The sequence below is a fragment of the Talpa occidentalis genome, unplaced genomic scaffold (genome assembly GCF_014898055.3).
Source record: "Talpa occidentalis isolate TD23 unplaced genomic scaffold, MPIMG_talOcc4v2.1 talOcc4.2, whole genome shotgun sequence".
Taxonomy (NCBI): domain Eukaryota; kingdom Metazoa; phylum Chordata; class Mammalia; order Eulipotyphla; family Talpidae; genus Talpa; species Talpa occidentalis.
In genome coordinates this window covers 20,870,691-20,942,779 of record NW_023602073.1, presented here as the reverse complement: position 1 = coordinate 20,942,779, position 72,089 = coordinate 20,870,691, and the positions used below count along the sequence as shown (strand labels likewise).

The window sequence follows — 72,089 nt, the reverse complement described above, 5'->3', positions numbered from 1 at the left end:
CCACTCAAATTCCTTCCATTTTGTTGTCAGTGGTAATATTTTGCCTTTCCATGAGCCTTCCCGTAGGTGGGTAGTGCACGTCTTCTTGACCCAGGCCTCTCGGTGGGCTCCCCTGGCCCTGGCAGACACACTCTACCTTCTGTTCTGAATTTGACTAGTCTGGATGCTCACTTATGTGGAATTTCTCTACATTTTTCCTTTTGTGTCCAGTTAATTTATTGCAATTTTTGTAATGATTCTATTTCCTGCAAGTTGTAGGAATTTCCTTTCTGGTGTAAGAGTGAATGTGACATTGTCCTGTTTTAGTTTACATTTGTTCATCCCATGGGCACTAGAGTTTTGTAGATGCTGATGGATGGAGAATGATGCTGCTGTGAACACAGGTGTGTAGATACCTGTTTGAGTCATTGCTTCCAGTGCTTTTGAGTGTGTTCCTGAAGTGGAATTGTTGTATCATGTGTTAGTTTTAATTTTATTTTTGAAGGGAAGTGCCATAGTGCTTTCCACAGCACCTGCGCCAATTTACTTTCTTCCTTAAATGGCAGAATGATATCAAAGTTTATGGATCTGTTATAGAGCAACCCTGATATTAAATGGGTTCCTGGCTGTGGGTCCTCACCCGCGCGCTTTAAAGGGACTTATGAATACTCTACTACAGACACACGCCAAAGGGTTAATAAAAGGTTTATTTACAAGAGAAAAGGAAATAAGGAAAATGTACAACTCAGGGAGAAAATAGGGAAATAAAGTCTTTAATGCGTCCTACCCGATCTGACGACCTGGAAACCCAAAGTCACTCTCAGAGCTGGCCGGTCGCTGAGAGCTGGCAGAGAGCCAAAAATGGGGGACCCCCCAAAGCCCACGTGTCTGCCTTTTATATCCACCTGGCTGCTTAACCCCACCCTCAGGTCCCAGCCACCTTCCCTTTGGTGGTGATGGGATTTGGAGTTCCCAGTGTCTTTGGCTTTGACCAGGGGTGGGGGTGGAGTCCACAAAGCCTATATGGAATTTGCTTTGGACATCCTTTCCCCCTAACAGATCCAGTACATTGTTTATCCAGTCACCCACTACTGGACATTTGCACTGTTTCTGCCTTTGGCTACTATGAACAGTGCTGCTATAAATATTAATATTAGTGTACAAAATATAGCCCGAACACCTGTTTTCAATTATTTGAGGTACATATCTAGGAGTAGAAATGTTGACGCTTTTGGTACTATTTGTAACATTTTTGGAAATGCCAAACTATTTTACACATAGACTGCCTCATTTTACATTTCTCTGAGCATACTTACAGTGTTTGCTATTTCAAGTATTATGTGAAGGGGATTATGATTATAGTTTTAGTTGGTATTTCCATAGTGACTAGTGATGCAGGAAGACATTTCAGGAGCTGCTGACTGTGTGTGTGCACTTGGGGAGGAGTCTATTCAAACCTTTGCCCATTTTCAAAATTGGTTTGTTCTTTTCTTTATTCATTGCTCACGTCCTTTGTGTATTCTGATCATCAGACTCTTAGCAGATCTATAATGTTGCCAGACCTGGATCCGAACCTAAAGGCACAGAAGCCAAAAACGAAGCCTCCAGCTGGTGAAGAAAGAATTAGTTTAATGCGAGGCCACCTGGCAGGACACTGGAGCCAGGCTCTGAGCTGTGTTTATGGGGTCGAAAAAGAATACTCAAAATGCAGATCGTCAGCATGCGAATGGCTGCTTTCTGCTGAATCCTGGTGTAACAAGAACCGCAGCTCCCTGAGCCCCTTGCTCCTGAGTGTTGTCCACTGAGTCGTGAGTCAGGACAAGGACAGTACCATCCTCTGACAATGCAACCTGCCAACTTTTGAGTGATGGGTTTTTTATTCTCTTTGTTATCTATTGTTGCAAGCCCATCCTGCTGTTCTTGAATGATAAACACAAGCAGGAAAAGACCATCATGACTCTTACCTGAATTTCAGGTTTTCAGGTCTAGTCTCCCAGCCAGGAACAGATCCCAGGCTGTGGTGTCACTGCCAAGTCCCAGCCACTGACTACCATGGGCTGGCGTCTCACGAAGCCACAGCAGGAACTTCGCTGATTCTCAGACAAGCAAGTGAAAGAGGCAATTTTGTTTAGAGAAATAGATATAAGGAAAAGTTTATTAAGGAGAAAAGGAACAGAAACAAAGTGGGATTCCCAGGCTGTGAACCAGGCCAGGGAGGGGAAAGAAGCCGCCTGGAGTTGTGCCTCAGGGAAGAGGCACCTTCTCTCCCTCATTATTCTAAGGCCCCATCAGCCAGTCTGTGATTGGTTAGTTCTAGGTGGTGTTGTTACAGGGCAGGGAGAGGGGCAGCCCAGACCCTGCAAACCTGCCTGCTCTAAATGGGTTCTGCCATCCGCTGCATCAACACAAACATATGAGACTTTAATGGGAAGGAACTTTAATACAACTAGGAAACAATACAGAAAAGGCAAAGAATCTAGTTTCTAAATCAAGCACCCAAGTTACCCGTCCCCTCGTAGGTAAAAGTCCACCCAAGCAGGATTGGCCCAGAACAAGACCCCAAAGCCTGTCACAAATCTAAAGCATCTTCCAGTGGGGACCCACAGAAAATGGACAGAAACAACCAGACAAGTCTGGAGGGAAAAGAGCAGCATCAAATCAAGACAAAAACTGCCATTGTCGCCTCCCCACAGGTCTTTCACCCATATCTGTGTCACCTAGTCCACGACCAAAAGGCAAGTGCAGTTTCCTCACGTGTCTCTCAGCTCCATGTGCCTCCTCCAGGTCTTCTTTTGGCTCCCCTTTTGGCTGCCTTCCTTCCTCAGTCTCCTCTGCAGCAGCTTCTCCTCCCTGCTCAGCTCTACCCTCCTTTTGGGTGGGGCAGGAAACCTGGAACCTCCCGCTTTCCTGGGGACCACCTTTTTTCAGTATCATTCACTACCTTAATGTCTTCTGCCCAGAATTACATCTCATACCCCAGCCCATACCTTGGAGTCCTTGTTCTTTATAGGCCTGTCTGGGGAAAGTCCATGTCCCCCTAGTTGGGGGATGTGGGAGGTTGGGTGGGGGTGTGTTTGGTTAATCCCCTTTGGAATTTGGTGCCCTTATTTCTGGGGCCTCCCTTACTGCTTCCAGGCTTTTCCCTGTGCTCTTCTGACTCTGGAAGTGCTCCTTGCCCTGTGGCTCATGACCATCCCATTTCCAGAGTGTGCAAATAATTTACTTGAACTCTGTGCTTCTGTCTTCTGACATGCCCTTCCCTGTTATATTAGTTCACCATCTGTGTTTTAAACAATATTAATCTGACAAGAGACCTCTGGGCTTTGTCTTCTTGGCTGAAACTATCTTTGGAGTGATCCCTCGTCAGACCACATGGATCTTATGAAGTATTTTACTGCTCTTGGTGGCAGCACTGGAGGAAACCCAGATGTTTCTACACATTAAGTTCTGCCTGGGTAGCAACCCAATTGTGTTAATAGCTGCCAGGTATATTTTATGCTAAAATAGGCACACATATTTCAAGTAAGAAAAATGTCATCTTTTTGAAAGCTTCAAAACTCTTTGCTAAGAAATGAGTACATCAAGAAAACTTATGAGTGCATGGCCTGATCAGCCACAAGGTTAGTAATTTTTTTTTTTATTATAGACACTATTGATGACAGATTTATTTTAATTGATTGTAATAAAATCATTGGCAATAAGAACCAGCTCCCATTCCATGAAAGATTTTCCAGATAATCATAAATCAAAATGAACTAAAATGAATGAACCAACAGTGAGTGGTCCCTCTCACGGGCAGAGCTGCCTCTTTGCGTGACTAAAGCGAAATGCTCTGAAGGTGTTAGTTATGGGGAGCTTCTCCCTGTCCCTTTTTGGGACTCCATCTTTAAAGTCCTTCTGCTTTACACTCCACTCCTGCTCACCTCTCCCTCCTCCCTGCTTTGTCTCTTTCCAGACTGTCTCCACCACCTCCTCACCCACCCTACAGGCCCTGCCCCTGGTTCTTTTATTTTCATGCCCCCATTGTCGTATATGGAAAGGGTGGCTGACTTATGGGCCTCACTACACAGTGGGGATCCTCATATCTTTGGAGTGTCAGCTGGTTGTTCCTTTCACCATAAAGTGTCGACAACTAGGAAACTTTGACTTGGAAGGTTTGGGGGCCTTGGTAGAGCAAGAGGGTGCTGTGCCGAGGATGCTGATACACAAATCTCATGTAATGGGAAACCTTGTCCTATGTCAAGGAAAGCTTTAAAAAATGCAGAAGGTTTTTATTTCCAAGGTTAACTTTCATGGTTTTCATTTGTAAATGTCATTTGCTCAAGAAGTGATCCCTGCACTGTCAAATCCATGGTAGTCTGCTGGCTTCAGTGAACAGGGCTGGTTTCTGGATTGAGGCCACAGTGTGTGTTCAGGCAAAGACCCAGGGGCACCCTGGGGCCTCCAAATTTGCGCTCTCTACAGGGGTCTGGCCATCTGTGTGCTCAGAGACAAAGCAGACTTGGTGTAAAAGCACTTTAGTTGGATAGTGTGTGTAGAGAGGGAAGAGGAGAAAGGACAGGAGTTTCCCAGTAAAACACCACAAGTGGGTAAATGTCCAGGTTAGACAGGGTTGCCCAAAGCAGGGTTGGCCCTTCTATGTGAGGTCTGGGTGGCTCTGAGTGACTGCGCAGCCTCAAGGCTCCACCTCACCAGGAGACTCAGCCTCCCTCACAGCACTTTCCCTGCCTCCTGCCAGGCAGTGGCAGCAAAGAGGGCATGAGGACATTCAGGGGTATCCCTACTGTATAAATACCTGATGCAAAGTAATAATTTTTCCATTTTTTTCATACACATAAGTGTTCAAGAGAGTACATTTCATTAATATTTTCCTTATGAGTGGAATGACATTATCTCTGGGATTTTATATTTTAAGCATTTAACATCAGAACATAAGTATTTTCCAGGTCATTAAAAACCTCAGAATTAATCGTGTTTAATTACTACATGTCATTCATGTCTATACTACAATCTATTTAACCATCCCCTGCGGTGTTCATTTAGATGGTTTCCAACCATTTCTTACTATAAAGAAAGGGCTGGTGAACATTTTTTAAAATATATATATATAATTCTTACATCATTTTTCATTTTTGCACAATGCATGCATTTTCATTTTGGTTATATTCCCCATACAATTGCACCCCCCTTATTTTGATCTAATCCTTCCTCTCCCCACCTCCCCCCACCCCCACTCCGGTACTGTGTCTCTGGTTTATAGTTGCTTGTTGATTTTGATTTTTTCTTTATTATAATTAGTCTTTTTCCTGGTCCCTTATTTAGGTGTTCTAAATTCCTGCTATGAGTGAGACCATCTGGTATTTTTCTTTTTCTTTCTGGCTTATTTTGCTGAGCATGATCCCTTCTAGCTCCATCCATGTTGCTGCCAATTGCATGAGTTTATCTTTTTTGATTGATGAGTAATATTCCATTGTGTATATGTACCACAACTTCTTGATCCAGTCATCTATTTTGGGGCATTTGGGTTGTTTCCATAACTTAACTATTGTAAATAATGCTGCTGTAAACATAGGGGTGCAGGTGCTCTTTGGAATTAATGTTTCTGTGTCCTTTGGGTAAATACCTAGGAGTGGAATTGCTGGATCATATGGAAGCTCTATCTTTAGTAGGTTGAGGAATCTCCACACAGCTTTCCATAGTGGTTGGACCAGTTTGCACTCCCACCAACAGTGCAGGAGAGTTCCTTTTTCACCACAACCTCACCAACATTTGTTGTTGCTAGTTTTTTTAATATGTGCCATTCTCACTGGTGTGAGATGGTATCTCATTGTAGCTTTGATTTGCATTTCCCTGATTGCAAGTGATGTTGAGCATTTTTTCATATGCCTGTTGGCCATTTGTATTTCCTCTTTGGAGAAGTTTCTTTTTAGCTCTTCTGCGCATTTTTTGACTGGATTATTTTCTTTGTTTTTGTTGAGTCTCATCAGCTCTTTGTAGATTTTTGTTATCAGTCCTTTATCATTAGTGTTGTGTGCAAAAATTTTCTTCCATTTGGTAGGGTTTCCTCTTTGTTTTGGTTATTGTCTCTTTTGCTGTGCAGAAGCTCTTTAATTTGATGTAGTCCCAGATGTTGATCTTTGCCTTCACTATCACTGCTGTGGGTGATATGTCTTTAAATATGTGTTTGAGGTGCATGTCCTGTAGTATTTCACCTATATTTTCTTCTATATATTTTATGGTTTCAGGTCTTATGTCCAGTTCTTTAATCCATTTTGAGTTGTTTTTTTGTGCATGGTGTGAGGTAGTGGTCAAGCTTCATTCTTTTGCATGTAGCAACCCAGTTTTCCCAGCACCATTTATTGAACAAACTTTCTTTGCTCCAATGCATAGTCTTTGCTCCTTTGTCAAAGATTAGTTGACCATAAATCTATGGGTTTATTTCTAGATTTTCTATTTGGTTCCATTGGTGTGTCTGTTCTTGTGCCAGTACCATGCAGTTTTGGTTATTACGGTTTTGTAGTATAGTTTGAAATCTGGTAGTGTGATGCCTCCATTCCCTTATTTTTTTTTTCAGGAGGGCTTTGGCTATTTGGGGTTTTTGGTGGCTCCATATGAATTTCATCAATATTTGTTCTATTTCTTTGAAGAATGTCATTAAAATTTTTATTGTAATAGCGTTGAATTTTTAAATTGCTTTTGGTAGGATGGCCATTTTGATAATGTTAATTCTTGCAATCCATGAACAGGGGATGTCTTTCCATTTCTTTGTGTCTTCTTCTATTTAACTGTGTTTTATAGTTTTCCTTGCATAGGTTCTTTACCTCTTGTTAGGTTTATTCCCAAGTATTTGATTTTTTTTTTTGTTTCCATAAAAAAAGGGATGGTTTTGGGCCTCCCCTGGTGGCGCAGCAGTTGAGTGCTGGGGCTGCCAGGCTGCCCGCAGCCTCTGCAGTGCTAGTTAGTTCCCTGGCCACCTGCAAGGGTCCCACAAAAAAAAAAAAAAGATGGTTTTCTTGATTTCTTCTTCAGATTTATTGTTTGTGTATAGGAAGGCTACTGATTTTTGTGTGTTGATTTTGTATCCTGCCACTTTACTAAACTGATTGATTAGTTAGTTTTTCTGTGGAGTTTTTGGGGTTCTCTGTATATATTATCATATCATCTGTGAATAGTGATAGTTTAGAGAGAGGGCGGAGCAACATGGCAGCGAGGAGACGCTGCGAGTAAGATCTCCCATTAAAACAAGTTAATAGGGAGGGAAAGTGGCAGGTCCCAGTGAGAACTGGTACACAAAAGATAAACGGACGACTCCAGCAAACTGCCCAAAGAAGAAAGTTGCCATAAAAGAGGACTAGAAAGGAGGAAAGCGCAGAACCCTGCTCCCCTCCCCCACCCACAGAGTCGGCACTCTCTGACCAACAGAGAGGAGTTAAAAAACAAACTAAAAGGACCAACAAGAACAAACTACGTATCAAGCGGGCCTGGGAGTGGAAAGGAACTATTTCAGCCACCACACCCCGTGAACTGGAGCTGTGGAGAACCCTGCAGGATTCGCCGCTGCAGTGAGCGAATGGCTCCAGGAGCCATTGGAGAACAGCAGAGAACCCGGGAGACGCGCACACAGCCCAGGGCCAGCCGGTAAGCTTGCGTGGAAAAGCAGTGCGCTTGAAAAACAAAGGCGGATTGGGATCGCGGCTGCCCAGGTCTGGGAGCCTGCGACCTAGGCTTGCGGGGAGACGCGCGGGGGCCCTCACTGAGGTGAAAGTCCCTCATTGAGTAATCAGAAACCAGGCGCCCGGACACGGGAGTGGGGTGCAAAAGGCGCCATTGCTGCAGCCACAGAACGGGCTACAGCTCGCGTCCTGGACCTGAGGGCTTTGGAACTGAGACCCGGGGCATGAAATTCGGAGCGTGGGTCCTCCATGTTGGTGGGGCACAAGGCAGACTCAGCACCCCAAAGCCGTTGAGGTTTTCCCTACCATTCCCGCTCTGTTCTGGAATATTTTGGTCAAATATACAATGGATAGTTTCATGTGAAGTCAAATATGTGGTAAAGTAATGATGTGAGGGGTCTGAATATAGAGATAACGTGTATTTGAACTGTCATTCAAGGTTTCTGAGCATCTGAAGTAAGAGAAAGTAAAATATTACTCAAATGCTTCTCCAGAAAAACAGAGAAGACATTGAAATTCTTTATGGAGCACAAACCCTGGCAATCCAATCCACCCAGTGTCATGGAGCTAAGTGTACACACAGGTGTCCCCACGTCACTAAGACACATGTGGGAAGATCCTATTAGCAGACAATGTCTTGGGTGTTGGAGATGACGCTGGGTGTGGTAGAAACAGGACTTTATAAATTCCAATTTTCTACATCACTCCAGCATAAAAAACAAACTGTTGGGAAAGATGAATTCTGTAAAGCTACAGAACACAAATCAATATAGAACACTCAGTTGTTCACCCTAATAATGACCCATCAGAAGAGTCAATAGGAAAATCCCATTTACAATCGCATCAAAAAGAATGAAATACTTGGGATAACATTTAATAAATGAAGGAGAAGAAAAACCTGTAAATGAAAAACTAAAAAAAAAGATGAAAGAAATTGAAAAATAAATAAATGAGAAGCTATTCTGTGCTCCTGATTGGAATAATTATTGAAAGGTACAGTTGTCCCTCTCTAGAGGCAGACTCAGCACCCCAAAGCCGTTGAGGTTTTCCCTACCATTCCCGCTCTGTTCTGGAATATTTTGGTCAAATATACAATGGATAGTTTCATGTGAAGTCAAATATGTGGTAAAGTAATGATGTGAGGGGTCTGAATAGAGCAAAGTACAGATCCAGTGCAGTCCTGATCAAAATTCTGATGGCAATTATCACAGAAAGAGAAGCACCCATCCTGAAATGTGTATTGTCTACTAATTGTATTAGTTACTTTCCATTAAGGTCTTATACGTTTTGTCTTGATGCGGCATATGGAAGAGCCTATTTCGAGTAGGCAGGTTTGGGGGTTCCGGGGTGCCCCTCTCCCTGTCCTGTAACAAAACGACTGCAGGAGGACAGAGGACCAGGAAGAGCCAACACACGCTGGAGAGTGAAGCTGGAGCCATCCTGTGCCCGGACTTCAAACTGTTTAACTAGAGTTAATTCCTCAGATAAAGTGAGGATTTGAACCCAAGAAGCAGCCAGATTCTAATCTGTGAGAACGACGCCAGACAACAAGTTTGAACTCAATTTCTTTGGCTAGAGTCATTGAGGGCCTCCCCTGGTGGCGCAGCAGTTGAGCGCTGGGCTGCGAGGCTGCCCGCAACTACTGCAGCTCCGGTTCCTTCCCCGGCCAGCGAGGGTCCCACCAAAAAAAAAAAAAAAAAAGAGTCATTGACATTAAGAATGTAATTTCCTGGGGGTTAGGGGCTTCCATTCCAAGGGGTCCCAACCTAAACATGCTGACTGATGCTGGAGGATTTAATCTCTCTCTGAAGGACGCCTGGAGAGATGCAAAGGCTGAGCGCCCCTTATCACATCCTCTCTACCTGCCTCCAGGGGCCACAGAGGGGTGAAAGGGGTGGTGGTGGTGGAGGAGAGCTGCTCAGACCCAGCATCTGGGGTGGCTTTGATTCCTGCCAGCTAGACCCGGGCGGGAGGGGGACGTCAGCCCCAGAAGAAGTTACCTGCTCCCCAAACTCCATGATAAACCCACTGTGATAAACACACCCAGGTCAGAGGAGCAGACAGAGCCCAGGAGCCCCCAGGTGCCATCAATGCAGCAGAGGCGCCAGGAGCCGGGGCGCAGGAAGCCGCTCTTCAGTCCTGGAGGCGGACACGGAGGGTCACGCTCAGGAATGAACCCGGACTCCTCTGTTCCTCCAGGCCCATAAGTGAGGCCAAAACCCCTTCGCCCCCACGCCGCTCTCCACATCCAGCCCCGCCCGCCCTGGGTCCTCCCATCGCCCCTCGCAGTCAGCTGCCCTCAGGGAGCTGTTCTCACTTCCCCTCGCCTTCTGCTCACCTCCTCCCCTGCCCACCCAAGGGGCCCCCAGATCAAAGCACAGATCAATGCCGCCTCACCAACAGTTAAGGGAGACACCAAGTCCTCTGGAATCCCGGGGCAGTCAAGGTGCAGAGGAGATGGAGGGGCAGTGCAGGTGCTCCAGGCAGGTAGGGGCGCGGGCTGGATACGACCCCAACGCGCTCTCTCGATTGGCAACACTGACCCCGCAGTCCCGCTGCTGCTGGGCTGTTTGGAAATTCAAACTCCAATGGGGGCAAATACCACTCTTGTCCAAAAATAGTTCAACGAAATTTCCAGGAAGCCATTAAAAGTGTTAAACGTATCTATTTGGATTTAAAAACTTGCTCAGGACCATTTAGCAGAGATCACAGGTGGCTCAGCAAACCCTCCCCTTGCCCAGGATAATGGGTGTAGGATTCGCTCCTTCTCTGCGCTTTGCCGGCTCCCAGGTCCTGACCCTCCACTGTCATCACTGTTCTCCGCGGTCCCGACATTACCCGTCCTCGCCACCAGGCGGCGCACTCTGTCGTTGTCTGGGCTTCCCGTCAGGGCGTTTCCACCGCCAGGGGACCCCAATCATGCCCCCGCCCTTCATTCAGGATGGGCTTCTAATCGCCACCTCTCATTTATGTGTACACTGTAATTCATTTACCATTCCCTGGGCTTTGTGTTTAGATTGTTTCCAATTATTTGTTATTATAAAGAAAATGTTGGTGAATATTTTTCCACATAAAGATTTTATCTATAGTTCAAAGTATTTCCTTAGATCATTTCCTGAAAGTAGAATTTATATCAAGTAGTATAAGTACTCTAAATTCCAGTGTCTGCAGGATGGTACAGTTATCTCATTTTCAGGAGTGAATGAGAATACATATTTCACTTCACCTTTGCCAACATGTCACTCTGTCAAGGTTTTGATGCAAACCTTGTACATAAAGGGTTTTACTATGTGTAAGAAATATTCAATTACTTTAAACCCTCAAAAATAAGGAGCTTTAGCTCAGTAGTACTACTCATTGTAAAAACTAAAATACCACTGAATTTTAGGAGTTAAAATAGAAAAGTAAAGGAATAAAACTGTAGCAGAATGATCAGATGCTCTCTGTACAGGTGTTCTCTTCAGATCTCAGATCTCACAATGAGGTCAGATTCACTGGTCTACGTCATAGTTGGGTGCATGGTGGGGTTCTAGACACCTGAATGTGGATGGAGAAGTCTGCCAATAAAACCTCTCCCGCCTCATCTTGTCTCCTCCTTCCCCATCCTTCAGATGCAAGCAGATGACTGCAGGGACAGAGGATGACAAAATCACCACATGAAGAGACTTACCTCCTAAATGCTCACATGGATGCCACCCAGCCAGAAAAGACAATGAAATAGACAGGAATGGATTTTACAGGATGAATTATCTGGAATTGCAGGTTTTATATGTTAAAGTAGGCAGGTTCATTCACTGTGACCATTAAGAATTCTTAAATGTTAATTATCCCTGACACCTTCTTAAATGTGGTATCTTTTCTTAGTTCATCTGTGCACCCATTCTGTGCCATTCTTACCAACACCATATTAAAGAAAGTTACATACCCAACGTGGAGGTTCTTCCTGAACTAAGATTACTACTCTCCATAGAGATCATTCTCAATAATAACTGTCTCTAAATTTCTTGACACTCTTATGATCTCTAAAACTCTACTTGGTTCTAAACAATAACTCCAATTTCACTATTACAATCATTTTTTTTTTTAACAGATTTATTTATTTATACAAGCTACTGGGTACAGTCAGAAGCGCGGGAGGGTGAGAGAATTCACCAGAGCCAGAGGGGAGAGCAGAGCAGGCAGACTGACGAATCACACTGCTGAGGGGAGCAGCGGGCGGCAGGAGAGGTCTGCGCGCCATGTGGCTCCCTCACCCGGTGGCTGGGGATCGCCGGGGATTGAACCAGCGCTGCAGAGGCCGCGGGCAACTTTGCAACCCAGTGCTCAACCGCTGCGCCACCGGGGAGTCCCTACAATCATTTTTCTTAAGCCCTGACCTATGACTTCTGCAGCTCTCTTCAGTTTCTGTGCCACACTGTGTTCTGCTTGTTGGGAAATGCATTCATTATATAAATGAGAAAGATAATTACATTTGAATAAAAGCACTTCAATCTATTCCTTTACAGCATCATCAGAGTCTCTCCTATTATGTCCTTTTCTGATATACAAATGGGTTTTTCCTTATATTGGAAATAATTGAATCCATTACAGAAAAATTACCAGTGCCAAATGCACAAGGACTGTTCTTGTAGAGAGGGATATAAATCTCAGAAATGTTCCTAGAGGAGCTATATTTTATTGGAGGAAGGATCTAAATCAGATGATAAAAAGCACAGGGTAATAAATTTCCACCTACTGCATGGTACAGGGAAGATAGACCATAGGAACAGATAAGAATGAGATGCACTTTTCCACTGGTGTGAAGAGGGAAGTGTTAATTCCAGGATTGCTTTAGCTGGGTCTTGGATATTGAATAGGTTTCCACAGGGGAACAGGTGAGCAGAAGGCATCCAGCCTGGCAGGGGTAAAGGAGGAAGCTGGGGCCGTGGCTGGAGTCCATTAGCAGAAATTTGCTGGAGAGGGAGCCTCTGTGGGGACAGGAGTGGAAGCCAGGGTGGAAAGACAGTTGGGGTCAAAGCTGGAACTTTCATCAACAGAACCAGGAATTCTGGCCTTCCAGTTGATCATGGAGAGGAACTGAAGGTTTCTGGGTAAGTGAATAACATGATGAGATGGGACCTGAAAAGTAAACTGTGAAGATGTTACCAGTAACTTCTACCCTGGTTTTCATGACTGCCCTTCCCCACACATGGGCCTTTCAGACAGCTTTTTCCCTAATCACTACCCCTCATTAAATTTTAATACCACAGTTATTTTGTTTATCTGTTTATGTAGTATATGTATATAAAGCTATGCTTTAACACAATAAGAATATATAATGAAATAGAAACAGTTCCTTTAGACAAATTCTGGATGCTTTGTTCTTATGGACTGCTTTTGCCTGGGTAAAACCACTGAGTCAGTGCTCCAAAGCTGGAGGGCAGAAATGACATTTTTTTTCTTTAGTAATGGTGCACCGGCCATGAGTGGAAGCCTTTGGTCTTCTTTGTTTGTGTCTTCTGGTATTGGACCTCTTCTTATGAGTGAGCTAAGACAAGAATAACCAGGAGTCAGTATAGAGTGGCCTGCCATGTCTGGGTAGAGTATACACTCTATGAATGGGGACCCAGTGGAGGAAACAACCTCCCACATCTCCAGGTTATATAGCCCCAACAACTCAGAGCTGGAAGTAATGTGATACAGTCAGCCTGCACTTTCCAGTGAATTTAATGGGGAAGAATACTTGCTTTCTTAGTTACATACCAAGAAAGCTTTCAACACACTTTGTTGGGCAGGAATAGAAAGGGTGATGTGACTAGATTGCCACAGACTCTTGCTCTTAATGAGATTTAGTACATTTTCTGAATAGATATTATTTCATTTGCTTATTTTCTCACTGGAAATTTTCAGTCTGAATTTAAAAATGTTCACCAGTTGTAGTTTTTTCACTGGGCAATGTTTCCACCATACCGGGAGGACCATTACAATATATAAATTTATTTTTCAAAGTCAAAATTGAAATGAAAATTCATGATAAGAGTATGAAGACATACAATTTGCAGTTGTTAAAACAAGATTTGAGAAAAACAATGTGTCATGAATTTCAATAGAATAATTGACCCTGAATACAAATGCATTAGCTAACAGGATCCAAATGAAACCATTAATAAACGTGGTAGAACAAAAGATCCTTTTCACTTTTTATTTTCTCAATATCAGGACTCCCTTTACAAAGAAAATGTGGTCAAATGTCATTAAGTCATTTTGAGGAAAATAAATATATAAGTGCATATGGAAATAATTATAAACCTATTCTAATGAGGAAATTGAAATAGAAAAATTGAGCATTTCCCCCTCCCAATTTGGCATATATTTAAGTGGTTATAAGCCAAGAATTTTGCATAAATGAGAAAGTGACGAATTTCATAATTTGTGTGGGGGGGTGTAAATTCCTTTTGGAAGATAGTTTGCCATATCTTTCACAATTAAATATATTGCAAAGATAACCTCTAATTTCACTTCTAGGAATTTATCTTACATGCATACTTTCCATGACTTCCCCAAAATATTTGTGCAGCCTTGTTTTCATATTAAAAGTTTGGAATGGCACAGGTGATCATCAGGAAAAATAAAACTAGTTAACTAAATGTTACATATATTTAACATAATTAAACATGGAAGTATGGAAGTATGGAAGTGCCCATATGGAAGTATGGAAGTATGGAAGTATGGAAGTGCCCATATGGAATCTTGACCAAGATGTTGTTAATTAAAACAATAGATTGTGTGACAGAGCACTGTATACATTGCATTTCATTTTTGTGCTATAAAAGCATATTTTGCAGACCCCGTGGAGACATTATTGGTTTCTTTTGGGAGACTGCCTTCCAGTTAGGCAAGTTACTTGTTGAATTTTCACCTTATACTTTTCACAGATTTAAAGCTAAATTCATATTCTGAGAATAAATCACAACAAATAGTTTAAACATGATTAATCTTAGTTCTTTTACTTAGGTTTGATCATGAAACAAATGATGTAATAAACAACATATCCTTTTTTATAATTGTCAAATCATTTATGAAGTAAATTGGAAGCATACTTTAGAAGGTATAGATTCTGCCTTTGACTGAGATTCTTTACATTTCACAAATTCAAAAATTTCCAGTTCCCCAGATTCCTGATCTCATATTACAATCACAGAACTGAAATTATGATGTTATTATTTTTTCACCATATCCCAAATAATTGAGTGAGATAAAATAGCCAGGTTTTAAAACAGATTAGATAATTAAAACTCTTGAAAATTACTCATTTCAGTTTTAATTATTTAATCTATTTTTAAAGCCTAGCTATTTTAGCTCACTCAATTATTTGGGATATGGTGAAGAAATAATAAGATGATAAAATTTTTGTACTAAATGCCAATAATTAGCTGACAATTTTGCATTATGTTCTTGAGGGAGATAGACCTGTAATTTCCACCTCTTGAACCGAGTTGGAGGACTTGGAACACTTGATTTCAAGATGTATTATAGAAATAGTGGTTAAAACAATGTCCATGGGTGCAAGAATTGACAAGGAGATAATGAAGTACAACAGAGAATCTAGAAATAGATCCACATGTTTCTCCCCTTTGGGGGAGCCAGAGCAAAGATTTCTTTTTCTGGCATTAGTGTTCTCATGCATAGCTTCTAGTAAAACCTTGTTTGGTTCAGCAGAAACTCTCTGGTGAATTCTTTCTCCTAGAGGGTCCCAGGACTCTCATATTTTTTTGGGGTCTGTAGCAGTGTTTTTTTTCTTATTATACCCAGCCAGAGTTATTGATCTCTATTATCATGATTATTTAGGATTAATCTCTGTTAAAAGCATTTATTTTTTACAAAACCACATTTTAAAATAATAATGTTGCCAGGATGTCTAATCAGCTTCTAGAATGAAGGAGAAATTATAATGATGCCTAAACGTCCCATGCCCTTGAGCATGAGGACATTGCAAATATTTCACATTTCTCTATATTGTGGGTCATTTATCAGCAACCTTCTTAAAGCCATTTAACCTCTTTGTTTCTCAAAGTCTAAGTCAAAGGATTAAGAGAGGGAGTCACCACAGTGTAGAAACAAGTTGAGGAATTTACTGTGATTCTGCATGTACTTGCTCTTGGGCTGGATGCAGACACAAATCATAGTCTGGAAGAAGAAAACCACAATTAGATGGGATTCACAGGCCCCAAATGCTTTCCTCCTGCCTTCCACAGATTTTATCCTCAGCACGCTCCTGACAATGCAGCCGTAGGAGAACAAAATAAGTCCCAGAGGTATAATCACATAGAGGACAATAGTGGTGGAGAGCTCATTTTCCAGGAAGGTTGTGTTCACGCAGGCGATTTTAATCAGGGCAGGCTCCTCACACATAAAGTCATCCACCCGGTGGTGGCTGCAGAGAGGCAACTGGAAAACAAAGATGGTCTGGACGGTGGACTCCATGAACCCACTGATCCAGGCCACTGCGGCAAGTTGCCGGAGAAGCTTAGGGTGCATGATGACACTGTTGTGGAGGGGGCGGAAGACAGCATTGAAGCGGTCATAGGCCATCACCGTCAGGAGGACACACTCCGTGGAGCCCACCCCAGAGCGACATAGAGCTGGACCACACAGCCTGTTTAGGAGATGGTCTTCTCCAGGCCCTTGAGATTCCAAAGCATCTGGGGAATGATGCTGGTGGTGAAACAGAGGTCCAGGAAGGAGAGATTAGACAGGAAGCAATACATGGGTGTGTGGAGTTTGGGGTTCAAGTATGAGACCAGTATGATAGCTGTGTTCCCCATCAGTGGCAGAATGTATATGGCAGAAATGACCACGAGGAGAACCATCTCCAGTTGGGGCTGGTCAGAAAAGCCCAGTAAGAAAAAATCATCCCAGTTACTTAAATTTGTCCCTTTCATTGCTTCTTAATTATGAGATTTTTCTCAGTCATCCCTACTTTATTTCTGTGGAAAGAAAATCAGACACCATAACCAATGGAAGCTTAGAAAACTGAGTAAATCTTGAGCATGAGGACAGTGCAATTATTTGTACATAGAAGCCACAAAGATGAAATAATGAAACTATTCAAAAGGTAATATGTGGACAAGTAGACTTGTTCTGTAGCAAGAGAGACAAATAGACAAGGTAATAAAAACATCAAATACCTTGAAGGGAAATAAACAAGGACTAGACATTGGAGTATATGCCAAAGCAGAATTGTGATACTTATCTGAAAATAAAATACACAGGTCATCAATGTGCATACAATGAGAAAACAAAGACATGGAAAATTAAATGATTGCTGCACACATAGGTATGTGATGGAGAAGAGATAAAATAGGCAAACTGAAAGAAATGAGGAATGAGCAGGAGTCTGAGTGACAAGGTATGTAGACCTAGAGATAAACAAAATAAAATTAGAATTTTCAAACAGAAGCACAGATTATCATTAATATTCATTGTTTTTATAAGAATCAAGTAATAACTAAAGCTAATAACTACTGGCCTGTTAATTGAGTTAAAGACTTCCATGATCTTCCTATTTCATTTATTGGTTTATTATCTTTACAAATATGGCTCTTTAGAAAAATGTAACCCAGTCTCCAGTAAGCAAGCTCTTTCCCCTGGTGGCATTAACTTCCATGTCCTTCTTAATACGTTATTTTACAAAAGTACAGAAATTCAGCCAACAAATACAATTTAGTGACCTTTCATAAAATAAGTTATATGAGATTAATCACTGTAGCTTAAGACATTAATTTGTAAAGCTTAAGGAATGTAGCACTTCTGTACAATCATTTTGTAGTCTCAAAATGATTGCAGTAGTTTGATTGCCTGTGGGATTAAAATCTAAATACCTTCCTGAAAAACAAACAAATAAATGAACAACTCCAATGAAAACATCTCATTTTCCCTTAAATACTCTGACTAGGAAACAAAAACTCATTTGGAAAAGACTTAGTCCATTAAGGCTGGTCTCACACAATTATTACATAGTCCAGTTTAAAGATCATAGATTACATTTTTCTTTTGGCACCCATGGTAATCATTTTCATTTTGAAATGTGTCAAGGTGTAACTGTTAGGTAGTTTGAGTAAAGGGTCATCTTTTCAGAATTATAAGAAGAGAGGGAAACTTACTTGTAGTCACAATATTTAACATAGTTTTCATGGCTAACTATTTTGGTGAAATGAAATATTGATGAACAATAAAAACTGAATGTAACAACATTGAATTGTTACCTCTACCAGAGGTGAGGTAGAGAAGGGAGAGCAAATTGGGGGGAGGCACAATGGACTGTGGTGGAGAAATTTCAGTGCCTTGGTGGCGGGTGTGGTGTGGTGACACACAACTGCAGGGTGTGATCCTACACCTCTAATCATATACAGTGTTGTAAACAATGTTGCCTCAAAAAAAATATGACAAAACCAACAAATTAAGGATGAAGGTTTATGTGCAAAGACAGGAAAATCAATAGACTATGAGTAATGAGTGAAACCTGCTTCTGTTCACCATTAAAGGGAACCAGCTCTGGATTTCCTCAACTTTTAAAATATATTTCCCTCTATTTCTTTTTCCATGACAGAAAGACCTACCTTCAAGGGAGAATGACAATCAGGTTGCAGAGGTGGTTGGTAGTTTTGATGAACTGTTCCATCACGATCACAGTTCCTGGACAGGCTGTGGAGGAGCCTGTGGGGGTAACTCCAGCACCCACTTCCACTGGTGCACCTACATCCTGTAATATTTTGGTTTATTTATTTATTTATTTATTATTTTATTATTTTATTTATTTATACAAGAGCCTGGAAAAGGCCAGATGTGTGGGAGAGTGACAGGATTCACCAGAGACAGAGCGGGGAACAGAACAGGCAGACTGATGAAATACACTGCTGAGGGGAACAGCATGTGAGGTAGGATAGGTCTGCTGCGCCATGTTATTTTGGTTTAAACTCTCTTCCGATGGCTTCTTTATATAGCTTGCTTATTCAACAGCACACCTTTCTGGAGCTCTCCTTCCCAGACAATCATCCTTCACTGTATTTAATAAATGGTGTTGGGAAAACTGGCTAGTCATGTGAAAAAGAATGAAACTAGACTGCTATCTCACATGATACACAAAAATTAACTCAAAATGGGTAAGCTTTGGATATAAAACCTGAAACCACAAAATACGCAGAAGAATACAGGCAAAACACTCCATGACATAGGTTTCAGGGATATCTTTGTGGATTTGACTCCACAGGAAGTATCTAAATATTTCTAAACCTTTCCAAAGATATTTTATGAGGCACAAATTATTCTGATGCCAAAACCACAGAAAAAAAGAAAACTATACCCAATATTTCTAATGAATATAGATGCAAAAATCCTCAACAAAATCTAAGCAAATTCATTTTAATAATAAGCTTTATGAGCTGAAAGCATTTCCATTAAGATCTGGAACAAGACAAGGATGTACAATCTCACCACTGCTTTTCAATATAATACTGGAAGTCCTAGCCAGAGCAATAAGACAAGAGAAAGACATCCAAGGAATCCAAATTGGAAAAGAAGAAGTCAAACTATCACTATTTGCAGATGATATGATAATATACATAGAGAACCCCAAAAACTCCACAGAAAAACTAATTCAACTCATCAATCAGTTCAGTAAAGTGGCAGGATACAAAATAAACACACAAAAGTCAGTATACACAAACAATAAATCTGAAGAAGAAGAAATTAAAAAAAAAACCCATCCCTTTTATTATCAAAACAAAAAAAATCAAATACTTGGGAATAAATCTAACAAAAGAGGTAAAGGACCTATACAAAGAAAACTATAAAACACTGTTAAAAGAAATAGAAGAAGACACAAAGAAATGGAAAGACATCCCCTGCTCATGGATTGGACAAATAAACATTATTAAAATGGCCATCCTACCAAAAGCAATATACAGATTCAATGCTATTCCAATCAAAATTTCAATGTCATTCTTCAAAGAAACAGAACAATTATTGATGAAATTCATATGGAATCACCAAAAACACTGCATAGCTAAAGCTCTCCTGAAAAAAAAAAGAAGGGAATGGAGACATCACACTCCCAGACTTCAAACTCTACTACAAAGCCATAATCATCAAAGCTGCATGGTATTGGAACAAGAACAGACATACAGACCAATGGAATCAAATAGAAAATCCAGAAATAAACCCATAGATTTATGGCCAACTAATCTTTGACAAAGGAGCAAAGACCATGCATTGGAGCAAAGAAAGTTTGTTCAATAAATGGTGCTGGGAAAACTGGGTCGCTACATGCAAAAGAATGAAGCTTGACCACTACCTCACACCATACACAAAAACCAACTCAAAATGGATTAACGAACTAGACATAAGACCTGAAACCATAAAATACATAGAAGGAAATATAGGCGAAACACTACGGGATTTGCACATCAAAGACATCTTTACAGACACATCACCCAAAGCAGTGATAGTGAAGGCAAAGATAAACAGCTGGGACTACATCAAATTAAAGAGCTTCTGCACAGCAAAAGAGACAATAACAAAAACAAAGAGAAACCCCACCAACTGGGAGAACATTTTTGCACCCAACACTAATGATAAAGGACTGATCACAAAAATCTGCAAAGAGCTGATGAGACTCAGCAACAACAAAGAAAATAATCCAGTCAAAAAATGGGCAAAAGAGCTAAAAAGAAACTTCTCTGAAGAGGAAATGCAAATGGCCAACAGACATATGAAAAAATGTTCAACATCACTTGTCATCAGGGAAATGCAAATCAAAACTACCATGAAATACCATCTCACACCAGTGAGAATGGCACATATTAAAAAAACTAGCAACAACAAATGTTGGCGAGGGTGTGGAGAAAAAGGAACTCTTCTGCACTGTTGGTGGGAGTGCAAACTGGTCCAACCACTATGGAGAGCTGTGTGGAGATTTCTGGACCTACTAAACATAGAGCTTCCATATGATCCAGCAATTCCACTCCTAGGTATTTACCCAAAGGACACAGAAACATCAATTCCAAAGAACACCTGCACCCCTATGTTTACAGCAGCACTGTTTACAATAGCTAAGCTTTGGAAACAACCCAAATGCCCAAAAATAGATGACTGGATCAAGAAGATGTGGTACATATATACCATGGAATATTACTCAGCATTCAAAAAAGATAAACACATGCAATTTGCAGCAACATGGATGGCGCTGGAAGGGATCATGCTCAGTGAAATAAGCCAAAAAGAAAAAGAAAAATACCGGATGGTCTCACTCATAGCAGGAATCTAGAAAACTTAAATAAGGGACCAGGAAAATGAATATAAGAAAGTGAAAATCAAAATCAACAAAAAACTATGAACCAGAGACACTTTTTGGGGGGTGGGGGGCGGGAAGGGAAGGATTGGGGTCAGAATGGGGCTTTTGCAATTGTATGGGGGAATATAAAAATAAAATTTATTATTTAAAAAAATACATAGAAGGAAATATAGGTGAAACACTACGTGATATGCACATCGAAGACATCTTTATAGACACATCACCCAAAGCAGTGATAGTGAAGGCAAAGATCAACAGCTGGGACTACATCAAATTAAAGAGCTTCTGCACAGCAAAAGAGACAATAACAAAAACAAAGAGAAAGCCCACTGAGTGGGAGAACATTTTTGCACACAACACTAATGATAAAGGACTGATCACAAAAATCTGCAAAGAGCTGATGAGACTCAACAACAACAAAGAAAATAATCCTGTCAAAAATGGGCAGAAGAGCTAAAAAGAAACTTCTCTGAAGAGGAAATGCTAATGTCCAACAGGCATATGAAAAAATGTTCAACTATATCACTTGTAATCAGGGAAATGCAAATCAAAACTACCATGAGATACCATCTTACACCAGTGAGAATCGCACATATTAAAAAAACTAGCAACAACAAATGTTGGCAAGGATGTGGAGAAAAAGGAACTCTCCTTCCCTGTTGGGTGGAGTGCAAACTGGTCCAACCACTATGGAGAGCTGTGTGGAGATTTTGGGACCTACTGAACATAGAGCTTCCATAGGATCCAGCAATTCCACTCCTAGGTATTTACCCAAAGGACACAGAAACATCAATTCCAAAGAGCACCTGCACCCCTATGTTTATAGCAGCACTGTTTACAATGGCTAAGCTTTGGAAACAACCCAAATGCCCAAAAATAGATGACTGGATCAAGAAGATGTGGTACATATACACCATGGAATATTACTCAGCATTCAAAAAAGATAAACACATGCAATTTGCAGCAACATGGATGGCGCTGGAAGGGATCATGCTCAGCAAAATAAGCCAGAAAGAAAAAGAAAAATACCGGATGGTCTCACTCATAGCAGGAATCTAGAAAACTTAAATAAGGGACCAGGAAAATGAATAACTATAAGAAAGTGAAAATCAAAATCAACAAAATACTGTGAACCAGAGACACTCTACGGGGGGTGGGGGGTGGGGAGGGGAGGGGTTGGGGTCAAAATAAGGGGGTTGCAATTGTATGGGGAATATAAAAATAAAATTTATTTAAAAAAATAATAAGCTTTATGAATCAGACATCATGACCAATGAGACTCTTCTTTCTTCAAGGTATTACTATGGTTTGTTTGTTTATCTTAGATTGAAGTCAAAGATTTTTTTTTTTACCTTTTTCTGTTGAGGTAGATTTGGTTTACAATACTATATATGATGCAAAGGTACAAAATCTCACCCCTCTTGTGTATGTTACCACACCATGCCCACCATGAAGGCATTCATAATTCCACACCAAAGGAAAATAAATCTCTTTTATTTTCCATGTAGACTCTATGGCATTAAACACAACTGGAATCATTAGGTACCACGTTGTTTTTTCTCCATGTATCTGTGGTTTCTCCCTCTTCCAGTTTACTGTTTGATTTTTAGTTTTATACCATTGTGATCTGAAGAAATGATTTCACTCTTCGGAAAGAGTGAATTTTATTTAAATTATCTACAGAAAAATAATTGGAAACATGGCTTAACAGAACCTGCGGGATGCAGCTAAAGTCATACTAAGAGAGAAGTTTACAGTAACATGCTTATGTCAAGAAAAAAGAAAAATCTTCAACAGCAATCAAATGTCACATGTAAAATAACTGAAAAAGAAGGAAAAATGAATTCAAGGGTCACTCTTCATGAGGAGATGATTTCACTCTTCATAAACTTAATTTACTTGTTTAGTGTCCCAAATTATGGAAGATCATTGAGAATATTCTATGAGCACTTGAAACAATGCTTATTTTGTTGTTTTTGAGTGGAAATTTCTGTAAATATGTATTAAGTTCATCTTATATAGTTGATCATTTCAGGCAATTCTTTCCTCATTGATCTTCTGTCTGGATGATCTGCTTATTGTTGCAAGTGGCTGTTAACTTCCCCTGCTATTGTATTGTCAGTATCTCCCTTTAGGTCTCTTAATATTAGGCTTACATATTTTGTTTTTCCTATGTTTCATGTATATATCTTGTTATTCACTATGTCTTCCTGGTGTAGTAATCCCTTTATGTAATATCCATCTTTTCTCTTGTTAACATTTTGTCTGAAAACTACTTTACCTGCCTTTTAAAATTTTCTTTTGGCTTAGAGTATCTTTTTTCATTCCTCCATTTAAGTCTTTGTCATTATTGCTACAGTGAGTCTCTTATTGTCAGCATTAAGTTGGATTTTGCTTTTTACTTCAGCCAGACAGTCTGTACCTTTTGATTCGTGAGCTCAGTCGATTTACATTTAAGGTTAGTGATATATGAAGGCTTACTTTTTTATTTTTTGCTATTTTATTTTTTGATTTCTGATTCCATTTATTTATTGGCTTGTGTGTGTTTTGTGAGTTCCATTGTGGGCTTCCCCTGGGCCAGGGGTACCGACCTCCTCACTACCTTTGCTCTCCCCTCCCCAAGGGTTTGATTGGACTGGGGGAGCCCTGCTGTGCCTGCCACCCCCAGACAGCCACCTCTTTGTGTCATTCCCCACCCACCTTGCAGCACACCACATGTGGATCTCCTTGGGGTCCCATCTTGGGCAGTTTAGGCTGATTCCCGAGGGGCTTCAGCCTCACCACTCTGCAGTGGCATTCTTTCTGGAGTGGCCCATTCCTGGATAATTGTTAGTTGTTCTCTCATGAATGAAGGAAGGAATGTCCTCTCTTGTCATCTGGGTGATTTCTATATTCCATAAAGATGTGTTTAAATCATGTGAAATTAAAATACTATAAATTAACAGTAGTAGAAATATATAAAATTTGCACATAGATTCAATCTCTGCATGTATGTTTAGGAATATCACCATAAGAGTAATAAATACAAATTTAAATTACAAATTTAAAATACAAATACAAGTATCTGAAATAGATCAATATGTCATAAAGCTGACATCTAAAAATGAATTTATTTTTCATTAATGAAGTGCCATTGTTTTACATCCTTATAAATATTTAGACAATATAGGATTTCTCCTCTCAAAGGTTGATATTTCAAATCTAAGGAATTAATACATTTTTTAATGGATCATACAATGGTCCACTAAAGTAATAATATTGGATCTCTATCTAACTCAACAATTTAATGAAAATATACATAAATGGACTAAATATGTAAAGATTTCACTGTAAAGTATAAATTGAACTTAGATAATGGGAGAAAAAATCAATTCTCACAAATACTTGTGATTTGTAAAGTTTTAATAAGAAAACTAAAAGCCATGGTGACATAATTTTTTTTTTACCTAGCAGATTATAAAACAAAAATAATCCTGAATTGGAATGGTTTTTGTCTTTGACATGAGAAATAAATGGATTTTCAACTTTTCAAAAAAAAAATATTTATATATATTTTACATCGTTGTTCATTGTAAAACAATCTTTTCTTTTCTTTTCTCTTTCTTTTTTCTTCCCTCAGGTATAGTCCTCAAAGAATTTCCTCCACCAATTATTTTAAATATAACACCTCTATCTCTGTGAATCGTAATATATAATCCCTAAGTATATAATAATGTGAGAACATATTTAAATTTAAAGCATTTAATTATGAAATATATTTATGCCTTTTATGCTGACTTTTATCTCTGTAAGCATACAGAAAAAAAGAAAGTTTACCTGACTTTAGCATATTAGAATTTCTCCCCTGAAGCATCTATCACTGCCCAATATCTAGCTTAAGTGAAAGTAAATATTTCTTGATCAATAATCCCAGGAGTATTATAGCTAATATTATATTATACTTTATTTTTGCTTATGACTTTGCTGGGAATACAGAGATCCATTAAAATATTGCTTCTCTACTTTACCATCAATTTTTACTTTTTTCTCCTTTTCTTTCAGAAGTATACAAGGTCACAAAACAAACTCAAGCTTTTGTGTTTTTAAAATTTCAAAATCTGTACCTCTTGATTGATAGTCATGCTATCCACCTCTTGGCCTCCGAGGCACTTATGATCTTAGTATCTATGACTGCATGTTTAAAATCTCCAAACTATTTTTTCCCAAACTCATTAGTATCTATGACTGCATGTTTTTTTTCCTATCTCATTTTTTCTCCATGTTAACTTTAATTATTCTACAAGAATTGTTTTTCCCAAAAAATGACTCTGCCATTCTAAGTAACTCTAAACGATTACGGAATAAAGTCTAAACAGAATTACAGTTAAAAGTCTAAACAGAATTATAGTAATTAAAATTACAGTTTCTCCACATCTTGATCTAATTTATATATTGTCTTCACATGCCCTCATTTATTCTATGTTCAACTAATAAGGACATATTCAATACTCTGAATAATTTTTTCTTTACTGACCTAATGCTGTTTACACTATACCTACTTCTCAAAGTCTATCTTAAATCTCATCTTGCACAAATGTTCCCTGAATTTTTTTTAAAGATTTTTTTTTTAAATTTATACAAGCACTGGGTACAGTCGGAAGCGCAGGAGGGTGAGAGAATTCACCAGAGGCAGAGCAGGGAACAGAACAGGCAGACTGACGAAATACACTGCTGAGGAGAGCAGCCGGCACGGCAGGAGAGGTCTGTCGCGCCATGTGGGACCCTCGCTGGCGACAGGGGATCCAATGGGCGCTGCAGAGGCTGCAGGCAGCTTCGCAGCCCAGAGCTCAACTGTCTGCACCACCAGGGGAGGCCAAAATGTTTCCTGATTGTCCACTTACAACCTCTTCTGTTGCACTGACAAGACTAATTAATAAATATATGAGAAAAATGGAATTTATTTATTTAATATGCTTATTTCATCCTAAGGAATTAAAGTACTCTAACATAGCCAGGGAAGAAAACATGTGATAGGATATGATAACTGATACCTTTGAAGACTGAAAAAGGATCAAATCTCAAAGGGACTTGTATATTATGCTCAAGAGGTTGGACTTACTAAGAGCTCTTGTACTTTATAAGGTCCCAGACTCTAGAGTCAGACCAACCTAGGTTCTAATTCCTAAGGGAAGTTATTTAACCTCCAGGTTGATGTCTGGTTTCAGAATCATTTGTTTAAAAGGAAATTACTGAGTTGATTGAATAATTAAGAAATTAATTAGGACATCCTCTTGTGATGAGATGATGAAGATGTAGACATAGTTTTTGGCTTTCATGACTAAATCTTTATTCTTCTGGAAATAGTGTTTGTAGAGGGGGTGAGACAACGGGCAGATTTCACTTTTTTCATATGAATAATTACTTTAGGACCATCTAGTTAAAAACAAGTTTGCCTTTTCCATTGACCTGAAATGTCAAATTTATTTTAAATGAATACAAACATTGGTCTTTTGTAAGTCTCTATTCTACCCCAAGTGTTTCTTGGTATTACTGGTGCCTTACATTTCTACATAAATTTTAGAATAATTGTATTCATTTCCATGAATAAACTTGTTGGGATTTTGATGAGTTGCACTGAATATCGAGATCAGAGTTGTAATTAACATTTCTAAGATTTTAAATTTTTGAATCCATGAATAACAAATAATCTCCCAATTATTTGTCATTTGTTTTTCTCAATAATATTTTAAAAGTGTTTGTCTAGATGTCCTATGCATTTTTCTGAGCACTTGTATTTTTCCTTTCTTAGTCTTTGAAAATATTATAAATGTTGTCATTATAATATTTTCTGCCTATGCCTGTATATAAAAATATAATTGAATATGTCATGGATCTTTCTAAACATTATGATGTTATATCATATTTTTATCCTCTTAGATTTTCTATGTACACGATCATATTGTCTTTATTTTTATTTTATTTTTTTTAAAGATTTATTTTTATTTATTTATACAAGCACTGGGTACAGTCAGAATCGCGGGAGGGTGAGAGAATTCACCAGAGCCAGAGCGGGGAGCAGAGCAGGCAGAAGGACTGAAGCACACTGCTGAGGGGAGCAGCGGGGCAGGAGAGGTCTGCGCACCATGTGGGACCCTCCTCCGGTGGCCGGGGAGCAGCCGGGGATCGAACCGGCGCTGCAGAGGCCGCGGGCAGCTTCTCAACCCAGCGCTCAACCGCTGCGCCACCGGGGAAGCCCATATTGTCTTTAATAATGACAGCTTTATTTCTATTCCAGTCTTACACTTTTCTTCCTTCTCCTGCCTTTTTGTGCTGGTTACAAACTGTAGACTAATGTTGATTGTATGGAAATAGTGATAAGGTATCTTTACCCTTTCCTCAGTTCAAATGAAAAGTTTTAATATGATGTATAATATTTGCAGAAAGGTTTTTAAGATACATTTATAGATTAGTGCCTTTTATTCCATTTTTGTTTGCTAAATGATTTTGTTATTTTTTTGGATCTATAATTTTATCAAAGACTTAATTTGGGATCTAGTGAAATGATTATGTAGTTTTCCTCCTTTATTCTCTTATTTTGGTGAATTACACTGACTCCTTTTGGTTCTAGCTAAGTTCTATTTGGATAATATGTATAATTATTTTAGGATTGACTTATTTGATGATATTCTTATAATATTTGAAGACTTTACTTTAATTACTGAAACCATTCTATAATTTTAGTGAAACCATCATATAATTTCCTCTCATTTTATTGCTAAAAAAGCTATATTTGCTGAAAAGAGAATTTGAATCTTGTCTTTTATTTTCAAATATCTGAAAAATAAAAAGCTTCCCTATAAGTTATCTATGTAAAAATCTACATACTCGAAAAGGTGCTAGACATAAACTCTCTCAATGACCAATAAATGGGAGATAATCTCATTAGTTTTTAGGGGAGAATTGATGAAAAATATACTTTATTATTTTTTAAAGATTTATTTATTGTTTATACAAGAACTGGAGTACAGGTCAGAAGTGTGGGAGGGAGAAAAATTTCACCAGAGAGAGAGAGCGGGGAGCAGAACAGGCAGACAGACCGAAAACACTGCTGAGGGGAGCAGGAAAGTTCTGCTGCACCATGTGGGTATCTCCCTGGCCAGCTGGGAATCTAACCTGTGCTGTAGAGGCTGTGGATAGCTTCACAGAGCTGTGCTCAAGCTGCTGCACCACTGGGGAGGCCTGATAAAAATATACTTTATACTATTAGAATTGATAAAATTAAAAGAACAGAAAATACCATTATAAAGCAAATATGGAACAATTAGAACTTTACTACTTGTGGCTGTACATTACTACATGAAATTTTCAAGGTCGGTGATTTTTACAAAATCTGAATATATGCATACTATATGATTAAGCACTTCTACTCCAAGAAATGTTTGCATTTGTTGATTTGCTCACTGAAAGCAGGTACACAGATTCTCAACACCTTTATTATCATAAAAAAATATAGAAATCCAAATGCCCATCAATATTGCAGATGTATTCACACAATGAAATATCAATACAATGCAGATGTAAAGATTGTGCCTTCCTATTACACAGAGCAATATGAATGACATCCACAAACATATTGTTGAGTGAATAAAGGCAGAAGCAAAGAAATAATGCTGTATGATTTCACATACAAAAACAATCAAAATAATGGTTGTAAACAGACAGGTAGAAGTAGTGTCTGGAAAAGAAGAGAGAGTTGGTCTAGAGTGTTCTCTACATTTTATTTCTTGATCAAGATGGGCTCATTTTGTAATAATTCACCAAGCATCCTTTTCCAACTGTATACATTTTTGTATAAACTTAAAGTGCTCAAGAGGGTTTTATAAGAACTCAGATTCTCTTACAGATTCTGAATAGTTTTCAGTTGTAACATTAATATATAGAAGTTCATTTAGCTGGATCTGAGCAGTGGTTTCCTCCAACGGGGCATGTGCTATCAGATTGCTCAGTATTCACATCAATTTTTATTATAGATTATAGCCCTCACCTAGGTGTTCATTTTCATGCAAACTTGCATTATTGTAGCTGTTTTTCTTGTACCTGATCCACTCAGTCACCATTACCACCTACCTGGAAACTGCATGCACATGAGTTATTACCTGGACTCTATAATCATGGAAGAAGGATTATTCTAAGATAAAAAGAGTTTCCCTTCATTCTGAAGAAAAGCACAAAGGGTGAATAGGATGATGGATTATTTTATAGGTGGCAGGGAAAAGTCAAAGAAGTCTCCTTTTGGAGAACACTGTTTAATCTTGGTAGTGACAAATTTAGGTTTAATGAGTCACATAACTGTTTTCTGGAGATCATGTAACTTGAACTTTTAAGACCCCCAAAGAAAACAGAAAAACTGATTCAAAGGTATCAGCAATTTGATGTTGAGTGATCCATTCCTAACTCAGCAAATCCATATTGCTAATGATTGGGGAAATTTCACCCTGTGTTTTCTACACATTGAAGTCCACCCTGAAAACAGAAAGTTATCTACAGAAAACCTGAAAGAAACAATACATTCAGCAGAAGATGGTGATCTGTGTGATACAAGGTAGTCACACTGATGGTCTGGGAAGCTTGTGGAGTGGTAAAATTTTTAGGCTACTTTGGGCAGGAACGATAATGATCACCACAGACAACACTTAAGGCTAATTGGAAACCACGAACTTGTGTGACAACCTACTATGCACTTTTTCTCAATAACTATGGGAGTGGGTAGTGTGGGTTGACCCAAAGTAACTTGTGAGACTGGTGTAAATGATGATGTATTTTTAAATCAAGTCTCACGTAATTTCTTCCAGTTCACAATGGTCAAAGAGCAAATTCAATTTTCCATCCTCTCAATTGAAAGTTATCTAATGGCCACCAACTCCCCAAACTTAGCATGAGCAATAACTTATAGTCATTAAGGTTATTAATTCCCTTACCTTTACCTAGTGTTCAGCTTCCTTCACTCATAATATATGCCAGTGTAAATTCTGTTATTCACTGATTTCACAAAATTCTACCTCTTACACAGAATTGAGAGTCTAGAAAGAAACTCACATTTACATGGGCAGTGAGTGTATGACAAAGGAGCCAAGATCCCACAATGGAGAGAGGAAAGTTTGTTCAACAAATGGTGCTGGGACAGTTGGCTAGCCACATGCAGAAAAAAGAAATGAGACCATGCTCTGACATCATACACAAAATTTAAATCAAAATGGATAAAAGTCTTTGATGTAAGACTGGAAACTATAGGGCCTCCCTGGTATGCAGGGGTTAAAATCTTAGAGCTATCATGCTATCATTAGCTACTGCTGGCTGAGTTTGATCCCTGGCCAGGGAACTAACCCACATGGCACAGCAGACCTCTCTTATCTCACCTGCTGCTCCCCTCAGCACTGTATTTCAGTAGATCCGCCTGTTCTACGGCCAAATCTATCTCTGGTGAGTCTGCTTATTTCTTGTATGCATACGTAGGTAAAAATAAATCTTAAATAAAGATGATCATACATAAATAAAAATAAATCTTAAATAAAAATTATCACTCTGATAATAAAAAAAGACTGGAAACTAAAATACATTAGAGGAGTCTTAGGTAAGACATGCCACTACATTGGCGTCAAGGATGTCTTTGGGGACACAATACAAATAACAAGAAAATCAAAGGCAAACATAAACAATGGAGTTATGTCAAGCTAGAAAGCTCCTGAACAGTGAAAGAAATTGTCATTTAAATAAAAAGACGGTGTACTCAATGAGGGAAAATATTTGCACATTATACATCTGACAAGGGGTTATTATCTAAGAACTAAAAAAGAACCCATCCATCTCAACCAAAAGAAAACAAAAACCAATTAAAACTATTGGCAGAGAACTAAATAGGCACCTCTCCAAAGAAGATAGATCGATGACCAGCATATATATGAAATATGTGTAAATTCATTTATCATCAGGAAAATGCAAATGGTCACCATAATGAAATATCACCTCACTCCACTGCAAATGACCTATATTAAACAAACAAACAAACAAACAAACAATCAGGCAAGACAAATCCAGAAACAACAAACATTGGCAAGTATGTGGAGAAAAGTAGCTGTTAGGTGGATTATAGACTGGTCCAGCACCTATAGAAAATAGTATTCAGGTTCCTGAAGATTTAAAAACTAGATGTACCATAGAATCCAGCAGTCCACTCCTATTTATCTGCCCAAAGAACACAAAATCACTAATTTGAAGGGATATCTGCAATCCTATGTTCTCTACAGTCTATTTACTGTAGCCAAGTTATGGAAACAACCTAAAAGTCCATAAAGACTCAAAATCTTGGAAGAAGGATTTTTTCTCAGACAAAAGATTTTCCTTATTATATTGGTTCAAGAATAGTATAAAGGATGGAGAGGATGATAGGTTATTTTACCGATGGCAGGAGAATGTCAAAGACGTCTCCTTTTGGGGCCACTGTTTTATTCTTGGTAGTTAGAATACAAGAGAATTTGTTTGGAAAGATGTGGGATACAGGGTGGGGGGATTTAAGAAGTTGTTGAAAATGTGCCATGGAGATGGGAGAGACAAACAGAACACACGAAGACACACTTGAGCAGAAACAAGGATCCACTTAAAATTAAGAAAGATCAAGCATTTTTAATGATGTATTTCAATTTAATTTCTTGTCTATGTCCAGTGACATATGTTTGTCAATACTATTGAGGGAGAAGCTTCTGCTAAAATGTTCTAGACCTGCAGTTTGCAGGTAGACATGATGAAAAGACAAAGTGACAGAAATTTAGCTGTGATGAAAAGAATTTGAAGTTATTAGTCAACAGGCACAGACGTAATACATATGTACCCGTATGTATAATATATGGTATATTAATGATGTTACAAATTTAACATTGATGATGACAGAAATGTGACAGAAACTCAATGGTGGGAGATTATGAGGACAGAAGTTAAATATCTCTGTGATTTGCTACAGATTTAAACAACATTGTAAGGTCAGAGGGGCAGTAATTTTACTTGCAGAATAATCTCCTGGGATGATTCTGTGGATACTACAGAGCTTGGTACTAATTGCCAATTGGGAGAACCATGTCCCCAGCATCTTTTCAGAATCAGTGTCCTCTGTCCTCTCCAGTCTCTCCAGACAAGGTGATCTGCAGGGATCTCACTCCAGTAACTGCCCTACAAGCAGTACGCGGACCTTAGCCATTGACTCCTCATTTCAAGGTAACAATAATTGGGATCCTATGGCTCCAAGTTCTTTTCTACGTTAAGATGAGATGATAGTGCAAAAGGTGGCACACTTCTCTTGCCTTTCTCACTTGTATGTATGCCTTGGCTTCCCCTCTGTGTCATGCCAATGACTTTTAACTTTTAATGGTAAATTCAGACTCAGGTTTAAAGTGGTTACCTCTGAATGGGGCAGTCATATGATACACTATGACATTAAAGTCTACATCATGTGTAATACAAACCTTCTGCAAGCTTAAATAAGATAATAGATATCCTTATACATAGGGAACTAGTTCAAGAATGTGAATTGATTTCTCATGACATTTCTGTTGAGATAGTGTGAAAGTGGGGGGACCAATAGAAAAACAGGGGAAATTCTCCTTTGACTGGGAAGGTAAAGTAGAACCTGAAGCAGGACTACAGAGATCAGCACATCTGGATTTTATCTTATTAAGTTCAATGGAAATATGACTTTTTTCCAAGGTGGTGAAATGAATGAGAATTGACTTTGAAGGAGAGAATGGAGGATGACGACTATGTGCATTTGTGTGCATGGATGTGTATGTTTGTAGTTGTGAGTGCTTTTATTAGAATTAGGAGAAATGCGTGTAAACTGGTTTGCTCCTTAGTGGCCCCTTTTATATTCTCATCTAGTATTATGATCCTTTTTCATTATTTCGAGAGAACATTCAGTGTCTTCATGATATGTTGAATGTCCAGACCCCTGATCTCATTTTGTTTCCATGGACTTCTGCTAAGTATCATTTTAAAAAAATAGTGAAAATAGGTATAATCATTTTGATTGCACCATTTGATTGCAATCATGAGAACAGCTTAATTTATTTTACCTTCTTGGTTAATTTGCATAACAAGTAATAAAATTATATTCTGCAGTTGCCTACTAGGGAGGCATTTTGAGACCTGAGTGATTTTACTGATGATGTGTAGAAAGTGTGTGTTTGTTTCAAACATGAAATACAGTGACAGTCTTGCGAATGTGCTTTGTATGAGTGACTATATTGAATATTGAACACAGTCATTGCTTTTATAACTGGAATTTCAGAAAAGCTATTTCTCTATTAGAAGAAGAAATTCTAGTAAGTATCATGTACCTTGAGACAGCCTCCTTCACACATCTACATTCCTCATTCCTCCTTTTTCTTTCTTTTTTTAAATTTTATTTTTATATTCCCCATACAGTTGCAACCCCCTTATTTTGACCCCAATCTCTCCTTTCCTGGCCCCCACCCCCATAGTGTATCATCTCTGGTTCATAGCTGTTTGTTGATTTTGGTTTTTTTCTTTCGTATAGTTATTCTTTTTCCTGGTCCCTTATTTAGGTTTCCTAGATTCCTGCTATGAGTGAGACCTATATTCCTCCTTCGCCTGATTCTCGTTCCTCCTTTCAGATTCAAACTTTTCATTCAATATAGGGGACCTGAACCCTGTGTCCTTTCTATAACACCACACGGAAGTATATAATGAGTTCATTTTCTGCAATCATTGCATGGACTTGCATCATGATGTGCTGTGGACAAAATTATTTAACTAATATATACTTTTGAGATTATGTGTGCACAATCCCTCAACGCTTAGAAGTGAATGCTCCTATTACTACTTTCTAGGCTAACTGTTTCACAAAAATAACCTCTGTTATCTCCAGAAAGTATCATTTATGGAAGACAAATTTTTGAAAAAAAATGCCCAATTCAAGCTTATTTGTAGAGAACTGAAAGTTATTTACATTTATCTTTAAATCTATACTCTCCTTACTTTGTTTATTGCCATGAAGCTTTGTCATGAGCTATGAACTAACTGAACACATTTTCAATCATCGGACCTTCTTTGTCCTTCTTCCTTCTTTATTTTTTTTCTGTGATAACTTTTATCTGTTTCTTCCTGGTTATCTGCGAGAAGTTTCTTCTTTCCTATTTAGTCTTCCTATGTCTCCCTGTCCAGAGTCCTGTTGTTCATGTTGTTAAGGGCAGGGAGAGGGGCCCCCAAAATACCCAAACCTGCCTGCTCTAAACAGGTTCTGCCATCCGCCGCATCAAGAAAAAAACACACTCTAGTGGGTAAGAACTTTAATGGAAAGGAACTTTAATACAATTAGTGTGCAACAAAGAAAAGAGTAAGATAAAGCTTCCAAATCAAACACCCAAAGTTACTCATCCTTGATGGGCAAACGCCTAGTCAAACAGGGTTGGCCCAAAGCAGGGTCAGTGAGGCCTAAAAGCCTGCCACAAGTAGCAGGTATCTACAGGTGGGGAACCATAGGAGAGGGGCAGAAATGGCCAGATAAGTCTGGAAGGAAAAGAACAAAATCAAAATCGATAAAAGCTTCCATTGTTAACCTCCCCACGGGTCTCTCACCCACATCTGTTTCCACCAGTTCAAGACCAAGAAGCAAGTGCAGCTTCTTCACGTCTCTGCTCCTTGTGTCTCCTTCTCACTCTCCATCCTCCTTCTTCCTTGTGCAGTTTCCTCTCCAGCTTCTTCTCCTCCCTGCTCAGCTCCATCCCCCCTTGGGAGGGTGTTACAATGTCATCATCTGCAGCTCCTGCAGGCCAGCAGCCAGTGTGCCCCAATGGTGGCTGCAATTTCTCTCAGAGTGAGTGTTTCAAGAGTTCTTTGAAATGGTTGGTATTGTGACCAGTGGCCAAACAGCACCCTCTTTCTAAGCTCCTCTAATACTCTCTGTCTCTGAACAGGTAATGGGCATCACCAACAGCAGTGCGAAAGGGGACTTCATCCTGGTGGGCTTCTCTGATCAGCCCCGCCTGGAAAAGGTACTCTTCGTGGTGGTGCTGGTGTCCTACCTGTTGGCGCTTGTGGGAAATGCAGTCATTATTCTGATCTCCTCCATTGACCCTAAACTCAAAACACCCATGTACTTCTTCCTCACTCACCTCTCCTTAGCTGATCTCTGCTTTACCACCAGTGTTGTCCCCCAGCTGCTGTGGAACCTCAGGGGACCTGCCAAGACCATCACAGTCCCAGGCTGTGTGGTTCAGCTCTATGTGTTTCTGGCAATGGGCTCTACTGAGTGTGTTCTGCTGGTGGTCATGGCTTTTGACCGCTATGCTGCTGTGTGCAAACCTCTGCACTATACCACTGTGATGAACCCCAGGGTGTGCAAGGCTCTGACAGGGCTGGCGTGGCTGTGTGGAATAGGAAACTCTCTCATCCACTGTACTATCACCCTCCGGCTGCCTCGCTGTGGACACCGGCGCATCTATAATTTCTTCTGTGAGGTTCCCTCAATGATTAAGCTTCCCTGCGTGGACGTCCATGCCAACGAGGTCCAAGTATTCACCACTTCATTAGTCTTGCTCTACTTGCCCTTATCATTGATAGTGATGTCTTATGGATTAATAGTCAGGGCAGTTGTAAGGATCAAGTCAGCCCAGGCCTGGCGCAAAGTCCTGGGGACATGTGGATCCCACCTGACGGTAGTGTCTCTCTTCTATGGCTCTGCTCTCTTGATCTATGGTCAGCGCAACAGCTCCTTTTCCCATACTCATGGGAAATTTATCTCCCTGTTTTATGCAGTAGTGACTCCAACACTCAATCCTCTCATCTATACACTGAGAAATAAAGATGTGAAGGGAGCACTGAGGAGACTATTTTACAGCGAGAAGAGCTCATAACAGTGAGGCAGGGCACACAGTGTCCAAGTTTTGTGACAAAAAGAAACTGAAGGTCATCTTGGACATTCCTTCACTGAAGAGCTTTACAGTCCTACTAGGATTGGATGTCATCTTCACAATCTGCACAACTGTATGTTGCTTAACTTAAGAGATATCTGTCCTCTCCAGTCCTTTCCAGACTTGGTCTGGACTCTGTCTCCAAAACCTTTAAATTTTATTGATTCATGTCATTCTGCTTCTTGCCCTCCTCCCTGTTCTGTCTTTTTATTCAGCCTTCCTATCTTTAATCACTCCTTCGTTCATTCTTCTTCATTCTTTTCTTATTCTGTTTTCCCTTCATTCTTCCTTCATTCCCAAATTTTATTCATTCTTTTCTGCTCCTTTGATGATCTGCTTCTACATTTTAATCCCTTCTCAACAATAACTAATAATGTGTAAAAACATCTGCCCCCCCCCAATGTCCATTTATCAAACTCAAAGCTTTAATTTGCCTACAGGGCTAAAGTAGAGGTATTTAACCAGAGAACAGAGAACTGCGTTTTATCTCCACAACATCCTTTTGGAGATTCTGCAAATTTTATTAAATATTTTTTGTATCCAGCTTTACTTAGGAGAATAAAATGAATGTTAATTATTGTTAATTAAAATATTGAATAGGTCGTGTAAGAAAAACAGTTGGTAGGAAGTATCTGTAATTATCAATAGCATCTTTCCTTTCTTCTAATCTTCTGATCAGAGTAGCTCCCCCCAATCCACACTTATTATTTTTAATTGTACAAATACAAATTCTTACTCAGTAATTCCTTATCCATTAAACTTACATCTGAATGAAATTACAATCACCAGAGAATAGAGGAAAATAAGTCAATCCTTTTTTTTGGCCTTTATAATATGGAAAAAAATCAAGTGATTTACTTTTTCACTAACTTAGAGAAAGCATGACACACTTGCTTGACTTCTGATAATATTGTTAAAGTATCTAAATCTTGTCTTCTTCATTCATTTATCATTTGCATAGCTGTAGGTAATTAGTTAGCATCTCTGACCCTCAGTTCCTCTGTTTCTGAAATGATGAGGACATCAAAAATCTGTTGTGAGTGTTTTAGGAGACTGAAGGCATATATATAATAAGGACAGGAAATGTCCATCATCATTAACAAACTCTTTTGAACTTGGTGATAACCAAAGACATGAACTTGATGGCAAATATATTTATTGTACTAGGAATATATTACGTGGGTAGTAAACAGTGTATTATTACTATTCTCCCAAGCTCACCTGTGAAAATCAAATGAGTTTCTGCTTTTGACATCTGACAGAATATGATAGTTGTTTAATTATATATGCATTTCGTCATAGACAAATGAATTGTAGTCTACTGTGATCTAAGGATTTGACTCAACTAATATAATGATTGTGATTCAATTATAATATTTAGTCTTGCTTTGGTGTCTCTAGTTTTGAATTTCTGGAGTCCTGAAAAAAAGTATTCCTCACAAACTCTAAAGAAAGATATCCTTATCTAAACACTATCTAACATCCTCATGTAGAGTCATATCACTTACTACCCAATCTGCAATCTGGAATCATCTAGTACAGCCATATCAGATGCATCCTGAGTGGCAAATCCCTTTTAGAACTGGATCAACCTGATCCCTTTCTTACATGTTTAATTATCCAAATTTTTTAAATTGAGTTTTTATAACTAAAAGTCATCTCTATTACACTCACAGTCATCTTTTTTCATTCTGACATCATTTTTATTTAATTCCTCACAATGAAACTCAGCCAATAATATATTTATATGTACAAAATAGATCTGTGATCTATGCACTTAGGAATTTCCCTTAAGGGCCTCCCCGGTGGCTCAGCAGTTGAGCACTGGGTTCCGAAACTGCCGGCAGCCTCTGCAGCGCCAGTTCAATCCCCGGCTGCTCCCCGGCCACTGGAGGAGGGTCCCACATGGTGCGCAGACCTCTTCTGCCGCCTGCTGCTCCCCTCAGCAGTGTGTTTCGTCAGTCTGCCCGCTCTACTCTCCCCTCTGGCTCTGGTGAATTCTCTCATCCTCCCGTGCTTCTGACTGCACCCAGTGCTTGTATAAATAAATAAAAAATAAATCTTTCAAAAAAAAAAAAGAATTTCCCTTAAGATGAAAACATGTGCACAAAGAACATAGATTAGCATTTCAATGACTTCTTCATTATACACACAATCAATAACTTATGCTTTGCTCCATGTTTATCACTTTGAAGGATTAGAAAATCCTAACACTTTGCAAAAATAATAGATAATATTCCTGTGAAATAAATTTCATGAGCAATGAAATAATTAACAAACCAAGGTCAGAAGAGGTGAAAAATTAAGCAAGACGCCAAGTATATGGAATGTCTATGCATTTGAGACCTAGTGTAGGTGGATCTCTTGATGGCTCATTAGTACTATGAATGAGGATATCAAACCACAAATGTATGTGGAGTAAAGAAAATTGCTGTCCAAGTAAGGATGTCCTGAATGTGGCAAGGCAGAGGGCATCACTGGCTTCCAATGATATATATTGGCGACAATTAAAAAAAGCAGTACCTTATACTTTTATAACACTTTATTAAATAAAATGTTATTTTATTTAAAACATGTTTTTTCAAGTTCATATTTTTCTACTGTTTTAATCTCATCACCAGGCACCTAAATGATTATTTAAAAGTAAAAGAGTTTCCAGAGCACAGCAAATTGAACAAAATGCTTATTTCCATTCCTTTTAAAGTCTAAATAAACTATGTTAAATATAAGATCAAATTATCAATAAGCACAAGTACAACTGCAGAAGAACTGAGTAGAGAAGAGATGGAAAACTTTTGGAAGCTAGGAAATGGAAGGGAGTAAATGACTCACAGAAGCAAAGATGAAACTCATCTGCTTTCAGAGGATCGGGAGGCAGGGAACAGGAAGTTTAAATAAAAAAAAAATATATATATGTACTGCCCAGTTCTGGAGCAGCAAATGAAACTTGAGAAAAGCAAGCACTATGTTATGTCAGAAGGCAGGTTGTGAGTGAGACTAAAGTCAGAATAATTTGAAAATCTGCCTCAAAAAAAGAGAGATGGGTGCCCAGTGGACTCTGGTAGAAAACTATGGATGGCATGGTGGTGCGTAAGCTGTGATAACGCACATTTGAAGAGGGATGGGCTGTATCCCTAAAGCATGTACAGTGTTGCAAACCAATGTTACTGCAAATAAAAATAATATTTTGTATTACTAAAAAAATGTGTCTCATAGATTGATATTCCCCGGCCCATACAACCAGATGGGGTCCTTCTGATAACACAGTGGATAAAGGCACATTCACCCCTAAGAAGGTTAACTCCAAGAGCCTTCTGACCGCTACACCAGAGGAGAGTGATACTTGGTGGTGGTGTCTTTCAGGTGCTGACAACTTTCAGGGCTTCCTTTCCTACAATTTTTCCCCATTCTGCCCTGCAACAATGGCAGCCAGCCTTATAGCTCTAGGCAGGAAAGTGGGAGTGCTGTCTATGGAGAATGTAGACCTCTACACACACATACAAAAGTGATTGTAATCTGAGGGTTCCCAGGAAAATGCCTTGTTTGTCCTGGCACCATCTCGTCAATAAGCTTCGCCCAGAGCACAGCATTCCCGGTGAGCTTTTGGTGAAGGCACTGGCGTAAGGAAGCTTCTAACGGGGAGACAAAATAAACAAGGGGGGGAAGGGGTGGAAAGGGACACAGGTAAGAATCAGAATAAGAGAAGAACAGAAATCCTCATAATGAGCCCATTTAGCACGTTCATGTGAAAGCAAATATAATGCCATCTAATTGGAATCACACAAAAAGGATGGTAATCTTATCAATAAATAATTTTAGAATAGTAAAAGTGAATTGAAAAAACATGCACATTCAAACATAATCTTGATTTTTTAGGGAATTGAGAAAAAGACAAGGAAGCAGTTCAGGAAAAAAAAAATCAGAGTAATAATTCAGGAGGATGACAATCTAGGGAAAATACAGGCAAAGAGAAGGAGTCAAAATGGGGAGAGCAGACTTCTTTTTGCTATCACAAGTGCTGACAAATCTAAACAATGTCAGCAATAACATATACTTTTCCCTCCCACTAGCACCACCAATGAAAACCACAGCAGAATACCTGTTGCTGCTATATGCTACACAATTACTGCAATATTTGTTCAGTTTTCAAAATATAAGTTTGACTTAATGACTTATCTTTACTTACTTTTCATAAGGAAAACATTCAATCAGGAAGTTTACTTATATTTTTGACACTAAAGATATTTTGAAATGTTTGCATTTTTTAAAAAAGATTTATTTATGCATACAAGAGCTGGAGTACAGGCCAGAGGCATGGGGGGGGGTGAGAAGATTCACCAGAGACAGAGTGGGGAGCAGAACAGGCAGGCTGACTGAAGTACACTGCTGAGGGGAGCAGCCAGCGAAACAGGAGAGGTCTGCTGTGCCATGTTGGTTGCTCTGGCTGGGGAATCGAACTTGTGCTGCAGTAGCTGTGACCAACTTCATAGGTTATATCTTAACTCCTTGTGCCACCAGGGAGGCCAAGCAGGTTTTTAAAATTTTTTTTTATTCTTATTTTTTAAAAGATTTATTTATTTATTTATACAAGAACAGGGGTACAGGCCTGATGTGTGGGAGGGTGAGAGGATTCACCAGAGACAGAGCGGGGAACAGAAAAGGCAAACTGAGGAAATACACTGCTGAGGGGAGCAGGTGTGACAGGAGAGGTCTGCAGCAGCATGTGGGACCCTCGCCCACAGGCCGGTATTGAACCAGCGCTGCAGAGGCTGTGGACAGCTTCACAGCACTGCGCTTAACCACCTGCACCACCAGGGGAGGCCCACAGCTTTTTTTAAAAATTGTAACAGAACGTCATCAACATGGCGGCCAGGAAATGCTGTGAGTAAGACCTCCCATAAAAAAAATTTAATAGGGAGGAAAAGCAGCAGGTCCCTGAGAGAACTGGGACACAGAAGATAAACGGGTGTCTCTGACAAACTGCCCGAAGAAGAAAGTAGCCATAAAAGGGGACTAGAAGGGAGGAAAGCGCAGAACCCTGCTCCCCTCCCCCACCCACAGAGTCGGCACTCTCCGACCCAGAGAGGAGGAAAACAACAAACTAAAACGACCAACAAGAACAAACGACGCAGCAAGCGGGACTGTGAGTGGAAAGGAACTATTTCAGCCACCGCACCCTGTCAACTGGAACTGTGGAGAACTGTGCAGGATTCACCGCGGAGGTGAGCGAACGGCTTGGGGTGCCATTGGAGAAAAATAAAGACTCCCGGAGACCTACAACCAGCCCAAGGCCAGCCGGTAAGCTTGTGCGGAAAAGCTATGTGCTTGAAAAGCATACACGGATCAGGGCTGCCCAGGTCCCTGTGCAAGCGACCTAGGCTTGCTGGGAGACGCGCGGGGACCCTCATGGAGGTGAATGTCCCTCACTGAGTAATCAGAAACCAGGCGCCCGGACACGGGAGCAGGGTGCAAAAGGCGCCATTTCTGTGGACACTGAATTGGGCTACAGCCCGCGTCCTGGACCTGAGGGCTTTGGGAACTGAGACCCGGGGCACGAAATTCGGGGTGTGGGATCCCCATGATGGTGGGGCACAAGGCAGACACAGCACCCCCACGCCACTGAGGCTCTCCACGCCACTCCCACTCTGTTACCCTGGACCCACGGGCTTAAAAACAGTTCTCTAAGGACACTAGGAAAGATCTCTGGCACCACCTAGTGACCAGAAAAAAATCACCAACACCCTATAGTTGGAAACCAGGGATCACAAATAGAACAGGGACCTTTCTTCAATAAAGACTGCTTGAAACCCGCAGAAGTGCTCCCTGTGGAGCCAGAGGTGAGCTGGGAAATTCACCCATGCCAGGCCCCTTCTGGCCAGCAGTCCGAGCCCAGAGCGGGAGCGGCACCCAAGGCCGGGGCACACCAGACGCACAGGGGAGTCCGTACCCCCATCACCATTTTAGAACAGGGACCTTTCTTCAATAAAGACAGGTTGAACCTGCAGAAGGATCCCCATGGAGCCAGAGGGAGAAGGTTCCCTGCGCAGTCAGAGGTGAGCTGAAGACCCCCACAAGCTGGTCCTGCCTGGCAAGAAAGTTGGACCCCTGAGGGGGATCCAGTTTTTTTGGAACCCAGAGTGCAATCCAGCTGCACCACCTCCAGGGAAATTTGTGGGACTTCAAGACACACTTTTGTAATTAAACACAGAAGGAGGAAATATTCTGTGACAGCAACCATTAACATACTCAAAGTACCACTGCCTCACTAGAGTTCTGGCACAACAGCATTTGACTCATTTGGACCGACAGTTTCTGAAACCCCACAAAGAGGACACCAAAAAGATGCCGGCCAGTACCAGCGGCACAGTGTCCCAATACATATGGCAAATTAGAAGACAGGCAGCAAGGAGAAGAAAAACTACATGCAACCTAGCAACTCCTCAGAAGAAAGACACACCACAAAAAGAAAACCACTCACCACATGGCAATGACAGTGACTTGGAAGAACTTCTGAGCCTTCCAGAAAGAGAATTTAAAATTGCCTTGATTAAAAAACTGACAGAAGTTATAAAGAAAAACAATGATAAGGGAAAAATAATCAACCATCAGAAGAATGTAATTGAGTCCCTAAAGAGGGAAGTAAAAGAAATGCAGGAGATCAAAGAATTAATGGAGGCAATAAAGAACTCTGGGAAAAGCAATGAAAGCAGAATAGATGAAATGGAAGAACAAATAAGCACCCTTGAAGACACAGAAATAAAAGGAATCAAAACTGAAAAGGATAGAGAAGGACGAAGGAAAAAGACCAAAGAAAGACTTTGGGAACTATTTGACTCCATGAGGAAAGGAAATATAAGAGTTATAGGAATCCCAGAAGGAGAGGAGAGAGGTGTAGGAACAGAGAAAATATTCAAGGAAATAATTGAAGAGAACTTCCCAAACATGAAGGAGCTGAAAATAGACATACAAGAAGAGTACCAAATATCCATGACAAAAGGAAAAATACAACAAGACACATAATAGTAAAGCTCCCAAAAATCCAAGACAAGGAAAAAAATAATGAAGCTGACAAGAGGGAAGAAAGAGATAACATTCAAAGGAAATCCAATCAGGCTGACATCAGACTTCTCAGAAGAAACACTACGGGCAAGGAGAGAGTGGAGGGACATTGTCAACAGACTCCAAGACAACAAATGCCAACCAAGAACACTCTATGCCACAAAGCTTTGCTTCCTCTATGAAGAAAGATAAGGACCTTCCCAGAAAAACAGAAACTCTGGAATTTCATTATGACTAAACCCCCACTCCAAAAAATACTACAAGGAGTCCTAAACCCACACCCAACAGAGGGATGAATAACAATGAAAGAAGGCCAAAGAGAAAGTTATTAAAATAATAAATAAATAGGGCCTCCGGGGTGGCGCAACGGTTGAGCCCTGGGTTGCGAAGCTGCCCGCAGCCTCTGCAGTGCGGGTTCGGTCCCCGGCTGCTCCCCAGCCACTGGAGGAGGGTCCCACATGGCGCACAGATCTCTCCTGCCGCCCGCTGCTCCCCTAAGCAGTGTACTTCGGTTCCTCTGCCTGCTCTGCTCCCTGCTCTGGCTCTGGTGAATTCTCTCACCCTCCCAAGCTTCTGACTGTACCCAGTACTTGTATGTATAAATAAATAAATAAATCTCAAAAAAAAGAATAAATAAATAAAACCAAAGGAAAGACAAACACAATGGCAAATACACATGCTAACATATCAATATTAACTCTAAATGAAATTGGACTAAACTCTTCAATAAAAAGACAGAGTTGCAGGCTGGATTAAGAAACAAAACCCAATCTTTTGCTGTCTCCAGGAAATACATTTAACTACAAAAGATAAAAATAGACTCAAAGGATGGAAAACAATCCTACAAGCAAATGGACCAAAAAAGAATGCAGGAACAGCAATATTTATATCAGATAAAACAGATTTCAAACTCAAAAAGGTAAAAAGAGACCCCAACGGTCACTACGTCATGATCAAGGGGACAATACTTCAAGAAGAAATAACACTCATTAACATATACTCACCAAATGAAGGAGCATCAAAATATATCAGACAACTACTATCATCTTGAAAACAGACATCAGAGAAAACACATATGTAGTAGGAGACTTCAACACACCACTATCAACAATAGATAGATCAATGAGACAAAAAATAAGTAAAGACACTAAAGCTCTAAATAAGGATCTAGAGCTCTTGGGCTTAATAGACATCTACAGAACACTAAACCCAAAAAAATCTGAGTACACATTTTTCTCAAGCGCACACGGATCATTCTCCAGGATTGATCACATACTAGGACACAAAACAAACATCAACAGATACACCAAGATCGAAATCATACCAACCATCTTCTCTGAACATGAAGGCATCAAACTAGAAATAAACCATAAAAAGAAGGCAAGGAACTCTCCTACCTCGTGGAGATTGAAAGCCACACTTCTGCAGGACCACTGGACTAATGAGGAGACCAAAGAAGAAATTTAAAAAATTCTTTGAATTGAATGACAAGGAGGACACCAATTTCCTAAATGTATAGGATGCAGCAAAAGCAGTAATAAGAAGAAAATATATAGCAATAGAGGCTCACATCAAGAAACAAGAAAGAACTCAAAGAAACAACCTAATCTCGAAGCTCAAAGAACTAGAAAAAGAACAACAAAAAACCCCAAAGACAGTAGAAGAAAAGAAATAATGAAAACCAAAGCAGAAATAAATGAAATTGAAACAACAAAAAAAAATCCAAAAGATCAATGAAACCAAAGGCTGGTTCTTTGAAAAATAAATAAAATAGACAAACCCCTAGCCAGACTCACAAAGGAAAAACAGGAGAAAGCATAAATAAACAGGATCACAAATGAGAGAGGAGAAATCACAACGGGCACAGGAGAAATCAAAAGAATAATCAGAGACTACTATGAACAGTTATATGGAAACAAGTTCAACAATACAGAAGAGATGGACAAATTCCTACAACTCTACAGTCACCCAAAGCTAGATAAAGAAGAAATAGTAACACCTAAACAGACCAATTACAAGCAGCAAAATTGAAATGATAATCAAAAACCTCCCCAAAAACAAAAGCCCAGGACCTGATGGATTTACAAATGAATTCTACCAAACATTCAGAGATGAATTAGTGTCTATCCTTCACAAACTCTTCCAAAAAATTGAGAAGGAAGGGACAATACCAAACACGTTCTATGAAGCCAACATTACACTAATACCAAAACCGAACAAGGACAACACAAAAAAAGAAATCTACAGGCCAATCTCTCTAATGAACACTGATGCAAAAATCCTCAATAAAATTTTAGCTATCAGAATCCAACAATGTATCCATAAGATAATTCACCATGACCAAGTAGGATTTATTCCAGGAACACAAGGATGGTTCAACATCCAAAAATCAATCAACGTCATCCAACACATCAGCAAAAAGAAATATAAAAACCATATGATAATATCAATCAATGCTGAGAAAGCTTTCAACAAAGTACAACACCCATTCATGATAAAAGCCCTTGAAATTCTTGGGATACAAGGAACATAACATCATAAAGGCCATATATGACAAGCCAACAGCCAGTATCATTCTCAATGGCGAAAAGATGAAAGCATTTCCATTAAGATCTGGAACAAGACAAGGATGTCCACTCTCATAACTGCTTTTCAATATAATACTAGCCAGAGCAATAAGACAAGAGAAAGACATGCAAGGAATCCTAATAGGAAAAGAAGTTAAACTATTACTATTTGCAGATGATATGATAATATACATAGAGAACCCCAAAAACTCCATAGAAAAACTAATTCAACAAATCAGTCAGTTTAGTAAAGTAGTAAAGTGGCAAGATACAAAATCAACATGCAAAAGTCAGTAGCCTTCCCATACACAAACAATAAATCTGAAGAAGAAGAAATAAAAAAAAAATCCCTTTTATTATCAAAACAAAAAAAAATCAAATACTTGGGAATAAATCTAACAAAAGAGGTAAAGGACCTATACAAAGAAAACTATAAATCACTGTTAGAAGAAATAGAAGTAGACACAAAGAAATGGAAAGACATCCCCTGCTCATGGATTGGAAGAATTATCATCATCAAAATGGCCATCCTACCAAAAGCAATATATAGGTTCAATGCTATTCCAATAAAAATTTCAATGACATTCTTCAAAGAAATAGAACAAATATTGATGAAATTCATAAGGAGCCACCAAAAACACCAAATAGTCAAAGCCCTCCTGAAAAAAAAGAAAGGAATAGAGGCATCACACTCCCAGACTTCAAACTATACTACAAAGCCATAATCATCAAAACTGCATGGTATTGGCACAAAAAAAGACACACAGACCAATGGAATCGAATAGAAAATCCAGAAATAAACCCACAGATTTATGGTCAACTAATATTTGACAAAAGAGCAAAGAATATGCACTGGAGCAAAGAAAGTTTGTTCAATAAATGGTGCTGGGAAAACTGGGTCGCTACATGCAAAAGAATGAAGCTTCACCACTACCTCACACCATGCACAAAAACCAATTCAAAATGGATTAATGAACTAGACGTAAGACCTGAAACCATAAAATATATAGAAGAAAATATAGGCAAAACCCTGCATGACATGCACCTCAAGGACATCTTTACAGAAACATCACCCAAAGCAGTGATAGTGAAGGCAAAGATCAACAGCTGGGACTACATCAAATTAAAGAGCTTCTGCACAGCAAAAGAGACAATAACAAAAACAAAGAGAAACCCCACCAACTGGGAGAAAATTTTTGCACACAACAAGAAAGGACTGATCACAAAAATCTTCAAAGAGCTGATGTGACTCAACAAAAACAAAGAAAATATTCCAGTCAAAAAATGGGCAGAAGAGCTAAAAAGAAACTTCTCTGAAGAGGAAATGCAAATGGCCTACAGGCATAGGAAAAAATGTTGAACATCACTTGTAATCAGGGAAATACAAATCAAAATTACAATGAGATACCATCTCACACCAGTGAGAATGGTACATATTAAAAAAACTAGCAACAACAAATGTTGGCCAGGTTGTGGAGAAAAAGGAACTCTCCTGCACTGTTGGTGGGAGTGCACACTGGTCCAACCACTATGGAGAGCTGTGTGGAGATTTCTTGAATTATTAAACATAGAGCTTCCATATGATCTAGCAATTCCACTCCTTGGTATTTACCGAAATGACACAGAAACAGTTAATTCCAAAGGGCACCTGCACCCCTTTGTTTATAGCAGCACTATTTACAATAGCTAAGCTATGGAAGCAACCCAAATGCCAAAAATAGATGACTGGATCAAGAAGATGTGGTACATATACACAATGGAATATTACTCAGCAATCAAAAAAGATAAACTCATGCAGTTTGCAGCAACATGGATGGAGCCAGAAGGGATCATGCTCAGTGAAATAAGTCAGAAAGAAAAAGAAAAATACCAGATGGTCTCACTCATAGCAGGAATTTAAAAAACCTAAAATAACAGACCAGGAAAGATACTAATCAATACAAAGTGAAAATTAAAATCAACAGGCAACTATAAACCAGAGACACTAAGGTGGGGGTAGGGAGGGGCGGGGAAAGGAAGGACTAGAATGAAAATAAAGGGGGAGGTGCAATTGTATGGGGAATATAACCAAAATGAAAGTGCATACATTGTGCAAAGATGAAAAAAGATGTAAGAATTATATAAAATTAAATATTTAAATAAAAAAATAAAAATTGTAACAATGTTGGCTTACAAAAGTGCATATGACTGAGGGGTACAGGTTCACACTCCTTCAAATGTGTGTTACCACACCGACCCACCGTCTCAGCACCCATCATCTTCCACCCTCGTTGTTTGTGCCCTGTCCCCTCTTTGCTTTCTACCCTCCGGTAGTCTCTATTTGTGGTGAGATTTCTAGGGTTTGTTTTGATTTAGTTCTTTTTTTAAAGATTTTTATTTATCTTATACAAGAACCGGGGTACAGGCCAGATGTGCGGGAGGGTGAGAGGATTCACCAGAGACAGAGCGGGGAACAGAACAGGCAGACTGAGGAAATACACTGCTGAGGGGAGCAGTGGGCACGACAGGAGAGGTCTGCCACACCATGTGGGACCCTCGCCGGCCGGCCAGTATTGAACTGGGGCTGCAGAGGCTGCAGACAGCTTCATAGTGCAGTGCTCAACCGCCTGCGTCACCTGGGGAGGCCCTACTTCTTTTTATTTATGACACATATTCGTAAATTGACTGGTATTTGTCTTTCTCCTTCTTACTTATTTCTCTTATAATGTCCTTTTACCTGCAAGTTGATTCAGAGAGCTTCTGGTTACACAGTTGACTTTTAACACAAATGAGAGAGAACTATTTAGTCAGTTTTCCACTCATGCCTCTCTTAATGCAAGGAGGTTTCACCATTTCTTTGAGTCTTTGTAATACTGGGAATGATGGGGAATTTGTGTGATATAATGTGCAGACTTTTCTCTTGCTGATCTTTTTTTTTTAAGATGTATTTATTTACACAAGCACTGGGTACCGTCAGAAGCACGGGAGGGTGAGAGAATTCACCAGAGCCAGAGCGGGGAGAAGAGCAGGCAGAAGGACCGAAGTACACTACTGAGGGGAGCAGCGGGCATGGCAGGAGAGGTCTGTTGCACCATGTGGGACCCTCGCCAGAGGCCGGGGATCAAACTGGCACTGATCTGTATTATGCCAAATTTAACTCTCAGGCCAGCTACAAAGACCCTATGAGGGTAAAGGTGAGATTTGCCTCTTCAACTCCATGCTGCGTGTGAAGATACTTCCTGGGAGATGAGCATCTAGATCAAGCACATCGCCATCAAGAAGCAGAAGCTGACAGAATTCCTGACATGTTCACTTAACGTGAGATAAGCCTTGTAGGGTTTTTTTTTTTTGGCAATTTCAATGAAAAACACAGGAAAAATTACACATACACACGCACACACATATTTATCAACTCAAAGAACAACAAAACCAAAACTATGTGAGAAAACAAATTTAATCACAATACACCATGTTTTAGGGATGAAAACTATCTTCAGGATGAAAACTGGTGGTGCAAGTTATGCAATCTGTGAATAATTTCAAATAAGTGCATATTGAAACTGAAATGCTGGGGGATCAAGGTGTGTGTGTGTGTGTGTGAGAGAGAGAGAGAGAGAGAGAGAGAGAGAGAGAGAGAGAGAGAGAGGAGGAAGGAAATACAATGCAAAATAAAGCTAAATTCTTATATTCAGACCAGGAAGGTATGGATAAGGAGAAAAAATATAAAATGACAAAATAGTTGCTTTTATCCAGATCTGTAGAAAATCCTGTCCTCTCAAGCCTCAAAGTACATCCAGAATTTTATTACTTCTTTTGTTAACACCCTGCCTGCTCTGAGCCTTCCTCACCTCTCACCCAGATCACCATTTCAGTATCTATTTCATCAAATCACTTCCATCCATCCAGGGAATTCTAATCACAACAACACAAAGTAGACCATGCCACTTTTCATTCTCTGCTTAAGACCTGAATATCTATTTTAGGCAGTGCCAAAGCCAAGTTCTCACAGTGACCTACGGGGGTCCTGTGACTCATCCCTCCCCTGACCTCATTTGCTTCATCTCCCCTTGACTCACTTTGCTTAACCCTCCGACCACTCGTGGTTAATCAAACACAAAGGATACCCCTGCGCTAGGGCCTCCGTTGTTCTGTCTGGAAGGTTTTATGCCAGACACCTGCTTAGCTTACTACTGCTCCCCTTTCAGGCAAGGAGAGGAAGCAGGGCTCCAGCTACTGGTGTTTCTTTTAATCTATGTAGAACTACAGTTGACTCTTGAACAATGTAAACTTGAAATGCAGGGGCTCACACATTTGGGGGTTTTCTTGTAAACCAGATGAAGTTACAATATCAAAGAATACCATTTTGGACTGTGTGTGTATATTTTATTTTCTATGCTATTCTAATATTTCTTTATCTTATGTTATTATAATAATATAGTATATCATATACAGTATACCAGATAAGTGCTAATTGACAGTTATCAGTAATATTTCAGGTTGATATTAGTAGATAAATGTTTGGGGAGTAAAATGTTATACAGAGATTTTTCAACTCTGTGGTGGTCTGGCATCTCTAAGCCTCACATCATTGAAGGGTTCATTGCACTTGATTTAAATTTATTTACATATATGACGTTGCAAAATGAATTTTAAAATTGAAGTTGAAAATAAAGAGATTGACATTAAGTAAAAACATTAAGGTAAATGAATGTTGGTGTATTTGATGTCAGACATTTTTTGTTTTTGTTTCTTAGAAACGTATCCCTTTAGTTGACCAACCTCTACATCCAATCAAATAAATGATTAAAAGTATTTTTTCTTGAGTAATGACAAATTTAGGCTTGTAGGGGTTTAGTGAGTCACATAAATATTTTCTGTAAATCATTTAACTGAACTTTTAAGATACCCCTACCCCAAAGAAAACAGAAACATTGGTTCAAGCATATCAACAGATGGATTTAGAGTGATCTGTTCCTAAGCCGGCAAATCCAGACTGCTAATGATTGGAGAAATTCCACCCTGAAAACAGCAGCCTAACTATGGAAAGCCTGAATGAAACAATGCATTCAGTAGAAGACGGTGATCTCTGTGATGACAAGGTGGGCACATTGATGGTCTGGGAAGCTTGTGGAGTGGAAACATTTTTGAGGGTACTTTGAGCAGGAATGATAAAGATGACCAAAGACAACCTTAAGGCTAATTGGGAACCATGAACTTGTATGACAACCTACTATGCACCTTTTCTCAATTAACTAATGGAATGGGTAGTGTGGGCTGACCCAAGGTGACTTGTGAGATTGGTGTTAACAATGATGTATTTTAAATCAAGCCTCATGTAATATTTCCCAGTTCACAATGGTCAAAGAGCAAATTCAATTTTCCATCCTCTCAACTGAAAGTTATCTGGTGGCCACCAACTCCCAAAACTTAGCATAAAGCAGTAACTTACAATCATTAAGGTTATTAATTCCCTTACTTTTACTTAGTGTTCAGCTTCCTTCATTGTCAATATATGCCAGTGTAAATTCTGTTTCTCACTGATTTCACAAAATTCTACCTTTTGCATAGAGCCTAGAAAAAAACCCACATTTATATGGGCACTTGTCTATGACAAAGGAGCCAAGATCACACAGTGGAAAAAGGAAAGTTTCTTCAACAAATAGTGCTGGGTCAGTTGGCTAGCCACATGCAGAAAAAAGAAATGAGACCATGCTCTGACATCATATACAAAAGTTAAATCAAAATGGGTAAAAGTCTTTGATGTAATACTGGAAACTATAGGGCCTCCCTGGTGGTGCAAGGGTTAAAATGTCACTGCTATCAAAGTATCACCAGCCACTGCTGGCTGAGTTTGATCCCTGGCCAGGGAGCTAACCCACATGGCACAGCAGACCTCTCCTGTCTCATCTACTGCTCCCCTCAGTGGTGTATTTCAGTTAGATCCACCTGTTCTACTGCCAAATCTGTCTCTGGTGAGTTCTCTTAACTGCCACACCACTGGCCTACACCCCAGTTCTTGTATGCATAAATAAATAAAAATAAATCTTAAATAAAAATTATCACTCTAATAATTAAAAAAAAAAGACTGGAAACTACAAAATACATAGAGAAGACTTAAGTAAGACATGCCACAATATTGGCTTCAGGGATGTCTTTGGGGACTTGACTCCGATGGCAAGGAAATCAAAGGCAAACATAAACAACTGTCAAGCTGGAAAGCTCCTGGACAGTGAAAAAAATTATCATTAAAATAGAAAGTCTACTCAATGGGAGAAAATAATTGCACATCATATATTTGACAAGGGGTTATTATCTAAGATCTAGCAAATAAATTATATATTTGAACAAAAAGAAAACAAAACACAATTAAAAGTATCGGCAAAGAACTAAATAGGCACTTCTCCAAAGAAGATAGACTGATAACCAGCATATATATGGAAAAATGTGTAACTTCATTTATCATCAGGAAAATGCAAATGATAACCATGAGATACCACCTCACTCCACTGCGAATGGCCCATATTAAACAAACAAATAGGCAAACAACAAAATCCAGAAACAACGAACATTGGCAAATATGTGGAGAAAAGTAGCTGTTGGGCAGAATATAGACTGGTCCAGCCCCTACAGAAAATACTGTGGCATTCGGGAAAATCTAAAAAATAGATCTACCATTGAATCCAGCAATCCACTGTATATATATATCTACTCAAAGAACACAAAATCACTAATTTGAAGGGATACATGCAGTCCTATGTTCACTGCACTTTATTTACTGTAGCCAGGTTTTAGAAACAACCTAAATGTCCATCAAAACTCAAAATCTTGGAATAAGGACAGATGATCTGTGTGCAAAAGAAGGTGGTAAATTTTCTCCATTTTGACTTTATCACTTATTGATGCCTTGGCTTCCCATATGTGCGATGCTTGTTTCTTAACTTTTTTTAACTTTTAGTGGTAAATTCAGACTCTGGTTTAAATTGTTGTACCGCTGAATAGGGGCAGTCATATGATGTATCATGACATAAATTCTATAAAATGTGGACTATAAAACTTCTACAAGCCTTCCATGAGCATAGTCTTACAAATGTACTTGTAAATAAGGAATCATTTCTTGAATGTGAATTGATCTCTCCTGGCAACTTTTTGTTGAGATATGTGTTTGGAGCAGAGGGAAGAGGAGGAATTGAAATATAGGGGAAATCCCCCATTGACTGGGAAAGGTTAAGGAGAACCCGAGGCAGCATTAAAAGAGACTAGATTAAGAAAAACCTGGATCTTGGGGCCTCCCCGGTGACACAGCGGTTGAGCGCTGGGTTGTGAAGCTGCCCTCAGCCTCTGCAGCGCTGGTTCGATCCCTGGCTGCTCCCCGGCCACCGGAGGAGGGTCCCACATGGTGCGCAGACCTCTCCTGCCGCCCGCTGCTCACCTCAGCAGTGTGCTTTGGTCCTTTTGCCTGCTCTACTCGCCGCTCTGGCTCTGGTGAATTCTCTCACCCTCCCGCGTTTCTGACTGTACCCAGTACTTGTATAATAAATCTTTAAAAAAAAAAAAAAGAATAACCTGGATCTTGCTTTATCTTATTTCTTTGGCAAAAATGATGACTCCTTTTCAGGGTGGTTTAATGAACAGGAACTTGCAATTTATGAGAAAATGGAAGGATTTATGTTTATATGCATGGATATAAAATTGTAAATACTTTCATTAAATTAGAAAAAATATATAAATTGGGTTTTCTCCTGAGTGGTTCTTTTGTATTCTCATTTCATTATTAATTTACTTTGATGTTCTCATTTTATTGTTATATTCTCATTTTACTATTTTGCTGACTCAGTGACTTTATGCTGTCTTTGAAAATCCAGACCTGTCACCTGTCCCTTCAATCGACTTTAATACGAAGAATTGATCATTGAGAACTACTCCATCTATTTTATTTCCATGATTAATTTTCACAAGTAAAACAGCAATTTCAAACCTTCAGTTACTTATTAGGAAAAAAAAAATGACATCTGAGAGATTTGTTGATTTTGTTCAGAGCGTGCCTATTTGTCCTAAAATGAAGTACAGTGAGAGTCTTTGGGAATATGCTTGCATCAGTGAACATATTTTAAGCTTTTGCATTTATAACTATTTGATCTTTTGTTAAGTCTGTGAAAAGTCTTGTTCTCCTTAATCTCTTCGGAGCTAAAATCTTGTGAGTTTGTTGTGCCATGAAGCAACCTCTATCCTCCCACCTAAAAATTCATCTTTTTCTGATTCTTATTCCCTCCACTTAGGTTCAACCATGTCTTCATTCAACATAAGCAAACTGAAAACTCCCTCCTTTCCAAAATGCCACCAAAAGTCTGAAAGGAGACTTTTTTTCTGAATTCACTGCATGAATTTACTACATTAATACACTAATGGACTAAATTAATTCATTCCCTAAAGGATATATGTATTTGATATAATATGTACATAATGATCAAACATTTAGAAGAGTATTAGTATTATTATTTCCAAGAACCAAATATTTACTGCAATATGGAAAAGTATATTTTTCAAATATTGTCATTAATACAATGAAATTCCCTTAAATAAAATTGCCCATTTCAATTATATTTGAAGTTTTGAAATATTATTCTATTTATTATTCTAACATAATAATAAAACTGATATTACTGAGTTATCTTCATTTATTAGAAGGGAATTCCATGATTCCATTACATAGATAATGGAATAAGTTAGCTACAAACAAATTGAATGCATTTGTATTCTGACTTTTTCTTTATTTTTTTCTACTGATAAATTTTATCCCTGCTTCTTCTTGATTATCTTTTTTTTTTTTAATAGAGGCATGTTTTTATTTATTTATTTATTTGTTTGTTTGTTTTGTTTATACATGCACTGGGTACAGTCAGAAGCGCGGGAGGGTGAGAGAATTCACCAGAGCCAGAGCGGGGAGCAGAGCAGGCAGAAGGACCGAAGTACACTGCTGAGGGGAGCAGCGGGCGGCAGGAGAGGTCTGCGTGCCGTGTGGGACCCTCCTCCGGTGGCCGGGGAGCAGCCGGGGATCGAACCGGTGCCGCAGAGACCGCGGCCAGCTTCGCAACCCAGTGCTCAACCACTGTGCCACCGGGGAGGCCCTTGATTATCTTTTTTTAAAAAAAAGATTTATTTATTTATTTATACAAGCACTGAGTACAGTCAGAAGTGCTAGAGGGTGACAGAATTCACCAGAGCCCGAGTGGGGAACAGAACAGGCAGATTGATGACATACACTGCTGAGGGGAGCAGCGGGCATGGCAGAAGAGGTCTGTTGCACCATGTGGAACCCTCACCAGAAGCTGGGGATTGAACCTGTGCTGCAGAGGCTGCGGGCAGCTTCACAGCCTAGTGCTCAACTGCTACGCCACCAGGGGAGGCCCTTCTTGATTATCTTTGAGAGAAAGCTTTTGCTTTCCCAGTTAGCCTTCCTGTGTCTCTCTATCCAGAGTCCTATCTTTCATGTCATCATCTGTAGCTTCTGAAGAGTGTCTCTTGTGCCCCAATGGTGTCTGCAATTTCTGTCAAAGTCAGTGCCTCAAAGAGTTCTTTGAAAAGGCTGATATTGTGAGTGGCCAACCAGACCCTCTTCCTAAGCTCCTCTAATACTTTCTGTCTCTGTACAGGATAATGGGCATCACCAATAGCAGTGCAAAGGAGGACTTCATCCTGGTGGACTTCTGTGACCAGCCCCGCCTGGAAAAGATACTCTTTATTGTGCTTTTGGTGTCCTGTCTGTTGACCCTGGTGGGAAACACTGTCATTATTCTGGTCTCCTCCATCGACCCTAAACTCAAAACACCCATGTACTTTTTCCTCAGTCACTCTCCTTAGCAGATATCGGTGTAACCACAAGTGTTGTTCCCAGCTGCTATGTCTGGGAAAAAAAAAATGCAACATTATTAAAAATGTTTCATAGGGCCTCCCTGGTGACGCAAGGGGTTAAGCACCACACTACAATCCGCAGCCTCTGCAGCACAGGTTCAATCCCAGGCTGGCTGGGGAGCAACCCACATGACGAGGCAGACCTCCCCTTTCTTGCATGCTGCTCCCCTCAGCAGTGTATTTCAGTCAACCCACTTGTGCAGGGTGTTCTGTTTCCCACTCTGTCTCTGGTGAATCCTCTCACCCCCTGCACTTCTGGCCTGTACCCCAGTTCTTGTATGCATAAATAAATAAATCTTTAAAAAAAGAATCATGCAACAGAGAAAATATGATATAAAAGCAGAATCATGTGAAGTACATGATAATCTTAGCAATAAAAATAGCATCATGATAAAAGTATATTTAAAATGGAGACATGTTCAAAGGTAAGCATGAATTCTTTTTAGCGATTAGGAAAAATACAAGGAAATGTAGAATAGAGAAGAAATGCAAGACAAATCAGATAATGGATATAGGAGGACACCATTCCAGGGAAAAGAACTTCAGGCAGAGAGAAAACAGTGCAATTGAGGTAGGAGACTATTTTTAAAATCTAAGAATTGAAAAATCTGACTGTTCAGGGGTCTACTAAGGTCAGTCAGTGGATGTATTTTCCACAAACAGACAGGAAGTGAGTACATTGCCTGCAGAGAAGTTTAAAACAATAAATTTTTCAACTAAAGATGTTTTTTGATATTTAACTCCAATATAAAGGAATGTAAATGGAATAAAAACTTGAGATTACCCAAATAAAGAAATTACACAGTAAAAGCAATTGTAAGTACATTATACAGACATCTCAGTGAATAGGAGAAAGTATTCACACATTGCATAACTGACAACTACTCAATTTAACAAACATCATACAACCCAATTCATAAATAGGCAGGGGAACTGAGAAATTCACCAAAGGAGATATTTCGAAGGCAAATAGACACATGGAAAAATATTCATCATCACTTTTAATAAGGGAAATGCTGTTTCACTCATTAGACTGTCAAGCGTCCTCTGCCAGAGTAGCTGTTAAGACCTCAACATATCTTCATGACACCATATTTAGGATTTAACACATAAAAATATTTTAGAGTGCTTCCTATTCTATTCTAAGTCAATCTTCATACTAATTGCAACTTTATTTTTTCTTTTTACGTGGAAGGGTAGATTTAATTTGTAGGGTAAATGGTTTTCAGGCTTTTCTGCCCTCCCTCCATTAGGATTGCTCTGCCTGATGGGGCACCTGCAGTTGTTACATTGTTGTCTTGTTTACTTCTGTGGGCCATGGGAGGAGTATTGAGACAGTCACCAAGAGAAGCAGAAGCAGGAGAGAGACCAGGAAAAAGCAAGCCTGAGAAACCCAGAGTGAAGACTTGCTGGGGGGCTTGGAGGCCTCCTGGCCTCCAAGGCACCGCTGCCTACCGTGTACCTGGTTGATGCACTACATGTAAAGCTCAATAAAAGCCTGTTAAAGCCACCGAGAGCTCCAGGACGCCCGCTTTAACCATCTGCTGGATCATAGAAAACTTGCTCTGTGCCCATCCTGCCCCTACATAGTTCCTTTAACTGCTTAAAAAGATCTACATTCATTACATTTCGAACGATTCTCACATTTTTCACTTAGCCTTTTTTAAAATGTGCACCTTTTGTTTCATGGATTCAACAGTTTGCAAATCTAGACCTGAATTTTTAAATTCTATTCTTTTCAAATAACAAGTTTCTTGTTGTTGTCCCATGTCATTAAAAAGCTATAGTTTTTTTTTTAAAGATTTATTTATTTATGCATACAAGAGCTGGGTTGTAGGCCAGGGATGCGGGAGTGGATGTGTGTATGAGAGGATTCACCAGAGACGGATTGGTGAGCAGAGCAAGCAGATATACTGAAATACACTGCTGAGGGGAGCAGTGGGTGAGACAGAAGACTTCTGCTGTGCCATGTGGGTAGCTCCCTGGCCTGTGATCGAACTCTTGATGCAGTGGCTGCGGATAGCTTCATAATGCTGAGATTTAACCTCTTCCCCAGCAGGAAGTCCCTATAGTTGTTTTTTTTTTTTTTTAATAGAGAAGATTTATTAACTAAGTTTAGGAAGATAGATACATGTACTGAATGAAGGTTTATATTATAGCTTTATATGCTGTTCTTTGTTGATGAAAGTGGCATGTACTTATAATTAATTGGAAGATTTTGTTGGTGGTGGTTGTGGTGTGGTGACATGCATCCAAGGAGGGGTGAGTTCATGCCTTTGAGGCACATATAGTTTTGTAAACCAAAGTTACCTCAATAAAATAAAGTAATTTAAATGGAAACCATTGGTATTTTATTTTGTGGTAAATTTATGATCGGAAAACTCATATTTTTGAAAGGATACCATATTTTTGAAACTGATATGTTTCATGATAATAGAATACATAGAAGTTAACTATTCTAATTTGAACTTAATCTTGAAGCAATGAGTATTTTCATTATTCTTAACAGTTTTATACTGTTTATACTTAAAGCATTGGCCACACACCCAAATACATTCTACAATCTGTTACTTCTGTGTTTAGAGTGAAATGAGATTGAGATTTAGTGGTATTAAATTATGAGGTATTTTTTGCTCCATTGGTAATAATCTACTGGTATTTCTCCTCTTTTAGATAAAAGGACTAATCCCTATTAAACATTATAATATGTAATTATAAATTTAGTTAATGTCTTGTGAATTAGATTATTTAAATTAAACTAAGTCCCATTGGTTATCACTGAAATGAAAACACAAGTTACAATGTTTTTCAATAATTTGACCTAATGCACACAAATAAACTAAAACACACAGATATACACACAAAACCTTCCAGGTATCTTAGCATGATCATTGAATCAACTCATTAGAAAACTACTCTGCAAGAACAATCATATAATTCCAAGTTTTCCACCCTACGGTGCTTAACAAGAACATCAAATACCCAGAGTATACACAAACTTTGTTTTGTGCCAAAGGGACTTTATAGTCTAATGTCCAGTGGCCAAACATTTGAAATGAACTTTTTTTTGTTTTCTACACATAAACTAGATTTTACTGGAAGTGACTGCAGAGATCAGAACATTGAACTAAGTGAGATACTCACACTGACAGCTTCTCTTTACATTGAGGAAAGAGTTCCTTGAATATGCTCTGGAGAATTTCCTTGATTTCTAAAAAGATAGATTGGGAAGAAAAATGGAAAGTCAGTATGTCACAGTTTTTGAGTGGGTGAGACAGAACCAGTCATTGTCCTTTAATTTGCAAACTATGGAGTAATATGTACAAGTCACGATTATTTTAATGGAAGTTAGGAATCTGAGAAAGAGAATTATAAACTACTCCCTTCCCAGAAACATTTTGTGGAGTACAATTCTCACCTCCCTGGCAATGCCTTTCTATATATAACCATTGAACAAGTAATTCTGCAGGAATATATGATGGGAAGATACTGTTTATAGTCATGTGAGATGATTTCCTCGTTGGAGATCACAGATAAATTGTTCAAATATAACAGGAAAATTTAAAAAAATTGAGAAAAAATCAATATTTTAATGACAGAAAAGTAACTATATTTTCCAGCTCCACAAATTAAGGATCAAAAAGAAACCACAGGTAAAGATGGAAAGAGGATAATAAGAGACCATGTGACTTGTTTTAAACAATAATTCATCCTACTGCTTCCTTCTATTTATTTTTTAAAGAATATTTTTATTGAGGTAACATTGGTTTACAGAACTGCAATTGGTTTAGGCATATAGGGACAGACCCTTTAGGCGTATGCTGCCATACTACATCCACTAACAAGACACCTATAGTCCTCCACCATAGAGTCATCTCCCTACTTTGCTTTCTCTGATTTCTTCTATTTCTTAGGGAGAATTTTGATGGAACAAAATCCTGATATGAGCATGTGAATGGTCAAGTTTTTGATAATTATAGAGAAAAAAAATAACAGAAATAAATGGCAAAATCACTAAATTTATCTCTTATGTTTTAAAAACATAAACACCCACCTAAAACCATGATATAAATGTAGGACTTCAACTACCCTTTTTGTCATAGGACAGTGGATAAGTTGGAAACAAATAGTATAATTAAAGAAGTAAATGTAAAATTCTGGATCAACATTGAACACGAAAGTCAGTAGGACTTTGTATTTCAAAGTCAAGAAGCAAAGCAATTCTTCTTATATTATATATTAAAGATATATCTCATAAAGACAACATATCCTGAAATTGTATCAAACAACCAACAAAAGAGATAATCCAAGCCCCTTCATATTTTTTTAAAGATTTATTTATTTATATAAGAACTGAGGTACAGGCCAGAGGTGTGGGAGGGTGATAGGACTCACCAGAGACAGAGTGGGGAGCAGAACAGGCAGACAGACCAAAAACACTGCTGAGGGGAGCAGCAGACGAAGTCAGGAGAGGTCTGCCTCACCATGTGGGTATCTTCCTGGCTGGCCAGGAATCAACCTGAGCTGCAGAGGCTGTGGACAGCTTCAAAGCACTGTCCTCAACCTGCTGTGCCACCAAGGAGGCCCATATTTTGTTTGTTTGTATTCTTGATATCACAGTTTGCTCTGCCAATAGTAAATGAAATAAGATAAATAAGATTTATTTATTTTTATTTTTTTAAGATTTATTCTATTTTATTTTATTTTATTTATTTATTTATACAAGCACTGGGTACAGTCAGAAGCACGGGAGGGTGAGAGAATTCACCAGAGCCAGAGCGGGGAGCAGAGCAGGCAGAAGGACCGAAGTACACTGCTGAGGGGAGCAGCGGGCAGCAGGAGAGGTCTGTGCGCCATGCGGGACCCGCCTCTAGTGGCCGGGGAGCAGCAGGGGATTGAACCGGCGCTGCAGAGGCTGAGGACAGCTTCGCAACCCAGGGCTCAACCGCTGCACCACCAGGGAGGCCCGAAATAAGATATTTATATTCCATCATGCAATAAAGTTACTTTTATACACATACAAATAGTTTAACATATAAATGATATATATTTTTCAAGAAATAGAAAATAAACATTGTATTTGTATTAATTTAGCTCTGTATTATTTATCAACAATAACCAATATAATTTAATGAAAAGAAGCTGGGTAAATCAAACAGTATTTTCTTTTTTTTAAAGATTTATTTATTTATTTATACAAGTACTGGGTACAGTCAGAAGCCCGGGAGGGTGAGAGAATTCACCAGAGCCAGAGCGGGGAGCAGAGCAGGCAGAAGGACCGAAGTACACTGCTGAGGGGAGCAGTGGGCATGGCAGGAGAAGTCTGTCGCACCATGTGGGACCCTCGCTGGCGGCCGGGGAGCGAGCCGGCGCTGCAGAGTTTGGGGGTAGCTCCACAGCCCAGTGCTCAACCTCTGCACCACCAGGGGAGGCCCCTCAGCAATATCTTTAAAGACTCATTACCCAAAGCAGTCATAACGAAGGCAAAGATAAATAGCTGGGACTACATCAAATTAAAGAACTTTGGTACAGCAAGAGAGACAGTAACCAAAACAAAGAGACACCCCACCAAATGGGAGAAAATTTTTGCACACTGATCACAAAAATCTTCAAAGAGCGGATGAGACTCAACAAAAACAAAGAAAATCACTCAGTCAAAAAATGGGCAGAAGAGCTAAAAAGAAACTTCTCCAAAGAGAAATGCAAATGGCCAACAGGCATAGGAAAAAATGTTCAGCATCACTTGTAATCGGGAAATGCAAATCAAAACTACAATAAGATACCATCTTACACCAGTGAGAATGGCACATATTAAAAACCTAGCAACAACAAATGTTGGCGAGAATGTGGAGAAAAAGAAACCTCTTGTACTGCTGGTGGGAGTGCAAACTGGTCCAATCACTATGGAAAGCTGTGTGGAGATTCCTCAATCTGCTAAAGATGGAGCTTCCATATGATCCAGCAATTCCACTCCTAGGTATTTACCCAAAGGACAAAGAAACAGTAATTCCAAAGAGCACCTGCACCCCTATGTTTATAGCAGCACTATTTACAGTGGCTAAGCTATGGAAACAGCCCAAATGCCCCAAAACAGATGACTGGATCAAGAAGATGTGGTACATATACACAATGGAATATTACTAAGCGATTGAAAAAGGTAAACCCATGCAATTTGCAGCAACATGGATGGAGCTGGAAGGGATCATGCTCAGCGAAATAAGCCAGAAAGAAAAAGAAAAATACCAGATGGTCTCACTCATAGCAGGAATTTAGAAAACTTAAATAAGGGACTAGGAAAAAGACTAATTATAATAAAGTAGAAATCAAAATCAATAAGCAACTATAAATCAGAGACACACTGTGGGGGGCGGGGAATGCAGGGAGTAGGATCAAAATAAGGGGGGTGGGAATTGTTTAGGGACTATAACCAAGATGAAAATGCATACATTGTGCAAAATATTTTCCTTCAAGTGTACACTAGCTATATTATTTCCTTACAAAGACACTGGGGAAGTTCTGTAATTTCAACATATTCTGTTGGGAAATTAGTTTTTTCAGCAAAGTTTATATGATATATGTTAAAGATAATCATCATTTATACATTATAATTATTGCATAGGTACTATCAAAACACTTTTAAAATTTATTTTCCAAAAAAAGTTTACTACAATAAAATACATTACAAAGCTTTATTCTCATAGATGAAATAAAATTTTAAATTTACAGTAAGATAATTGTGGTTGTAGGAATGTAACAAACATATAAAGCTTACAAGCAAAACTAAAATATCAAGGTGCCCATGAGCACTTTGAGTTAAAGTAGCTAAGGCCACACACAGAGTGTTAAAGACTGATAAAACATATGGTGCCAAGGCTAAGCTGATAAGGATGTATAAAAGGACGCAGATTCCTGAAGCAGACTCAGAGCAGTCCTAAAAGCTGGCTTGACTGGCTCAGAGCGAAGGACTTGCCGGAGGCTGCTCTTCCAGAGTCCAGCTCTCGACCCTCTTTGGACTCAGACTGCTCTCCCTCCAAAAACTCTCCTTCTCGCTCCTGGGTTCAGCACACGGCCAACCCATCTGCACTCCCTGGCGGCTTGCTCTCTGACAGCAGCGCACGCTGCCTGTCAGCTCAACATCCTGCATGACCATTCAGACTGTGGGTCCTTGAGCCTAGCGACTTCTACGGCTGGAGGACCCCCACCTGGGTGGAAGGCCCAGTTAAGACACATCGCAGCTACTGTCTTCAGTCAAATGTACTTTGGGAACTTGGGGTTGGCCTGCCTGTGTGTATAACCAATATGGAATAAAATTCTCTTCGAGAGCCAACTTCCGCCTAAAGCCCATCAATCATGCTCGCGACAGATTGGCATAGTCGATTTGGAGCTGAAAATAAGGCTCTTTTAGAAAGTAGCAACCTCCAAAAGTCACCTCAAGACTGGCAGAAACCACGGTTTCGTCACAATTGAGTAAGACTGGCTATGGCAGGGGCTACACTAAGAGACTGACTTCATAAAGGCAGAAGCAAATCAAAGCTTTTAGGGCAGTTAACAGAGTCTGTAGGTGCCGAAAGGACACCCTGGGCTGGCTTGGTCGGGGCTAAGTCTGGCTAAGATCTGGCTCTGGTAGGGGCTAACAGACTGTCAGGACCGAAACAAGCAGAAGGCTTGCAAAAGTCACCTCCAAAGGCACCCTGTATCAGCCTGGTGGGGGCCATATGGTACAGGTAAGACCGGCTCTGGCAGGGTCTTGCAGCCAATAAAGCTTGTTTAGTGGAGGAGGTGCTCTGCCAATAAGCAAGTCCTAAATTAACACTTTGACACTTGCTTAAGAGAGAGTAAAATTTGTATGAGAGGTTGGCAGTCAAAAAGAAATTTCCGAATAGCGGAAAGAAACCTCAGGGAATTGATAACTAACGGCAGTAAAAGAAAAATACCAGATGGTCTCACTCATAGCAGGAATCTAGAAAACTTAAATAAGGGACCAGGAAAATGAATAACTATAAGAAAGTGAAAATCAAAATCAACAAAAAAGTATGAACCAGAGACGCTTTTTGGGGGGTGGGAGGCGGGAGGGGAGGGATTGGGGTCAGAATGGGGGGTTTGCAATTGTATGGGGGAATATAAAAATAAAATTTATTATTAAAAAAAAAGATTCCTTCCAGCTGTAATAAATATCCTGAGTTTTATAGTCACAAAAAAAAAAAAAAAAAGAGTGCACTCGTTTGGTGTCTGAGGAAGAAGCAAGTGAAGTTCTTATTCGAACTGGCCACTCGAATAACACAGAATTTCTTGTTATTTCCCAAGACAGTCATGCCAAAAATGTTTAAGAAACTTGAGTTTTGGAAAAAGGAAACTAAGAGGCTGTCTCCAGCCCATGGAGGAAAGTAGAGAAATTTACGCAAGAGAAACTGCCAAAATTTGAAAAAGGAACAGATGCAAATCTAACTCTACAGTCCCCGAGACGGCTGAGCCCACACAGGCAAGTGCTCACCGGAAAGAATCCTGGCAATTCTGTGTAAAACTTTCCGGCATTGATGCCGGTCGATGTTGAAAGATCTAGAAACAATCCATTCACAGATTATAATGAATAAGATCCAGGAGAAGGTACAAGTACAGACTCAAAGTGGTTTAGCTTTCCAATAGCCACCACTAAATAAATAAGTACTCAGAGACAAGGAGAGCCCGAATTGACTATTGAGACTAGAGATTTTTACTCAGGCTGAATTACAAAAATATAGACAAGACTTTGCACAAAAAGAGACCCGGGATGTAGAATATATTTTTAAATTATGGTCAGAAAGCAATAATGGTGTAATATTAAGTGGTAAAAAAATGAATATTATAGCAGGAAAGTAGAAAATCCAGTAATTTTAAACAAGTTGCATAGAATAACAGAAGACCAACCACCTGAGGAACAATCAGTGGGGAGCAGAAGCTTGGCAGAACACATTCCCAAGAATTGATTTAGACTCCTTTAACATCTACGTTAAATGGAATACTATAGATCAGGCAATCAAATTATGCAGGAAAATAGGAGTATTAATGATGATTTACTCCAGCACTGCTATGACTCCAATGGCAGTCGAAGTTCACCAAGGTATTAAAATCATTGTCATTAAAGGAAGACCTCTCACCTCCGCTTAACATTAACATCAGCATTAATGGGCCTAACCCAAATGCAACAGCTGGTGGACTATTTCTACCAAGCTAGGGAACTAGAAGAAGGAAGGAAGGAATCTAACCTTTATGGCTAGATTCAGGGGTGAAGGAAAACTATACCAAAAATTAAAAACTCAGGTGGTGCAAAGGGTTACGATGCAACTATCCACAGCCTCTGCAGCATGAGTTCAATCCCTGGCCAGGGAGCTACCCACATGGTGCAGCAGACCTCTCCTGTCTTGCCCGCTGCTCCCCTCAGCATCTCACAATCTGCCTATTCTGTTCCCCACTGTCTCTGTTGAATCCTCTCATTCTCCATACCTCTGGCCTGTGCCCTGTTCTTGTATGCATAAATAAATAAATCTTTTAAAAAATTAAAAACCCATTCCCTAATATGAAGAGAAAAACCTCAATTAAATAGACCAATATCTTTTCAATCAAATAGACCAGTATCCTTTACAACCACTAGAATGAAAAACATCCAGTGGAATAAAACACCTAGTCAGAGGGGACCCATAAGGAAGAACAAGCCTAGGTGAATGTTCACTCACCCACCTTATCATGTCCTGCCAGCAAGGGTTGGACTCAATCCAAATCAAACTAGGAGGTCAAAAAATGGGCAGAGGCCCTGGCAACAGGGCCAATATTAAAAGGCATCACAATTGAAAACTGGCCATTTATAACTTTGGCTGTTGAATACAAAACTAAAACTTACAATTTAAAATGTTTAATAGGGCCTCCCCTGGTGGTGCAGCGGTTGAGCGCTGGGCTGTGAAACTGCCTGCAGCCTCTGCAGTGCCGGTTCAATCCCCGGCCACCAGCGAGGGTCCCACATGGCGCGATAGATCTCTCCTGCCGCACCCACTGCTCCCCTCAGCAGTGTATTTCGTCAGTCTGCCTGTTCTGTTCCCCACTCTGGCTCTGGTGAATTCTCTCACCGTCCCAGGCTTCTGACTGTACCCAGTGCTTGTATAAATAAATAAATCTTCAAAAAAATAGAAATAAAATGTTTAATGGACACTGGAAGTGAAATCACCATTGTTAAAGATATTAAAGAAATTAATAAACAAAAAATTGCAATTGGAGGAATGACTGGAAATAACATCAATGGCTATAAAATTCAAATTAAAATTAAAAACTTAAACAGAAATATGATCAATTGGAATGTAGTTAGTGCAGATACACCAGAGAATGTGCTGGGGATGGACCTTATCCCAATAATATTTAGGAAAGCTATACCAGTAGGAAAATTAGGAAAGTTTGGTTACTTGCCAAAGTGTTGTCTGACTGAACTTATCATACAATCTATAGAATTGCCAAAGACTAAACCATCATTTACAAAACAGTATCCAATTAAAGGTGGTCACAAAGAGGTATCTGAAAAAAAATGAAGAATTGCTCAAAGAAGATATAACTGAAAAAGCCCAATCCTTTAATTTTAACAGCCCAGTACGGCCAGTACTCAAACCAAATGGTGAATATAGATTCACTGTGGACCTTAGAAATTTGAACAAACTAACACCAGAAATGAAAGGAACATTACCAGAAGTAGATGAGTTTTTTTTTTTAAGATTTATTTATTTATGCATACAAGAACTGGGGTATGCCAGAGGTGTGGGGGTGCAAGGATTCACCAGAGACAGAGTGGGGAACAGAACAGATGGAATGACCAAAATACACTGCTGAGGGGAGCAGTGAGAGAGTCAAGAGAGGTTTGCTGCACCATGAGGGTAGCTCCCTGGCTGGGGATCAAACTCGTGCTGCAGCAGCTGCGGATAGCTTCATAGGTTGCATCTTAACCCCTTGCACCCGCAGGAAGGCCCAATAGAGGAGATTATTAACACTATAACTAGGGAAAATCCAATATACTTTGGGGCAATAGATCTATCAAACATGTTTTTCAGTATACCCATTACTGAAAAATCCAGGGAAAAAACAACATTTACATGGGAAGGAAAGCAATATAGATTTAAAAGATTACCACAAGGCTATAAGAATAGTCCGGTAATTGTGCATGCAATTATCCACAACCCTTGTTTGAAATAAAACTTCTTCAGTGCAAAGTATTAAGCTATGTAGATGACATAATAATTTTTGGAAATAATAAAGAGCAGTTTGAAAAAGATCTAGAAAGGGTAGTGCAACATTTAACTAAAGGATGAACTATTAATAATGATAAAATTCAGAAGGTAGATATGCAAACAAAATTCCTAGGTATATATTGGAACAGTACAGGGAATGTAATAGATAAAATTAAAAATATACCAAACCCTACCAATAAGAATGCGGCAGAGATTGATAATTTTATTTGGTTACTGGAGAAATCATATACCATATTTACAAGTACTGTTAAAACCAATATACAATGTAACCAAGAAAGCAATAGACTTTGAATGGGGAGAAACACAACAAAAAGCATTAGAGACTATTAAAGAATATTTAGAAATATTTCAGGAACTGCATAACACCAGAGAAGGAAAACAATTGGATATTACATTCTTAGAAGAATATGGAAATTGGGACTCTAAAATGTTAGAAGGAAAAAGGGCCTGTTTTTCATTCTGTTTTTCATTGTGTGTATACACACACACACACACATATATATATTTAGTGATTCATAGTGCACGTGTACCTATTGGATTCTATTTCAAATGCTTCCCCTACTCTGAACATAAATATTCCATATTTGAAAAACTGTGTGGGCTTTATTTGAGGCACGGAAAGGCATATCGCCACTGTGTCAGAACCAACCAATCAAATTCTGAAGCGTTATCCCCATACTACCTGGGGTCAATATGACTGGAGAATCAATCCGCAGAGTACAAATGGAACCTAAGGTATTGACTTGGGAACGGTATATCCAAGAATTCATGAAAAACCATGGCCTTAAGATTGGTGAGGGGGCATTTAGGCTTACTGAAGAGGTGGTTGAAATGACCGTTTCTCAACCTGTGATAATTTCTGAAAAGAACAAATATAGGCCAGTTGTACATAGGGACCAGAATGATCTGAGAAACTGCTGAATGCCTGGCTTACATATGGCTCTGCCATAGCAGAAGGAGGCGGGGGAGGTGCGGTGGAAGGCCGCAGCTTACCCACCTTGGAAAGATGGAAAGATTCTGACACAAAAAGGTATTGACAAATCAGCGCAGCATGCTAAAGTCCTAGCAGTTTGGTTAACAATAGAACAATCCCTCAAAGAGAATCAGAAAATTATATATATATTCAGTGATTCATAGTGCCCGTGCAATGGAATAGCAATATGGTCTAGCAAATGGAAATCTACTAATTGGAAAATTAATGAAAAATATATTTGGTCCACAGAAACATGGAGGAAAATTGCTGAGGCTAAAATTAAGGTCATAATATCACACACAAATTCACATACTAACAATAACACACCTGAAGCTACACAAAACAATATAGTAGATAATCTAAGTAAGGTGGCAGCAACAAAAATAGTTAAAGACAAAGACATATGGCAAAGTAGCACGCCTACAATAACACTGATGGAAACACTGATGGGAGGTTAGCAATAAGGTAAAGATTACAAGTACATTAAAGTGTAAAATAGTACAAAACACTGCAGGCATCACAGAAGAAATTACAAAAATTCATAACTGGTTAGGACATTTAGAAACTCATGGCACATATGAATGGCTAAAAACCAGTATTTTACCAGTGGCATGGCAACAATGCAAGATCGCAATTAGAGGATGCAATAATTGCCCCAATACCAATTCAAGATTTAGACATAAGGAACCTTCCACACACTATAAACCACAAGTATTTAAATTTATATTACAAATTGATTTTATAGAACCACTAAAGGAATATCAATGTAAATATGCATGCACCATCACAGACACAGGAACAGGACTAGGAAGAGCCAAAGCATTAAAAAAAAAAAAAACAAAAAAAAAAAACCTAAGCAGAATGCCACTATAAATTGTAGAACCAGGCATAAGTATTCTTAGCCATTGCTTTGTCATTTTGTGTGTAACTGCCATTTTAGAATTTTAGGTTTTGCTGTCCCGGGAATGATGACTGCAATCCAGAGATAGTTTCGACCCTCACTCCACCCTCGCCCTCTGGTCACTAATGAGGGCAAACTTGTTGTTATTGGAGCTGCATCTCGGCCGGACCAGTCAGTAGAATTATAGCCAGGCAAAGTTGAAGAACACATCCTTGTAGCCAATGAGTAACTGCTACCATGATTTAACCCTATAAAAAACCCCTGTTTCCTTTGTTCGGGGCTCTTGATATCTGCCCCTGCATTGGTAGGTGCTGTGAGCCCGGACTCGAGTCTGTAATAAATGCCCTTTTGTGTTTGCATCGGCTGTCTTTGGGTTCTTGGAGTCTATGCTTGCCGAGTCTGCTGATCTTGGGCACAACATAAATACATTATGGCAATGGATAGCTAGTTTTGGGATACCTACTGTACTTGAAAGTGACCAAGGGACACATTTTAAAGGATCATAAGTTAAAAAATGGGCACAAAATTATTTTGATATTATATGGAATTGCCACACTGCATATAATCTCATGGCTAATGGAAATATTGAAAGTTTCAATGGATTTATTAATGAAAAATTAAAATGGTCCACAGACAAAAATTTCACTACAGCATTAAATATTGCTAGATATGAACTAAACCTTAGACCATGAATTAACAGGGCAAGTCCACGTCAAGAAGCATTTCTCAATAATGGCATTGATGTTGTTGATATATTAGGTCAGACAAACAAGGAACCTAACAAATTACACTCTTTTAAAATAATTAAGAAATTACTCAAGGATAATTCTTTATCGAAGCAGGAAATTGTGGCTGAAGGACCAGGAAACACTTACTGGACCACAGGAGCCAAAGGAGAGCTACAGATTACAAAGAGGAACCAGATGACAGCACATATGTAAAATTACAAAGACACTTCAATCAATGTGTCCTGACACTCAGAAATCTTGCAGGTCTTACAGTGATACAAAAGCCTGCATATGCACTCGCCTTTATACCACATTGCTCTGCTGCTTGTTACTATCCACAGTCCCAATCACTGGGCATTAACATTCTGCCCAGGAAGGAATGGGAGCTCTAGTATTAGTAACCCTTGGCAGCACAAGCTCTTCACTAACTATACATTATGTCTGAAAGAAACCTTTCACCACAGGAGCTATTAGTGTTTGAAATATGCGTACCTGACTTCTTCATTAAAGATCATAGAGGAAGAGAACTGGTGTGTCCCAAAATCAAGGAGGAGCACCATAATCTTAAACTTGGAGACATAATTACCACTGAAAATTTTCTGATCATCCAGCCCATTAACCTTGATGAGGAAGGTGAGTTATACACACCAGATAGGATTCCTCTCTTTTTCACCCACAACCAGGCATTGGTGTTGGTTGTTAAAGAAGACTACTTTGATGCCCTCCTAACATCCGGAGGAATTGTCAGATTTGTTAAAACAGGCACATACCAGCACATAGAAGCACGAGAGCTCATTAATCTTGCATATCATGACCTCCTCAGATACATTGGACAAAGCCACCCAGATACTGGCGACTTGACTGAGCTGTCTGATATCAATGACCTTATTGATGCTGATGACATCAACATAACCAACCCTCCCATATCTCCAGTTAAAATACTTGACTCTCCAACATCCCCAGCTGACAAGGACAACAGCAAGAAAAACCCTGACATCAAAATCATTGATGTCGACCCAGAGGTTACTGACACTGAATTCCAGAATCTGCTAGAATCACTCTAGCACATTCTGTTAGAATCTGATCTATAGGAAACAGTGGATGTATAAACAATACCTTGCATTTTTGATGAAAGCACTCAAGGGTCATTTGTATCATGCCATGAGTGATGATTATTAATTAAATAAAACCACCCAGAGATGCCAGAGAACATGTACTGTCACAATCATGGACAATTTTGTTTTGATTCTTTGTGTGTCTGCCTCCTTGCTTTTTGCTTTATTCTTCTGGTATTCAAAGACACCATGAATGCAAATAATGAGGGCTCAAATCTAAGTGGACCAACAACTCAACCTACAGTTCCAGCAACTATTTGGTCATATATTGACCCATCCCACAATGTCTCTGGATACTTCAACGATAACTTGCAAAGCATATCAACTATAACATGCAATCCTTTTACACTAAATACGCCTTCTGTTACAGAGTGGACATCAATGTATACCAATCATAATGTGAAGAATTCTATAAAGCCAACAGAAGATACAGTCATTGGCATTACCTATATTTTCCCAATAGCAATAGCTGACCCACTATAATAATGGATACAAATCCATATCGCTGTAAACAAATCGAACTTTGGGGATCTGTAATGGCATCAACTGTGATCTTCCCATATTTTTGGAAACCACTGGAAAGAGAGAGCATACAAATCTTACAAATCAATGAAACTCATGGAGATGCAGGAAAACTCAGTAACATAATTAGTGAGATTAGCAACTCAAGTGCTACTAAAACACTGGAGAGTTTAATTGTGAAAATGCAATTCATTTTAAATTCTTCTCTGCATGGAACCAATTCTGGTTCCATTCTGGTTCCATGACTGATGAAGGAAAGGAATTGGAATATGAATATGATGATAAGAAAAAAGGATTAAGAGATAATGAAGGAAAAGGAGAAGACGACAAAAATGGAAGTACTTCACCCTCCACACCACCACTAGCTCCACCACAGATACATCCAAGATTTTCTCCACCAACTGATCCAGTGCCATTTCCTTATGGACTACTCTGCCCAGAAGAGCTTATAAAAAACTTTAACAAAAAAATCACAATTATATGTCTAGTCAACTCCCCAAATTTTCCTCATTTTGGACAACTTAATATAAAGAACAATAAATATCTCTGGGGCCCCCAGGTACGTAATGTTAGTCAACCTTTGGTACAAAACTCATGGAATATCATGGCACTTGGAACTCAATACTGGACATATCCACTTGTGCTCACAGAAGTTGAACCACAAGTTTTTGAACGACTTATTGTCAGCTACACTCCCCTTGAATTGAAAAACAGAGCAACCTTCTGCTGCATACAAACAAAGTGTATTTTCTGAATGTACTCACTCATCTCACCGTTGTCACCCAGAATTAGCTATTCCAGGAATCTTTAAAAGATTCACACAGAATCCTTCTACATACCCACTAAGTATATGGCTAAATATATGGCTGAAATTGCTCAATTATGTTTCCCCAATCCTAAAACTATGTCTTTACAAAATTATCCTACTACATAATTATCTTTTCCATTGTCTTGTGGATATAACTGATTTAATTATGCATACAGTAAGACTCACTAACGATGATGATGATAACCATGTTATTGCACACAAGGATTTTACAATCAGGTATTGGATCCCAGATGACAAGGGACAAGACTCAAAGCTAAATTTTACTTTTAATACCACTGGTAAAGTGTACTGGCTCACAAATAAACAG

At 39.3% G+C, this 72,089-nt stretch overlaps 1 protein-coding gene and 1 long non-coding RNA gene across 3 annotated transcripts; one reads left to right on the top strand and one right to left on the bottom strand.

The window, feature by feature from the left end:
• Window positions 1-13,076: 13,076 nt before the first annotated feature.
• LOC129146380 (uncharacterized) lies at window positions 13,077-58,660 on the bottom strand. 2 transcript variants are annotated; one of them, XR_008553026.1, is made up of 3 exons: window positions 58,598-58,660; window positions 18,251-18,393; window positions 13,077-13,179 (listed from the first exon to the last, which is right to left on the bottom strand). It is a non-coding gene; the product is annotated as an uncharacterized LOC129146380 (long non-coding RNA). The 2 variants fall into 2 exon arrangements; XR_008553027.1 differs by lacking the exon at window positions 13,077-13,179 and adding an exon at window positions 15,795-15,818.
• On the top strand, window positions 34,947-35,882 carry LOC119253109 (olfactory receptor 2G3-like). Its single transcript, XM_037520762.1, has one exon. The coding sequence runs from the start codon at window positions 34,947-34,949 to the stop codon at window positions 35,880-35,882; it is 936 nt and encodes a 311-aa protein (XP_037376659.1).
• Window positions 58,661-72,089: the final 13,429 nt, after the last annotated feature.

Bases quoted from the DNA above. Each gene is read 5' to 3' on its own strand.
- LOC119253109 (XM_037520762.1), top strand. From the start codon at position 34,947: ATGGGCATCACCAACAGCAGTGCGAAAGGGGACTTCATCCTGGTGGGC.